At 48.0% G+C, this 72,089-nt stretch overlaps 1 protein-coding gene across 7 annotated transcripts; it reads left to right on the top strand.

Annotated features, from left to right (window-relative positions):
* Positions 1 to 1,503: 1,503 nt before the first annotated feature.
* tor4aa (torsin family 4, member Aa) lies at positions 1,504 to 57,987 on the top strand. Of its 7 annotated transcripts, none has more exons than XR_013496327.1 (4): positions 45,676 to 45,830; positions 47,957 to 48,098; positions 52,218 to 54,848; positions 55,062 to 57,987. XR_013496327.1 is itself a non-coding variant. In XM_078204688.1 (3 exons), exon 3 carries the CDS (start codon positions 52,254 to 52,256, stop codon positions 53,523 to 53,525), a length of 1,272 nt encoding a protein of 423 aa, XP_078060814.1. In that variant the 5' UTR covers positions 1,504 to 1,603; positions 47,957 to 48,098; positions 52,218 to 52,253; the 3' UTR covers positions 53,526 to 54,910. The 7 variants fall into 7 exon arrangements, 5 of the variants coding, with proteins under 5 accessions (XP_078060814.1, XP_078060811.1, XP_078060810.1 ...); XR_013496328.1 differs by having other exon boundaries at positions 52,218 to 54,719; XM_078204688.1 differs by lacking the exons at positions 45,676 to 45,830; positions 55,062 to 57,987 and adding an exon at positions 1,504 to 1,603 and having other exon boundaries at positions 52,218 to 54,910.
* The last annotated feature ends 14,102 nt before the right edge of the window (positions 57,988 to 72,089 follow it).

Genomic DNA, 72,089 nt, shown 5'->3' on the forward strand with positions numbered 1-72,089 from the left:
GTTGGTTCACTCAAGGAAGTTTGAAGATGGAACAAGGTAGGGGAGAGAAGTGGCACAGTGGTTAGCACTGCTGCCTCACAGCACAGGGACCCAGATTCAATTCCAGCCTTGGGTGACTGTGTCTGTGTGGAGTTTGTACATTCTTCCCGTGTCTGCTTGGGTTTCCTCTGTGAGCTCCGGTTTCCTCCCACATCCCAAAGATGTGCGGATTAGGTTGATTTGCTATGCTAAATTTGCACCTTAGTGTCAGGGGAATGAGCAGGGTAAATAAGTGGGTTTATGGGCCCTCTGTGGGATTGTTGTCAGTATAGGCCCAATGGACAAAATGGCCTCTTGCACTGTAGGGATTCTATGATTCTCTGAGAGAAGAGGTCCTTTAGGTCTCTTTCAAGGAACTGCAGTGTGGCCCTTTTCCAAACCTGGTTGATTCCAGCAGTTTCATGCCTGTACTTGTTGCTCTCTCTCTCTCTGACTGTGTGATAGAATTCTGTCTGGCTGTAGCAGTTTGCTATATTTTTAACAGTGTGCGGATTGCCCATTGTATCCTGTGATCCTGATGAGGCTTATAAGGTTTGATTTTAATTTCAGTTTGAATCCTCCTCACACCAGTTGTGGGTGGTTCTTCTCACCTTAAAGTTTCACATTGTTCAGTAAGTGTCGGTGTGTGTGGTTGTGTTGGGGTGTGTCAGTGTGTGTGTATCAAAGTCACTGGTGTTTATTTACGAGCATTCATTGAATTGATTGAATTCCAAATGCCTTTCAACCCTGAGAATGTAAATGTTAGTCATGAGATAAGAGAAAAAATGGTTGAAACTCACAAGAGCAGTAATGTGGCCTCAGAGTCCATTTTAATTTACATCCATTTTTAAACGTCAGCTTTAAAACAGTTTTCAGGATTTACAATATTGTCACCTCATTGTTATCGGCTTTCAATGGAACCACATTGTCCCAGACAATCCTTTGTTTCCTCATATAATGAACCATTATTTTGTGTTGATTCTGAAACACTTTGAAAGTGCATTTTTATTCTCCCTTTCTGTTTTGCCTCCCTTTAGCTATTCACTGTATCGTTCCCAATCTGCAGGATCTGTGCTTTTCTGTTGCATTTTTTGTCACTTTTCTCTTTATTATCTCTTGCCTACTTTGGTTGAATGAGGCTTTTGTTTGGCTGCCAAGTTCTCACCCTCGGATAGAACCCGGTTCTCTATCAGATTCAGTGCTTTTTGGAGCAGCTGGCACTGATCTCAGATTCAATTCTTTTGGAACATTTATTTTTCATTTTTTTATTTTTAAAAGCTTTTACTCCATTCTTAAAATTACAAAGCTAATGCTCAGAGTGGACCGGGAAAACTCAAATCATCTTGCTTGTTCCAAAAACCAAATTCCAATTGAATCCAATTCGCAGTCGCTACAAGAAAGACAAACAGGATCCAAGCTGACAAGAAAAGGCATTGCACCCCATAATGGGCTGGATCTGACACTTGGTCAAAAGGCCGTATTATGTTAAATTCTTCTCTGAGCAACTCACGCTGACCTTCTGTCTTCCTACTCCAGACGGGATTTGCACAGTTTACTTGGACAGTCTGTATCCCATTGCAGCAAGGTCAGTATTACTTAAATCTAGAATTATAACAGCTGTTTCCCATTGAAACACTATGTTGAATTTCATTCTATTTTGATTGTTATTAGAAAAATGTGCTGCACCATTAGACTGAACTAAATCTTGCTCATTGCTCAATGCTCTGCCCCCTTGTTGGTTCCACGACGCATTCTCGTGTAATCTCTGCATTTATGAATTATAGTAAGAAGTTTAACAACACCAGGTTAAAGTCCAACAGGTTTATTTGGTAGCAAAAGCCACTAGCTTTCGGAGCCTTAAGCCCCTTCCTCAGGTGAGTGGGAATTCTGTTCACAAACAGGGCATATAAAGACACAAACTCAATTTACAGAATAATGCTGTATCATGTTGGACTTTAACAAAGAACAAAGAACAGTACAGCACAGGAAACAGGCCCTTCGGCCCTCCAAGCCTGTGCCACTCCTTGGTCCAACTAGGCCATTCGTTTGTATTCCTCCATTCCCAGACTGCTCATGTGACTATCCAGGTAAGTCTTAAACGATGCCAGCATGTCTGCCTCCACCACCCTACTTGGCAGCGCATTCCAGGCCCCCACCACTCTCTGTGTAAAAAACGTCCCTCTGATATCTGAGTTATACCTCGCCCCTCTCACCTTGAGCCCGTGACCCCTCGTGATCGTCACCTCCGACCTGGGAAAAAGCTTCCCACTGTTCACCCTATCTATACCCTTCATAATTTTGTACACCTCTATTAGGTCTCCCCTCATTCTCCGTCTTTCCAGGGAGAACAAGCCCAGTTTACCCAATCTCTCCTCCTAGCTAAGACCCTCCATACCAGGCAACATCCTGGTAAACCTTCTCTGCACTCTCTCTAAAGCCTCCACGTCCTTCTGGTAGTGCGGCGACCAGAACTGGACGCAGTACTCCAAATGTGGCCTAACCAGCGTTCTATACAGCTGCATCATCAGACTCCAGCTTTTATACTCTATACCCCGTCCTATAAAGGCAAGCATACCATATGCAAGCCTGGTGTTGTTAAACTTCTTACTGTGCTTACCCCAGTCCAACGCCGGCATCTCCACTTTATGAATTATATTAGAACTCCAACTACAGTCTTAAATCATTTTCTGTTTCTTAATTCCACTGTAAAATGTCTCCAGTGTCTCTGCTTACTTCTCCTCATATCCTTCCTGATGATTGAATTATAGAGGCTACTCACCAACACCACCGCCCCTCCACCCCCCCTTCAACCTCCAGCCTGACCTTTCTCCCTAACACTCCCGTGTATAACCTGGTCTATTTAGTTCCCAGTCATGTCTCATATCACATTCTCCAAGTTGAATTTGTGCCTGAAATTCATCCCGCTTGTTCCCTCAGTCAGCCCTCTAGTTTTTCCTTTTACTTTACTTTTCTTTCCCAATTCCTTCATTGGTAGTTTCTGTAATTTTTGGCATTTCTCTCCCTCCTTGTTCTTAGTTTAAAGTTGTATTTATGGCCCAATCATCCCTCCCTCTTGGCCTTTCATCCCAGACTGCTGGTTACCTCAGTTGGCTGGACAGTTGGTTTGTGATGCAGAGCAAAGCCAACTGCACGAGTTCAATTCCCGAACTGGCTGAGTCAGTTATTCATGAAGGGGCCCATCTTCTCAACCTTGCCCATTGCCTGAGGTGTGGTGACCTTCAGGCTAAATCACCACCAGTCAGCCCTATGGTCAGCGGTACTAAGGTGACTTTTCAGTTCAGGCGTAGCCTATCCCAGCTGAACAGTCCCTTATAATTGCACTGTCAATAACTGTACCTCCTGGAATGCAACCTCTCCTTCAACACCACTGCTTCAGACACATTCGTCCCTCTGCCAATTTGTACATTATCATTACCCGGGACATCTTGCGAAGGGATTAATGGGTCTGAGGAACTCATTTAAAAAGTAGGACCTCTTCTTAATCTTTCCTGTGTTATTGTTTCTGACCTGGAGCATAAGTGGATCCTTTCCCTTTCATTCCGGATTGTATGTTTAGTATCTTCATAGAATCTCTACAGTGCAGAAGGAGGCCATTTGGCCCATCGAGACTGCACCAACTCTCTGAAGAGCAACGTTTCCAGGCCCACACACAAGAATACAAAAATACAAGTTACAAAGTTAGAGGAGGTTAATTTTTGGTCAAATTAAGATTCAGTGATAAGAGGCAAAGATATAAAGGGGTCAATGATTGAGTTATTTGCTGTTGTCCCTGACTGAAGCAGTCACTAAAATGTAATCCTTGTTTTTTTCAACCCCTGGAAATGCCGCCTTGGAAAAATCTTCTTTCGAATTTCTCTGTCTGTTGCCCACAATCCAATTGAAGCAGAAACAGAAAATGCTGGAAAATCTCAGCAGCTCTGACAGCATCTGTGGGGGAGGATAGAGCCAACTTTTAGAGTCTGGAATAGACTTTTGTCAGAGCTCTTGACGAGCTCTTGCTCTGACGAAGGGTCATCCAGAGTTGAAACGTTGGTTCTATTCTCTCTCCACAGATGCTATCAGACCTACTGAAATTTTCCAGCATCTTCTGTTTTCTCCAAGATTGCCTTCTTGAGCATCCCCTTGGTGGCCTTGTCTTCAGCTGCTTGTGCCATTTGTTGCAGGACCTGGCACTTTGGGGCACAGGGGGTCACTCACTCCCAGTGGCTGTGAAAATGACGGCCGCCTTAAATTTTTATGCCACTGGGTCTTCCACACCGCCAAAGGAGACCTTTGTGGCATCTCGCAATCATCTGTCCACAATTGTGTGAAGGAGGTCATGGATGCCCTGTATGCCCGGGCTGGCCAGTATATTAAATTTGAGCTGAACCAGGCCCAGCAGCAAGTCTGAGCTACTGGATTTGCAGCCATTGCGGGGATGCCAAATGTGCAGGGGGCTATAGAATGCACCCACGTCACCCTCAACACCCCGGTGAAGAATCCAGGAAGATTCATGAACAGAAAGGGCTTGCATTTAATAAATGGGCAATTGCTGTGTGACCATCAGCTGAACATCATGCACATCTGCACCAGTCACCCCAGCAGCGTGCATGACAGCTTTATTCTGAGGAGCTCAGACATACTGGAGTCTTTGAGGAGGAGCCATGGGCGCAGGGAAGGACATGGGGTAATCGCTTCGGACTTGGCTGATGATGCCTGTGCAGAGGCCTGAGATTGAGGTAGAGACCTGACATAATGAGGTCCACATTGCCACCTGTTCAATAGTGGAGCAGTGCATATGGCTCCTCAAAATGCGGTTCAGGTGCCTGGACCACTCTGGCGGGGCCCTCCAATATTAACCTGATATCGCCCCGCATTGTGGTTGTGTGCTGTGCCTTGCACAGCAGCAAGGAGGAGGACATGAAGCCTGACCAGCTGGGCATCACTGGGGAGGAGGCCACCCAGCTGGAGGAGGAGGAGCAACACCACCCAGGCACTGGATGGTTAGCAGCAAGGATCAGACATGCGAGGGCGGCGAGAGAGGCCTTGATTACCATGCGCTTTGGTCACTAGGGGCAGTCCTACAATCTCCTGCAACATTGTAACACCAGAGCAGTGGGCCTGGGTACGCTGTGTGAGCGAGTTTCTGTGGCAGGCAGGAGGGTGATGAAGACTCGCTATGAGCCATTGTGATGATGCCTTGGTGCAAACTAGTCTGACTCCTACCTGAGCTCCGCATGCATGCTGGCACCTGGGCACATGTCTGGGTGGTGAGGGAGCACTAAACACCCATGCAGGACTCCTGAATGGGTGTGGTGGGGAGAAGGGGAATCTCTCGTAGGTTCTGGGGATACCATGGCAGGTGCTGCAAGTTGCCGCCAATGCATGCCACCTGCTGTAGCCAGTGAATTATTTGAGTGCCTTGATTTTTTGAGCAGCAGTGCGTTGAGGGGCCTTCCCCACTGACATCAACGTGCAGGGTCCCTCCAGCGACCTTCGGGATAAGCACATTCCTGTTCGAGGCAAGTTAGTCACAGGTGTGAGGTGAAATAACATATATTGATGCCAATAAAAGTGCCATCAAAATAAGTGAGAAGATAAAAACATGTGAACGTGAGACTTTAAACTGCCTAAATATTCAATCTAACTAGTGTTGCCCTTCACCCGTGCCATTTTAGTGCCGCCACAACTTCTTAACTTTACGTGTCCGAGCACTATGTCGCGGTGTCTCCCCAGGATGTGCATTGGAGGTGGAGGGGGCCTGCTGCCTACAGCTGCCTACCACGATGCTCTTGGTGATCGTCCTCTGGAGGGCCTGGACCTTCAGGGCCCTGGCCAGCTTCTAGGTGTCTGGGACATTTCTATGACACCTCCATCGTGCTGCCCCTCAGATGCCCCAATGTCAGGAAGGGGAGAGTCAAAAGGTGCAGCCACAGCTGCTGTCTCCTGGGTGGAAGGCCCCGGAATGGGCTGCAGCCCTTCCTCTTTCTCCGGGGCTCCTGTGAGCCTCTGGGTCACTTCATGGGATGGAGGTGCTTCTGCAGTGAGCTCCAGAAGCTCCAGTGTCACCTGGCCCTGCCAGTCCTGGAGGACCACCTATGTTCTGAGCATGGTGGCCCTCTGTGATGGCCCTCTGAGTCGGGGGCTGCCTGTCAATGGCAGCAGCAAGTGCCCTCTGTGACTGGGCCACATTCTCAAGGGCTGCTGCCAGAGCCCACTGTGTCTCAGCGCTGTCCCGCTGGGTCTCCTGCAAGCTCTTGAGTCTCTGAGCTATGGGCCACAGAACCTCAAGAAGCCTGCTGTGACTCAGCTGCGGCCCTCTGGGACTCCACTGTGGCCTGCTGTGACTCGGCCATCACTTGGAACCTGCCACTCATGGTGAGGATTCCTTGCCCCAGGCTTTCACCATGGACGCCACCCTTGCAGTGTTGGCCTGGGAACCACGCAAGACAGGCAATAGCTGGTCCGCCTGAAAGCTTTTGGACTCCTCCTGGCAGCCTCACAGTTGGTCCAGTGTGGCCGTCAGCCCCTCTTGCATTCCCTGGCTCTGTTGCTGCATCTCCAGCAGCTGAGGGTGAAGTGATTGCAGAGGCCCAGCATTGCTGAATCCTTGCCTGCAGCTGGCCCCGTGTGCCAGAGGCCTCAGATGTTCCCTCCTCCACCCGATGTACATCAGCAGATGAGTCGTGCTCACTAGAAGTGACCCAGATGCCTTGCCGCTAACTTCACCCACCGATGTGAGAATCTTTGGGATGGTGAGTTGCGAGGTGGAAGCTGATGCCAAACTGGTGCCAGCCTCGGAGGTCCCTTCATCGGCTCCCTTGGAGGAGTCTTCCGAGGGGCAGGATGGGTGGGAGCAGCAGTGGGAGATGAGATGATGCCAGATGGCCTAGGTGCGTTGGGCCCCTTCCCACAACACAGGACACAAGGGTAATGTGCAATGGAGGGAAAGGAATCTGCAACTTACTTGAGATTTCTCCAACGAGTGGAGGAATGGCAGGTGCTCACTTCTATGCTCAAGCCCGACCATGCTGCCAGCAATGGTCCGCATGGCTTCCTCTTCCGCACGCTCCAGTGACCGCTCCTCATCCTCTCCTGACGATTGTGGGCATTCTTCTCCTGTGGGGACAGGAGGAGCCATGTCAAATCTGATGGCATGAATCCTGCAGGGTTTCAGGGGGTGGCCCTCAGAGGGAAAGGGTTGTGATACTCTGGGGGGAGGGGGGGGGAGAAGGGAGGTGTTTGGAGGTCAGGGGCTGGAAGCATGCAAGGTGCTGGGGGTGTGGTTTTGCGGGGAGGTGGTGGCGAAATGCTAGATGAGGTTAAACACTCACCCTTGCTGCCCGGATTAGGTCATTCAGTTTTTTTTGCAGCATTGCTTCAGAGTTCTCCTGGCCAGTGCCCTGGCGCTAACACATGCTGCCACCGCCTCCCAGGTTGCGTTTCCATCCCTTCTCCTTGTGGTAAACCACTGTCGTGCCTTTGGCACGGTTGAGCTGTATATATTGTTGCTACTACTGTTCGTATATGAGACACTCCCTGACCCCTTTAATTCGGCTGCACCTTTAACTGGAGGCTCCGCCCTCAGGGTATAAAGGCAGATCTCCCACTAACCTGACGAAGGAGCAGCGCTCCGAAAGCTAGTGGCGTTTGCTACCAAATAAACCTGTTGGACTTTAACCTGGTGTTGTTAGACTCCTTACTGTGTTTACCCCAGTCCAACACCGGCATCTCCACATCATGTCCAGCAACCTGGCCAAATCTGCATCTGAAAAATGGGGAGTTGTCTTCCTGGAGGCCATTTCTTCCTTCACTGCCTGCCCATCTGTCTATCTTTGGGGTTTTTATGGAGCTTTCCCTTGTTAGGACAGATCAGCTGGAGGCAGTTTGGCCGTTAGAACATTCCAGTGAGTTTAATGCAGTTTGGCTTGTCACCATGGAGGGGAAGCCAAGTCAGCACTTGCAGGTGTGTTGATAGAGGATTGGGGGGGGGGGGGGAATTTGTGCCTCTGTGAAGATTGGGGGAGAGAGAGGCTCATGTCAGTCAGCCATCGGGGCCCGGGGGGGGGGGGGGGGTGATGAGGGGGCCATGTGAAAGGGGGTCCAGGAGAGGGGAAGGTGTGGGGGTAAAGGGGGTCAGTAATGTTGGGGGGCTGATCCCTGATGTTTGTTGGGGGGAGGTGGAGGCTGGCCCGGGGGGGTTTCTGTCAGGAGAGCTGACTTGTTTCCACTTTTTCTGCGCATGCAGTTAGTGGCTCTGATTGGAGCTGCAGGCTGTCTGGCACTCACTGCCTCTAGCAGCTAGAAACAGTCTAGCCCACTTTTTCAAAGTCTGAGTGTATAAAATTGAAAACTCACCAGAAAAACAGATCAGCAACTCTCCAGTTTTCATGCTAGCTGACGAAGGAGCAGCGCTCCGAAAGCTAATGGTATTTTGCTATCAAATAAACCTGTTGGACTTTAACCTGGTGTTGTTAAAACTCTTACTGATTACAGAGATAGGCAGCAATGTGATCATGGCTGGAAGCATAAAATGACAAAAAGATAGATTAAGTGATGGGAAAAATTGAATTAAATGACATGATCTCATTATATTTTAAACAGGCTTAGGAGTTACATGGTCTATGCAGATATCATGGGGATGTGGTGGTATAATGATATTGTCACTGACCTAGTAATCCAGAAACCCAGGCTAAGGGACCCGGGTTCAAATCCCACCATGACAGATGATAAAGTCTGAATTCTATTTTAAAACATATCTGGAATTGAAAGTCTAATAATGACCATTAAAACATTGTTGCAAAAATTATCAACAACTGCCATCCTTACCTTAATTCCTCCTTACCCAGTCTGACCTACATGTGACTCCAGACCAACAACAATGTGATTGACTCTTAGATGCCCTCAGTTCAAGAGCAATTAGAGATGGGCAATAAATGTTGGCCCAGCCACTGACGCCCACATCCAATGAATGAAAAAATACCAATGCTCCTACTCTTTCCCAGGCTGTTTCCGGGCTCCCACACATGGCCACTAATTAATCTGATTAACTGTAATTAAGTTTCTGAATGAATAGATGACCTGAGATGTAGATTTATTAATTCGGCTATTAGCTTTGATGTTAAATAATTGGTGGTTAATTATGATTAATTAGCTATTTATCAATTATTTGTGTCTTTAAATTCAGTTGGAATTTATTCAACTGAATTTTCCTTTGAGTCACACCTTATTGTATTGACTAATCCTTATAAAATCCTTCCTCATTTAAAGTCAAGACTAATTACTGAACATACAGAGAGATCATAGAATCATAGAAACCCTACAGTGCAGAAGGAGGCCATTCGGCCCATCGAGTCTGCACCGACCACAATCCCACCCAGGCCCTACCCCCACTTATTTACCCGCTAATACCTCTAACCTACGCATCTCAGGACTCTAAGGGGCAATTTTTAACCTGGCCAATCAACCTAACCCGCACATTGGACTGTGGGAGGAAACCGGAGCACCCGGAGGAAACCCACGCAGACACGAGGAGAATGTGCAAACTCCACACAGACAGTGACCCGAGCCGGGAATCGAACCTGGGACCCTGGAGCTGTGAAGCAGCAGTGCTAACCACTGTGCTACCGTGCCGCCCTTTATTTGGAGACTTCCAAGATATTGATCTTTATTTCTGTGTGTGATGTCACTCCTCTTTCATTGCGACATCAATGTAATTGTTACTTATTTACTATTGCTCCACATTTGGCAGCTCGTTCACTCTGTGCCAAATGCCCACACTCCCACTGCATACTCATTGCCACTCCACTTTTTAACGCTAATTTTCAAATCCCGTACCAGTGCCAGTATTGCCCCACAGCCTGGCTCAATGCCCTTATCTCTGCCAGTTGTCATATCAATGACCCCAGCTGGATTTGTGTCAGTGTCTGTAGTCAATCCATCTCAGTGCTGCTGCCCTGTCAGAATTCAAGACTCCAGTCCCATTTCCTGCCCTATCCCCAGCAGCAGCTGGATATATGCTGAGAAAATCCAAGATCCAGCTTTTACAACATGGAAAGATGCCAATTTTCAAATCTCCTCTGACCACAGGAGAGGATCCAGAGGATTGGAGGACTGCTAATGTGGTACTATTACTTAAGAAAGGAAGTAAGATAGTCACATGAGCAGCCTGGGAATGGAGGAATACAAACGATTGGTCTAGCTGGACCAAGGAGCGGCACAGGCTTGGAGGGCCGAAGGACCTGTTTCCTGTGCTGTACTGTTCTTTGTTCTTTGTAAGGAAAAACATCAGCGGTAGGGAAATTATTGAAAAAAATCTGAAAGACAGAATTAACTTCCACTTGGAGAGGCAAGGATTAATCAAGGATAGTCAGCATGGCTTTGTCAGGGGGAGATCATGTCTAACAAATTTGATTGAATTTTTCAAGGAGATGACTAGGTGTGTAGATGAGGGCAGTGCAGTTGATGTTGTCTACATGGACTTCAGTCAGGCTTTTGACAAAGTCCCGTATGGAGATTGATCAAGAAGGTAAAGGTTCGTGGGATTCAGGGCAATTTAACAAATTGGATCCACAATTGGCTTAGTGGCAGGAGGCAGAGGGTGATAGACGAATGTTGTTTTTGTGACTGGAAGTCTGTGATCCAGTATCACAGGGATTGGTGCTGGGTCCCTTACTGTTTGTACATGAATGATCTAGACGTGAACATGGGGCTATGATCAGTAAGTTCACAGATAACACAAAAATTGGTGATGTGTAAATAGTGAGGAGAAAAGCTTTAGATAGCAGGACGATAGAGACGGGCTGGTCAGATGGCCAGAACAGCGGGAAATGGAATTTAACCCTGAGAAGTGTGAGGTGATGCATTTTGGGGGGAACAAGGGAAAACACAATGAATGACAGGACACTAGGAAGTACAGAGGACCAGAGGGACCTTGGGGTGCATGTCCATAAATACCTGAAGGCAGCAGGAGAGTTCAATAAGGTGGTTAAGAAGATAAATAGGATACTTGCCTTTATTAGCTGAGGCATAGAATATAAGCACAGTAAGAAGTCTCACAACACCAAGTTAAAGTCCAATAGGTTTATTTGGTAGCACAAGCTTTTGGAGTGTCACTCCTTCTTCAGGTGCGTGAAGAGTTGTGTTCTCAAACAGGGCGTAAATAAACACAAACTCAATTTACAAGATAAGTTGGAATGCGAGTCTTTACAGGTAATCAAGTCTTAAAGGTACAGACAATGTGAGTGGAGAGAGGGTTAAGCACAGGTTAAAGAGATGTGTATTGTCTCCAGCCAGGACAGTTAGTGAGATTTTGCAAGCCCAGGCAAGTCGTGGGGGTTACAGATAGTGTGACATGAACCCAAGATCCCGGTTAAGGCCATCCTCATGTGTGTGGAACTTGGCTATCAGTCTCTGCTCAGCGATTCTGCGTTGTCGTGTGTCATAAAGGCCGCCTTGGAGAACGCTTACCCGAAGATCAGAGGCTGAATGCCCGTGACTGCTGAAGTGTTCCCTGACAGGAAGAGAACACTCCTGCCTGGTGATTATCGAGCAGTATTCATTCATCCATTGTCGTAGCGTCTGCATAGTCTCCCCAATATACCATGCCTCGGGTCATCCTTTCCTGCAGCGTATCAGGTCGACAATGTTGGCCGAGTCGCAAGAGTATGTACCGTGTACCTGGTGTTCTCACGTGAGATGATGGCATCCGTGTCAATGATCCGGCACGTCTTGCAGAGGTTGCTGTGGCAGGGTTGTGTGGTGTCGTGGTCACTGTTCTCCTGAAGACTGGGTAGTTTGCTGGTACAATGGTCTGTTTGAGGTTGTGCGGTTGTTTGAAGGCAAGAAGTAGGGGTGTGGGGATGGCCTTGGCGAGATGTTCGTTTTCATCGATGACATGTTGAAGGCTCCGGAGGAGATGTCGTAGCTTCTCCGCTCCGGGTAAGTACTGGACGACGATGGGTACTCTGTCCACCGTGTCCTGTGTTTGTCTTCTGAGGAGGTCGGTGTGGTTTTTTGCTGTGGCATGTTGGAACTGTCGATCAATGAGTCGAGCATCATATCCCATTCTGACGAGGGCGCCTTTCAGCATCTGTACGTGTCTGTTGTGTTCCTCCTCATCTGAGTAGATCCTGTGTATACGGAGGGCTTGTCCGTAGGGGATGGCTTCTTTAACGTGTTTAGGGTGGAAGCTGGAGAAGTGGAGCATCGTGAGGTTATCTGTGGGCTTGCGGTACAGTGAAGTGCTGAGGTGACCGTCCTTGATGGAGATGCGTGTGTCCAAGAATGCAACTGATTCCGGAGAGTAGTCCATGGTGAGTCTGATGGTGGGATGGAACTTGTTGATGTCATCACACAGTTGTTTCAATGATTGTTCACCATGAGTCCAAAGGAAGAGAATGTCATCGGCGGCCTTCATGACACACGACAATGCAGAGTCGCTGAGCAGAGACTGATAGCCAAGTTCCGCACACATGAGGACGGCCTCAACCGGGATCTTGGGTTCATGTCACACTATCTGAAACCCCCACGACTTACCTGGGCTTGCAAAATCTCACTAACTGTCCTGACTGGAGACAATACACATCTCTTTAACTTGTGCTTAACCCTCTCTCCACTCACATTGTCTGTACCTTTAAGATTTGATTACCTGTAAAGACTCGCATTCCAAACGTTATCTTGTAAATTGAGTTTGTGTCTTTATATACCCTGTTTGTGAACACAACTCCTCACTCACCTGAAGAAGGTGTGACACTCCAAAAGCTTGTGCTATCAAATAAACCTGTTGGACTTTAACCTGGTGTTGTGAGACTTCTTACTGTGCTTACCCCAGTCCAACGCCGGCATCTCCACATCATAGAATATAAGAGCAGGGAGGTTATGATGGAGCTGTATAAAACGCTTGTTGCCTCAGCTAGAATGCTGTGTGCAGCTCTGGTCGCCACACTAGGGAGGAAGTGATTGCATTAGAAAGGGTGCAGAGCAGATTCACCAGGATGTTGCCTGGGCTGGAGCGTTTCACCTATGAAGAGAGGCTGGATAGACTGGGGTTGTTCTCTGAGCAGAGAAGGCTGAGGGAGAGCTCACTGAGGTGTACAAATTATGAGGGACACAGACAAGGTTAATAGGAAGAAACTTTTCCCCTTAGTAGAGGGGGGTCAATAACCAGGGGGTATAGATTTAAGGTCAGGAACAGGAGGTTTAGAGGGGATTTGAGGAATAACCTTTTCACCCAGAGGGTGGTGGGAATCTGGAACTCTCTGCCTGAAAGGTTGGTAGAGGCGAGAGCCCTCACAACATTTAAATGAGCACTTGAAATGTCATAGCATACAAGGCGTCGACCAAGTGCTGGAAAATGGGATTGGAATAGATAGGTGTTTGGCGTAAACATGATGGGCCAAAGGGCCTCTTCCTATGACTGCATTTATCAGATTGACCAGCTGTCAGCTTACAGACAGATACCTGCAAGTAAGTTGGAATGTAGTCAACAGGTTATCCAGTTTATGTACAAAACAGAAGATAACTGGGAATGATATACAGTACAGGTTGGAATCTAACCAAGGGGTTTGGCCTGGTTTAAACATGGGATAACTGATACCTGGGTTTGAGTTACAAGCTAAAATCTAACCAAAGATATTGAGTAGTTTATATGTAGAATGTCAAAAACATTGGAGTGGTTTACAGGCTGGAATTGAATTGAGGAAGGTGATTGGTTTATGTCTAAACTAAAAGACACAGGAGTGAGATGCAGCCTTTAATCTAACTGAGGGGATCTATTCACTGACAAGATGTCAGATACCCAGCAGCCAATCAAAGGCTGAAATCTAATCGACAAGTTCCACTGATTCCTAATGAGACTGGGAGTGAGTTAAAGGCTGGAATCTGATCGAGGAGATTGTGGATATTTATCGGGAGTGAAATACAGGCTGGAACCTGTCCGGGGGGCGGCAGAGGGGTGGAACTCAGGTGGTTTACATTGATGTGGAGATGCCGGCGTTGGACTGGGGTAAACACAGTAAGAAATTTAACAACACCAGGTTAAAGTCCAACAGGTTTATTTGGTAGCAAAAGCCACACTAGCTTTCGGAGCTGCAAGCCCCTTCTTCAGGTGAGTGGGAATTCACAGAATTCCCACTCACCTGAAGAAGGGGCTTGCAGCTCCGAAAGCTAGTGTGGCTTTTGCTACCAAATAAACCTGTTGGACTTTAACCTGGTTTACATTGAGACAGACAGACTGCCGGGTGACTGGAACCTAATCGAGAGATTCAGAAATTTCATATTGAAAGGGTTGAGTGTTAGTTTGGTTTATTTCTGAAAGATTTGATAAAGCCGTATAGAAATCCCAGTCATAACACCAGAAGGACTGAATCTAGAATGTTTTCAAACAATTCCCAGCCTCAGGCTCACCTCAACTTCATAAACCACCTCCCCATTTCAATCCCTGCATGTCTGATTCATAGTCCCCTGCACCCAATCAACACCAGAACCTCCAACTAGTTTGCCCATCTTACTTGTAGCCCAGAATGGACAGGGGAGTCTTGTGGTGCAGTGGGTAGTGTGCTTGTCTCTAAGCCAGGAGCTCCAGGTTCGAATTCCACCTCAGGATTTGATGGACAAGGAAGGTGCATTCATAATGTGGCCAAACGGATTGAGTATCAACCTGCAAAGTCCTTCCAAACACACCAATGGCTGGCAGTAACACTCCTGGTCAGCCACACTTGTGGAGTGGTGCCCCTCAAGATATAAGCTTCTGCTGACCTGTTCCAGGTTAAAAACTTGCTATGGGAACAAATGAAAGTCTGTCTTGTTCATCACTCTGTGTGGGACAGGAGTCATCCCTCCATCCTCCTTGTCATCCCTTCATCCCCTCTATCATCCCTCCATCCTCTCAGTCTCCTCCCCCGCTGCACCGAGGAAACAAAGACTTTCTCACTCAGCAGTCTGGTCACCATTGGTCCCATGGCAGACTAACTGATCTTTCGTCTGATGCTCTCTGTGGGGTCACCTGCTGTTTGGAAAGAACTTTTTTGCTGTAGATACTGAAGTAATGGCAGCACAGGCAGTGTGCCAGGCCTATGGGGAAGTGGGGACATTAAGACTGCCTCAGTTTATCACATCTGCTGCAAAGCCTCTTCCTTGGGACATATCAGCTCAGAAATTGTTGAGGCAAAGAGTTAGAGACACGAAAAAGGGATTGCCCATGAGGAATTCCTGGACAGCTTAGTCCAAATCATTAGAGAAGAACATAAGGTGCAGGAGGTGGAAGTGTGACTGGCAGTCAGCCGAGACCAAGAGGAGCCCATGCAAGAGGTCCCACCTCGATGTGATGTACCTCGACTTTCCAAATCTCTTTAGCAAAGAGGTTACAAAGTGGATTCTTGACAAAGGTCAAGGCATATGGAATCAGGAAACAAGTAGCAGGAGAGCTAGCAAGCTGGCTGCAAAATACAATACAGAGAGAAAAGGGTTAACATAACTTACCTACATTGCTGGGATGTGGGAAATAGTCTTCTGCAGAGAGTGGTGGAGAGATCACTGCTCTTTACCATGTAGACCAATGGCGAGGATTCAGGTGTCTGAAGCACAATTTCAACATTTGCTGAGGAAATCACACCAGGCAAGTGCCTCACCTGGCAGGTACTACACCGTAAGAAGTCTCACAACACCAGGTTAAAGTCCAACAGGTTTATTTGGTAGCAAAATCCACTACCTTTTGGAGCGCTGCTCTTTCGTCAGGTAAGTGGAGTTCTGTTCACAAACAGGGCATATAAAGACACAAACTAAATTTACAAAATAATGTTTGGAATGAGAATCTTTATAGGTAATCAAGTCTCAAAGGTGCAGACAATGTGAGTGGAGAGGGCGTTAAGCTCAGGTTGAAGAGATGTGTATTGTCTCCAGACAGGACAGTTAGTGAGATTTTGCAAGCCCAGGCAAGTCGTGGGGGTTACAGATAGTGTGACATGAACCCAAGATCAATTGTGTCTTTATATGCCCTGTTTGTGAACAGAACTCCCACTTACCTGAGGAAGGAGCAGCGCTCCAAAAGCTAGTGGATTTTGCTACCAAATAAACCTGTTGGTATTTAGCCTGGTGTTGTGAGACTTCTTACTGTGTTTACCCCAGTCCAACGCCAGCGTCTCCACATCAGGTACGACACCGGGCAGGCGTTGCACCGAGCAGGCGCCTTCCCGGGCAGGTACCATGCTGGGCAGGCGCCGCACCAGGCAAGTACAGTTAATACTAATGGATACTGCCATTGAATATAGGAAAACATTCAACTTGCAGAATGGGCATATCAACAGTGTCTAAGTGGGGTAGGGAAATCAATGGCTCAAGGAGTACAAATACACAGAGCACTGAAGGGATGGGCACAGGCTAATAAGACCATAAAATAGCAAACAAAACCCTGGGTTTTATTTCCAGAGAGATAGAATAGAAAAATGCTAAACTTGTAAACAATCTGTCAGAACACGCTTTAACAGCCCTCCTCTTAGTTCCCCCTCCCTCCTCTCGGTCTCCTTGCTTGTTACAGCAATGACACACACAACAATAAAAAGCCATCCATTTCTCCTTGACATTCAATGGCATTACCATCTCTGAAGCCCTCACAATCAACATCCTGGGGTTACCATTGACCAGAAGCTGAACTGGACCCAGCCATATAAATACTGTGGCAACAGCAGCAAGTCAGTGAGTAGCTCACCTCCTGACTTCCCAAAGCCTGTCCACAGGTCAGGAGTGTAATGGAATGCTCTCCATTTGCCCTGATGGGTGCAGCTCCAACAACACTCAAGAAGCTCAACACCATCCATGTCAATACATCTGGCTTGATTGGCACCTCATCCACCATTTTAAACATTCACTCCTTCCACTAATGATGCAGAGTGCCAACAATGTGTACCATATTGTTATATATTAAAGTAGTTGCATGATTGCTTTAAGAGCTGATCACATGATTTGATGGTGCTATCATTAGGATGCTACACATGTTTTACTAGCTATTTATCCTCTTTAAAGGCCAGAGCTCCTGAAATAGATCTGTTGTTACTTTGACTATGCGTGCAAACCACAGCCTTTTCTTTTTGTATAAAACCCACAACACCTAACATAGTAAGGACATTAGGAGAAGAAAATTTGCAACAAGTCAGGATTTTGTTTCATCAAGAAAAGATCCTAACTAGAAGAAGCAACATTATGGGTCCTCATCTTTGAATATTAGAAGGCTGGGGAGAAGCAACAACAGAGATTGAACTGCCAGTCACAAAGACAAGTAAGAAAAAAGGATATTTTTTCTGATTAGAGAAGGGTGAGGTTCCAAGCAGTATCCAGCACGTTTCAAAAGAAGGTTGCTTTACTATACAGCTAGGATTGTTTGAAAAAGAAACACTCAATTCAACGGTCTCCAGGATGAAAAGGGGAGTACTGGGAAAACAGTAAATAAAAAATATACTGAACAGTCCCAAATCACTAGTACCTGCAAGAGAAATGGTGAGTCAATTAGGCGCCATGGGTCCCTTTGATTAAGAAAATGGATCATGGAGTCCCTATGATGAACAATATCAGTACTTTGTACAAGCGAATAAAATTGCCAATAAGTTGCTTGCACCAGCTTTTCTCAGTCCATTAGGAAGCAAAACCTTCAATTTGTTCCAGAACTTGGTTCATGCAGCAAAGCTGACAATGATTTGACAAAAATCCTTGAAGAGCTTTACTCTCCAAAGCCACTGATCGTCATGTTTCACCAAGGGAAGCAAGTGGATGGCAGAAGCATTGCTTAGTTTGTGGCAACCTTAAAACGCTGGCACAGCATTGTGAATTTGTTGATTCATTAGAAGGTACTCATCAAGATTGTCTAGCTTGTAGACTTCAAAATGAGGCTGTCCAAAGAAGGTTGCTTACTAAACATGCTTTGACTTTAAAGACGGCAGTAGAAATCGCAGTGTCACTGGAACTGGCTGCTAAAGAGGCTTCACAATTTGCAGGGTTGACAAGTTGGGGACTGCCCCCAAGAAGTTAAAACAGCAACAACATGTCACAGATGTACCAAAATGGGCCATTCAGTGAATGCAAGGATAGTCAACGCAAGAATTGTGACAAAATGGGATACATTGCAAATGCTTGTTGGACAAGACCAGCTTCCCTTGAGAAGAATATTCAGAAGAAGAACCTGGATGCCTTCAAGAACAAGTTGCATTCTACAAAAAAAAATGCAACATGGAAGAAAAGAATCATGACTGTGAAGAACAGAATGTCTGCAAATATGATGAGCTCCAACTGAATATCTTATCCATACAGGGACATAGATTCTGGGTGATTCTGAAATTAGTAATAACAGACAGTACAGTCAGCGGGAATGTGGTAGTGATGGAGTCAGTACAGTAAGCGGGAATGTGGCAGTGATAGTGTCAGTACAGTCAGCGGGAATGTGATTGTGATGGGGTCAGTACAGTCAGGAGGAATGTGGCAGTGATAGTGTCAGTACAGTCAGCGGGAATGTGGCAGTGATAGTGTCAGTACAGTCAGCGGGAATGTGATTGTGATGGGGGCAGTACAGTCAGCGGGAATGTGGTAGTGATAGTGTCAGTACGGTCAGCGGGAATGTGGTAGTGATAGTGTCAGTACAGTCAGCGGGAATGTGATTGTGATGGGGACAGCACAGTCAGTGGGAATGTGGTAGTGATGGGGACAGTAAAGTCAGTGGGAATGCGGTAGTGATGGGGACAGCACAGTCAGCGGGAATGTGGTAGTGATAGTGTCAGTACAGTCAGCGGGAATGTGGTAGTGATGGGTCAGTACAGTCAGCGGGAATGTGGTAGTGATGTGGACAGTACAGTCAGCGGGAATGTGGTAATGATGGGGACAGTACAGTCAGCGGGAATGTGGTAGTGATGGGGACAGTACAGTCAGTGGGAATGTGATTGTGATGGGGACAGCACAGTCAGTGGGAATGTGGTAATGATGGGGACAGTACAGTCAGCGGGAATGTGGTAATGATGGGGACAGTACAGTCAGCGGGAATGTGGTAGTGATGGGGACAGTACAGTCAGTGGGAACGTGGTAGTGATGGGGACAGTACAGTCAGTGGGAATGTGGTAGTGATGGGGACAGCACAGTCAGTGGGAATGTGGTAGTGATGGGGACAGCACAGTCAGTGGGAATGTGGTAGTAATGGGGACAGTAAAGTCAGTGGGAATGTGGTAATGATGGGGACAATACAGTCAGTGGGAATGTGGTAGTGATGGGGACAGTACAGTCAGTGGGAATGTGGTAGTGATGGGGACAGTACAGTCAGTGGGAATGTGGTAGTGATGGGGACAGTAAAGTCAGTGGGAATGTGGTAGTGATGGGGACAGTACAGTCAGTGGGAATGTGGTAATGATGGGGACAGTACAGTCAGTGGGAATGTGGTAGTGATGGGGATAGTACAGTCAGTGGGAACGTGGTAGTGATGGGGACAGCACAGTCAGTGGGAATGTGGTAGTGATGGGGACAGTACAGTCAGTGGGAATGTGGTAGTAATGGGGACAGTAAAGTCAGTGGGAATGTGGTAATGATGGGGACAATACAGTCAGTGGGAATGTGGTAGTGATGGGGACAGTACAGTCAGTGGGAATGTGGTAGTGATGGGGACAGTACAGTCAGTGGGAATGTGGTAGTGATGGGGACAGTATAGTCAGTGGGAATGTGGTAGTGATGGGGACAGTACAGTCAGTGGGAATGTGGTAATGATGGGGACAGTACAGTCAGTGGGAATGTGGTAGTGATGGGGACAGTACAGTCAGTGGGAATGTGGTAATGATGGGTCAGTACAGTCAGCGGGAATGTGGTAGTGATGGGTCAGTACAGTCAGCGGGAATGTGGTAGTGATGGGTCAGTACAGTCAGCGGGAATGTGGTAGTGATGAGGACAGTACAGTCAGTGGGAATGTGGTAGTGATGGGGACAGTACAGTCAGTGGGAATGTGGTAATGATGGGGACAGTACAGTCAGTGGGAATGTGGTAGTGATGGGGACAGTACAGTCAGTGGGAATGTGGTAATGATGGGGACAGTACAGTCAGTGGGAATGTGGTAATGATGGGGACAGTACAGTCAGTGGGAATGTGGTAATGATGGGTCAGTACAGTCAGCGGGAATGTGGTAGTGATGGGTCAGTACAGTCAGCGGGAATGTGGTAGTGATGGGTCAGTACAGTCAGCGGGAATGTGGTAGTGATGAGGACAGTACAGTCAGTGGGAATGTGGTAGTGATGGGGACAGTACAGTCAGTGGGAATGTGGTAATGATGGGGACAGTACAGTCAGTGGGAATGTGGTAGTGATGGGGACAGTAAAGTCAGTGGGTAAATAATGTTGTCTGCAGCCAAGAGTGGGAACTCTCTACTGTTGTCTTCCCAGTGCCAGGCTTTTTAAAAATTCACATCATGGGATGTGGGTTTTGCTGCTGAGCCAGTGTTTATTGCCCATTCCTAATTGCCCTTAATCTGAGTGACTTGCCATGCCATTCCTGAGGGATGGTTGGGAGTTTAATACAACATTGCTGTGGCTCTGGAGTCATAGAAGACCATAAGACATAGGAGCAGAATTAGGCCACTCGGCCCATCGAGTCTGTTCCGCTATTCAATCATGGTTGATATTTTTCTCATTCTCACTATTCTGTCTTTTCCCCATAACCCCTGATCCCCTTATTAATCAAGAACCTATCTATCTCTGTCTTAAAGACACTCAATGACCTGGCCTCCACAGCCTTCTGCGGCAAAGAGTTCCACAGATTCACCACTCTCTGGCTGAAGAAATTCCTCCTCATCTCTGTTTTAACGGATCGTCCCTTTAGCCTGAGGTTGTGCCCTCTGGTTCTAGTTTTTCCATAAAGCCGCCATAGAGGGATTTACGGCCATGACTAACAGGCCTGCTGATTCTCACTCCAGATTTTTATTGAATTGAAGTTTCACCAGCTGCTGTGGCAGAATTCAATCCTCGCGACTGGCGAAGAATTGGGAGCGCGAGTTGCCTTGGGTCACCTGAAAAAGACCGACGGAGGTCAAATTTGGAATGGGATTGTGGTGAGAGAACTGAGGGTGCAAATTCTAACGCAGGAGCTGAAGGATAACTTCTGGATTAAGCCAATGTGCAAATTGGCATCGGGGCAAACAGATTATAGGTTTAAGTAAAGAGTCGTGGGATATCGGAATTTCAATTAATTGGATCAAAGGCACCAGAACCGAGGAGAGAAGTAGTTGTTCTGTTAGAATTAACCCTTCTTAAACTGACCTGAGACCTGAATATCCGGGGCAGGATAATGGGTATTAAGCTAAAATGGGGAAACAGGATTCAGATAAGGAGATGTTTAAAACAGATGAGGTATCCGAGTAAAATTAAGTAGATTGTATCACCAAGGGGCAGAATTCAGCAGTGAGAAGATAAGGCATTTGCAACAAAGGCTACATCGGGGAAAAACAGTCAAAATTGGAAGGAACTATATCTGAATTGACAAAGTCATCATAAGAACAATGATGTTACAGCAACATGAAGGTGAATGGATTTGATCAGGTATCTGATTATAGGTGAAGTGGAAATGTTGCTAAAAACAGCACAAATAACCTGAGGGCTGAGAGTGCTTCTGTAATAGATGGAGGGCGACTCAATGCAGCTTGAATCAACAATAGGCTTTACTGCCAACTAAAGAATAAAGTCTGTACAGCAAGATCAGTCTAGAGTACAATGTGACTGTTCTACTCAACTCCCTGGCTCCAGCTCCCAGTCCCTCCTCAACCCGTGCTCTGCCCCCTCCTCTGATTGGCTCAACTTCCTGCTGGAGTGATCCATAGGGTCCCCGCTAGTCACATGGCCCTTGGGAAACGCCTACCCCGCCCCAAAAGGCCAGGCTACTACAATTTCAAAACCAGCAAAGGACTATTAAAGAGGAAAAATCTAAAGTAGGTCAGTAAATTAGCAGGAAATGTGCAAATAGATTTTAACAGCTTCTACAAGTATTAAGAAGAGAACGTGAAAAGTAAATGTGAGCCTATCAAGAGTCAGGCAGGAGAAATTATAATGAGGAATGGAGGAGGTGTTAAAAAATTACTTAATGCTTATCTTCTTAGTAGAGGATACAAAGAACATTCTATAAATTGTGGGTAACAAAAGGCTGCCTTTTCCCGGGGCCGATGGTAGTTATGATGTGGAGATGCCGGCGTTGGACTGGGGTAAACACAGTAAGAAGTTTAACAACACCAGGTTAAAGTCCAACAGGTTTATTTGGTAGCCATATAAATATAAATGCTAGTTCCATTGGGGCGGCACGGTAGCACAGTGGTTAGCACTGCTGCTTCACAGCTCCAGGGTCCCGGGTTCGATTCCCGGCTCGGGTCACTGTCTGTGTGGAGTTTGCACATTCTCCTCGTGTTTGCGTGGGTTTCCTCCGGGTGCTCCGGTTTCCTCCCATAGTCCAAAGATGTGTGGGTTAGGTTGATTGGCCAGGTTAAAAATTGCCCCTTAGTGTCCTGAGATGCGTAGATTAGTGGGTAAAATATGTGGGGGTAGGGCCTGGGTGGGATTGTGGTCGGTGCAGACTCGATGGGCCGAATGGCCTCCTTCTGCACTGTAGGGATTCAATTCTATTCTAAGTCTAACAACACCAGGTTAAAGTCCAACAGATTTATTTGGTAGCAAAAGCCACAAGCTTTCGGAACAGGCTGTTCCTTCGTCAGGTGTCTGTGACAATAGGTTGTGAAATGAACTCCCATCCACCTGACGAAGGAACAGCCTGTTCCGAAGGCTAGTGGCTTTTGCTACCAAATAAACCTGTTGGACTTTAACCTGGTGTTGTTAGACTTCTTACTGTGTTTTCCCGGGGCAAACACAGTAAGAAGTTTAACAACACCAGCTTCTTACTGTGTTTACCCCAGTCCAACGCCGGCATCTCCACATCATGACTACCATTTTCCCGGGGCCCCAGGGTTGTGCTCCTGAGCCTGGATTTTCTGGTATGGGATTGGCCCTTATCTTCCAGAATGCAGCCGCCTGATTGGCTGTGTCTACCTTCAATGAGTTCCATTGCATTGTCCACAAATGAGCTGACTTCCCGTGGTTATATTCAGACATTTCTGTTCATCACAAGTGCAAGTAAACTGTCCTTTATTAACCCGGCAATGTTGAGGGACACACTGCGTCTGTACGCAGGAATCATTCTTAGGGACCAAAGCATAGGCACATCCCCATCCCTGCCCCGTAAAACAAAGCGGATAGCTTGCAGTATCTGAACAAGCTTTTCCTCCCACCTGTTGGAACCCCCTGCACGCAGGATCTGTGGGGTTTACAAGTCCCACACATCTCCCCTGTATATCTCTTTTATATTTGCCAATTTGTCCCTTACAGGGTGTATCTGATGTATCTACAATATATAAGTCATGAGGGGTCCACCCAGGGGTGGCTACAAATAGGGCTTCTACCAATTGTGCTAACGGGTAACATACAGTTCGATTCCCGTGTAAATGTATGTGAGCTTTGTAAAACAAGTTATCCTCCAATCCAGTTAAATTTACAGTCGCGACAACGCAAAGTAGTACAGATACATATGAGATTACATACATATTCACAACGATCAAATATCAAACCTAACACTATAATTCATATAATCTTAACAAGTTATATTATCTATTAACCCGCACGCGCCAGTTGTTCTTGCTTGCAGTCTTTGCCTGTGTTGAGGAAAGCAGTTCTGTTAGTTCATTAATTCAGTTACTCATTTGTTCCCTTGTGTAATTTTATCTGTGTCCAATGCTTCCAGACACCTTTCCCTCTTATGTCTATACAGGCACAGGTGTCTCCACTATTTATAACTTCATAGGGCCCATTCCATTTTGGTGCAATCCCTGGTTTGTCAGGTAGTGTTTTCACTAGGATGCAACTTCCCGCTGTTGGGATGTCAGGGAGCATTTCAAGCTCTCTCTCTGCGTCTCTTATTTCCAGATTGTCTTTTACCAATTTGCGCATCCCTTTGAGTTGGGTGCTTAGTTCTAAAACATATCTCCTGATTTTATCTTTTAATGGACCTACATCGGTCGCACCTGTTATGATGCTTTCGGATAATTGCATCGCCCGTCCTGTCATTAGCTCATAAGGGGTTAATCCGGTGGTCCGGTTTGTGGTAGCCCTTAATCTCATTAGTATAGTGGGCAATACCTCTGTCCACATTTTTCCCGATGTTTGTATGGCTTTAGCTAGTGCATTCTTAAGTGTTCTATTCATACGTTCCACCATTCCAGAACTCTGTAGGTGGTAAGGGATGTGAAATTTTTGTTTTATCCCCATTATTTGGCATACTGTTTTTACCACCTTTCCAGTGAAGTGCGTCCCTTGGTCCGAATCGATTTGTAGGGGTACTCCCCATCTAGGGATTACCTCTTCTGCCAATATCCTAGCCACCGTGGTAGCAGTACAATTTGTAGTAGGGAACGCTTCTACCCACCTGGTGAACTGGTCTATAATAACCAGACAATAAGTTTTGCCATGGGATTGTGGTAGTGGCCCTGTGAAATCTATTTGCAGATGTTCCCAGGGTCCCTTTAGTCTCGGCTGGTGTCCCATTTTAATTTTCATGGGTCTACCAGGGTTGTGTTGCGCGCACGTCACGCATCGGTGACAGTGTCGGGCTATGTCTCTTCCCATTCCTTTCCACCACCATTCCTTTCCTATATTAGTTATCATGGCCTCTCTACCTGTATGTGAGAGTCCATGGTGTAGTTCCAAAAGGGTGTTTTTCATGCACTCTGGTGCTATTACCTTATCTTCCCGTCTCCGAATGTTATCAGTCCCTTTGACTGCTCCCTGTGCTTCCCATTTCTCCTTTTCCTCTTTTGAGATATCCTCATGTAAGTCCCGAATATCTATTTCGTCACCTGTCTGTTCTGTTGCTGCTATTGGCAGCTTGCCAATTGTCTCCTGTCCTAAGGTTAACTGTGCTGCCCTGTCTGCGGCTTGGTTCCCTTTGAAATTTAACCAGTCCGGGTTATCTCTTCCTGGCTCTTTCTGGTGCGCTTTAATTTTGATTACTGCGGCTTCTCTAGGTTTCTCGCTAGCTCTCAACAATGCCTCAATTCTTTGCTGGTGCTTAATAGGGGTCCCTCCCGTGGTTATCAACCCTCTTCTTCCCCATGCTGTCATGTAGTCATGTATGACTCCGAATGCATAGCGACTGTCTGTATAGATGTTCACCGTTTTACCTCCAGATAACTCTAGTGCCTGTGTGAGTGCCACTTGTTCTACCACTTGCACGGATAGACCTCCATCAATCCTTCCTGACCTTACTGTCTCTAATTTGTCATTCACTACTGCCCACCCTGTCCGGGGTGATCCTTCCACATATTTGCGTGACCCATCCACAAAAAGGGTCTCCTCAGCTGTTATTAAGGGTATATCCTTTATCTTACCCTCTCCTTTGTCCATATCTATATCCTCACAATTGTGTGGCTCTCCTTTGTCTAAAATCCCTTCTGCTGGGTTATTCCCTGTATTCCTTATTATTATCATGGACTTGCTTGGAGGTAGGAGGACAGCTTCCCACTTAGCCCTTCTCATGTTTGAGACTGATCTTAGTTTTCCCGTGTTCAACATTTCCACCAAGGTGTGTTTGTTGTGAAGGATTATATTCCCTGTCATGATTACTGGCTCGCTAACCTTTACGGTCCAGGCGGCGCAATCCAAGGCGGCGATGCAGCTTGGCAGTCCGGTGACTACCGGCCCTTCTGCGGTGGAATAATACCCTATGGGTCTCTTTCTGTCGCCATGGTCCTGTGTTACCATGGCGGAATAGAACCCTCCCTCATTGCTACAATGGATATGAAAGTCCTTATTAGAATCGGGTAATCCTAGTCCAGAGGCTGATATCAGTTCTGTTTTTAGTTTATTGGAAGCCTCTTCCTGCTCGGGTCCCCATTCTACGGGATCTAAAGCTGGTTTTCCCCCTTTGACTAGTCTTTGTATGGGTTCTGCTAATTTTGCGAACTCTGGGATGAAACTCCGGCTATAGTTGAATAGTCCTAGCACCTTTCTGACCCCTCTTACGGTGATGGGTCGCGGCATTTGTTGTACTGCCTCCTTTTGGTCCGTTGGCATTTCTTTAAGTCCTTGGGATATAAGGTGTCCTAGGTATAGGACCTGTGTTTTCCCAATTTGTGCCTTTTTGGGGCTCACCTTTAACCCTGTGGTTTTTAATTCATTCAGTACTAAATATAAGGCTTCTTGATGTCCTGACTTGGACTCCGAAGCTACCAGGATATCGTCTACATATTGTAGGACCGTACTACCCTCTGGCAGTTCTACTCTGTTCAGGGTGTCACTCATTGCTCGATGGAATATAGTGGGGCTGTTGTGGAATCCCTGTGGTAAACGAGTCCAAGTGTACTGTCTGTCTCCCACTGTAAAGGCAAATTTGTCTTGGGATTCGGGATCCAATGGTAAGGACCAGAATACGTTGGCTATGTCCAATACTGTGAATATTTTGTGCTCCTGTGACAGTCCATTCAGGATTGTCGAAGGGCTTGCTACAATGGGGTGCAACTTGGACGTGACTTTATTGAGTCCGGTGTAATCTATCGTGAGCCTATAGCTTCCGTCAGGCTTGCTCACTGGCCATGTTGGGGAGTTAGTGGTGCTTGTGGTTTCTCTCAGAATCCCCCTTTCCACTAATCCTTTGACTATCTCCACTACAGCTTTCTCTGCCTCTGGTTTGATTGGGTATTGTCGGTGTGGCTTATGCTCCGGTCCTGGTACCTTTATTGGGTCCGTTATAGTCAAACTGGTATCTAACTTTGTTTTAGCCCATACTCCGGGGATGGAAGCACAGATGGCTCCGAACCCTCCTGTCTCTAATTCCCAATTTCTGGTGGTGACTGTGGCCACCTTAATGGTTTCGAGGTGACTTGTAAGTTTCCCTATTCTAGTTTTCCGACCGTCCTGTCTTGGCCAGATTAATTCTCCCTTTCCACAGTCTATCAGAATCTCATATTCTTTCATCAGATCATTTCCCATTATTGTACCCTCGTTATTTTTGCACACATAAAACCTCATTGGTATATACAGATTATTTATCTCTACTAACGTGGCCTTGCTCAGGTAGGCGGGTGTTTTGTTCCCTCCTATCCCGGTCATGTAAATCATTTTATTTGTAGTGGGTAAGGGTAGGTTGGTGACAGATATGGATGCTCCTGTGTCCACCAGCATCTCACATTGCCTGCCCCCTACTAGTCCTGACACGTAAATCCTTCCCTCCTTCTTACCCTTGTGAATGGGGGCTGCAGACCATCAATCTTGCTGACCCCAGAGGTCCTTTGGTTCCTCCGGTTCTGCTATGGTCATGGATCAGGTCGGGGATCTCCCATGCTTATTCCAACACACTACTTCTGTGTGTCCATATTTATTACAGTGGCTGCAATGTTTCCCACTGTTCCCAAATCTGTTCCCTTTCCATGGGGCCCCGCAATCCCTCGCAAAGTGCCCTTGACGGCCACAATTGTGGCAAGTCAGTTTAGACTTTGTTCCATTCCCGTTACTGTAAGCTGCTACTCTTTCTAGCCTTGTTCTTGCCTGGGATTTCTCTTCTCCCGGTACACCGCTAGCCCACTCTACCAACTCATCGTAATCTTGGGACATGATCACTCCCATTTTTAGGATGACCTGGTGAGCGCTAGAGAATCCATCTTTAAAAGCCTGGATGAACGCTCGATCTCCTCGACCTGGGTTTCCTTGTCCTGAGCACTCTTGATATACCTGGAACAATCGTTCCCCGTATTCAGAGGCTCCTTCCCCTTTTAACTGTATGGTTGTGGTAATTCTGCTCCAGTTAGTGGGAGCATTCCCTAATACCCTCTGAATCTCTGCTTTAAACTGGGTGAAGGGTGCCTGTTGGGCATCTATCTCTGATGTTAGGGCGACTGCATGTGTCCACTGTCTCCCATTATAATCCTGTGCTGGAGGAGCGGCGGGTCCACCTGCTACCTGCCTCCACTTATCCGCTGGACAGGCTGCCCTGACCAGCTGGTGTACGTCTCTCAGGTGTAATTGGTGTCCTAACCAGATTGTGTCTAATTCTTCCCAGAATTTAGTGTTTGTGCTTCTAGGTTGTAATTTACCCAGGGAAGCCATTATTTGCTGTCTCTCACCTGGGGTGAAGGGTTGATAAGTTGCCTTTGGCTGCGCATCTGTTTCCCCTTGGGTTACTGGCGCTAAGTTGTGTTCTAGCGCTTCCCACTTCTCTGGAGGAGCGGTTGGTCCCTGTTGTGTGGACTCATAAGGAGGTAGAGGAACAGTTTCCTCTCTCCATTGCTTTTCTTCTAATACCTGGTTTTGTTTCTCCAGTTCCCTCACTCGGGATTCTAATTCTTTAATCTTTTCTTTATCTTCACTCCACTTCTTAGTAGAGGGACTACTTGCTCAATTAGACCAGCTAACTGATGTATTAACAATACTCCTATATTCTTTGTCTTGTTTCTCTTTTCTTTCTATCCACTTTCGCTGCTGCTCTAAGGTCTGAGAAGTATCCCAGCCATCCTTTTGCATCCTCTTTATTAATGCTTTCCTGTCTGTCATGTACACTTCAATGAGAGAACCTGCAGATCCCCTCTTTACTTCATTATCTGCCATTTTGCAGACTTCACTACCCCCGGTCACTATTGCCACCTTGGCAACGTGTTTTAGGCACCGTACGGCCACGATTACTTCCTAGTAAAGTGTGCTCTCTACCATAGGGACTTCACTACCCCCGGCCACTATTACTACTCTAGCACCGTGTTTCACTACCGTCTCGGTTTCAATTTATACTCACGGTTTCCACTATTGCCACCTCGGCAATGTGCTTCTCCACCGGAGTCCGGTTTAGGTCAGAGTTGATCAAGCTCCTTTTCCGCCCCACTTTACCAACATTGACAGTCCAGTACCCAACTTTACAAACTTTCATGCAATCAGATGGCAACTCTGCGTTTGTTCGCCACTGCAGAGTTTGATGTTGACCGATCTCTGCCACTTGTGCTTCACAATCCTAAGTGCCCTTGGTGTCTCTTTGCCCACTTCAGTTTCCTGACCTTCGGGTGGATGATTTCCCCTCTGAACAACCGGTATAAGGCAGGGTTTTGAGACAGGCACTACCTTGTCCTCTTGTCGGTCAGCACAAGCAACAGTTACTTATCACTATCAGCAGTTAGTACTTATCACTATACCGTTTACAACAATACTTATTACTACAAATACCCCTTAAGTTTAACCCCTTTCAAACGGTATTCTTGACCTTGTCCGACTCCCACAGATTCAGTGATCTCTACCCCGGCTTTCCGATCGTGGCCAACCGATCGGAGCTTACCAGATTACCAGTAATAGGATCCTAGCCGACTACGCCAATTGTTGTGGGAAAATTGCCACTTTGGAGTCAGACTGGAGGTTCAACAATACAGTTTTATTTAACAAAGCTTCGTGGAGAAAAGACACTGGCACTCTGCAGTACTTTAGGCAGCTCCCTTCTCTCAAAGATACAATAGGAGTGGCTCATTTTATACTTTTCAGACAATGGATAGTCCGGACATTAGCCATTTAACACATGGTTACAGTTGAGCAGGATCGATAGTTAACACATCGTTACAGCCAGACATATACAGACATTGGTTTTTAACATCGCATTGTTTCATAGATTGGATACATTTCCTCTTTCAGTGATTTATCAATGACTTAGTTTCGGTCTATACATACAGTAATTGGTTTTCCTGCATTTATGTATTCCCGTTCCCGTTTGTGGCTAACCTCTTTATCAGACCCTATTGACCCGGGTCTGTCCTTATCTTAAAAGTGCCTCAAGCCCTGGCTTCCTGCAGTATTTGTTCCCTGCATGTAAATAACTGTCTGTCCTGCATGTTTTAATTTCAAGTAGCTGTCTGCGCTAAAAGTCAGTGCCTGTTTCATGTCTCTCTCCCAGGTAATGTTTTATGTGCCAGGCAACCATTTTATGTGTCATGTACCCATCTTTATGTTTTTCCCCACTTCACTGCAATCCTGTCCTGAGGTATGCAGACTCTGGCTCTAATTGCCTCCTTAACTGCCTTGATTGAACAGGGAACCATTCTAACATTGGTAAACTACTTGTCCTGGGTCAAAATGGCTTCTAAGCGAAGCCTGAATTGGACTCACTGGCTGCCCACCTCTATGCAATGGACAGCTGACCCTGTTTCCAGCCTGTCCCTGGTAAAGTCCCCCGGGGAGCTGTCAGGCAGCTGTCGCATGTGGTTTCACAGTATTTTCCTGGCATCCACATCCCTGCCCCAGCCTCAAGCCTCCTCTCCATGGAGTTGGGAAAATCCACCCCCTAGGATCTAATGAGATTTGATTTGATTTGATTTGATTTATTATTGTCACATGTATTAACATACGGTGAAAAGTATTGTTTCTTGCGTGCTATACAGACAAAACATACCATTCATAGAAAAGGAAACGAGACATTGCAGAATCTAGTGTTAAAGTCATAGCTAGGGTGTAGAGAAAGATCAACTTAATGCAAAGTAAGTCCATTCAAAAGTCTGACAGCAGCAGAGAAGAAGCTGTTCTTGAGTCGGTTGGTACGTGACCTCAGACTTTTTATCTTTTTCCCGAAGGAAGAAGGTGGAAGAGAGAATGTTCGGGGTGCATGGGGTCCTTAATTATGATGGCTGCTTTTCCAAGGCAGCGGGAAGAGTAGACAGAGTCAATGGATGGGAGGCTGGTGTGGAATTTCAAGTAATTAATATTAACAAAGAAAATATTGAGGGGAACTGAATGGGATTGAGAGGTGACAAATCCCCTTCAGCCAATGGCCTACCTCTGAGAATTTTAGAAGAGGAAGTTGCAGAGACAGGGGATGGCTTTGATCTTCCCGAATTTCCTAGAATCTTAGAATCTTAGAATCCCTACAGTGCAGAAGGAAGCCATTCGGCCCATCGAGTCTGCACCGACCACAATCCCACCCAGATCCTATTTCCGTAACCCCACACATTTACCCTGCTAATCCCGGGACACTAAGGGTCAATTTAGCAAGGCCAATCAACCTAACCTGCACATCTTTGAACTGTGGGAGGAAACCGGAGCAGCTGGAGGAAACCCACGCAGACACGAGGAGAATGTGCAAATTCCACAAAGACGGTGAGCCGAGGCCGGAATTGAACACGGGTCCCTGGCGCTGTGAGGCAGCAGTGCTAACCACTGTGCCACCGTGCCACCCGATCAGATTGCAAAGTAGCGAATGTAACTCCTAATTGAAATTGGGATTAATTGAATTGGGATCTAATTAAAACTTACAGAATACCGAGAGGCCTAGATAGAATGGATGTGGAGAGGATGTTTCCACTAGTGGGAGAGACTAGAACTTGAGGGCACAACCTCAGAGTGAAGGGACGCTCCTTTAAAATTGAGATGTGGAGGAATTTCTTCAGCCAGAGGGTGGTGAATCTGTGGAACTTATTGCCACAGAGGGCTGTGGAGGCCAGATCATTGAGTATTTTTAAGACAGAGATAGATAGGTTCTTGATCAATAAGGGGATCAAGGGTTATGAGGAGAAGGCAGGAGAATGGGGATGAGAATCATATCAATCATGATTGAATGGCGGAGCAGACTCGATGGGCCAAATGGCCTAATTCTACTATATAAACCGTCAATTGTCATTAAAATCTTTTTGGCAGAGGCAAGTCTAAAGGACACAGTTTCAAAATACGGGTTTGCTATTTCGGACAGAGATGAGGAAAGATTGTATTTATCTCAGTGGTTGACGTGTCTGTGGAATTCTCTTTCCCCAGAGTGTGGTGGAGGCAGGGTCATTGAATATTTTCAAGGCAGAGCTAGATAGATTCTTGACCATCAAGCGAGTCAAAGTTTATCAGGGGTCGGCAGGAAAGTGGAGTTGATCTTAGCGAATGCCGGTGTAGGCTTGAGGGTGTAAAGATCCTTTTACTCCACACAGGCGGGTCTTGGATGCCACTGATAGCTGCGGGTGTCTCTCTTCTGCAGATGTTCAACCCACAACCCGGAAGTGCCACACTGGGACAGCTTCACGAGAGAGAGAGAGCGGGACCATTGTTTAATCCTGACCAGCAGACCACTTTGAGTGAGCAGTTTTGAAGTGCTCAGCCCCTTTACGGTTCTGTACCCTGGAATCATGCTCTGGCTTTTTAGTGACTCGGTGTTGTTAGTAAGCTGGTGTTGTGAGACTTCTTACTGTTTTTAGTGACTCACCAAGGTGGACAATGAGAGAAAGAGACTAGTCAAAGTTAATTTTAAAATAATTTATTCAAGAATAACTCCAACCAAACTTGGTCAATAAAACACAGACACTACAATATGGAAAGAAAATTCTAACGGCACAACGTAAATTCTTAGCATTATACGATTTACACAAAAACAAGAAGAATCCAAGACCCCTCCTCAGCCTTTACCTAATTGGGGGATTTCTGAAGGCTGAGAGATTATACTCACCACTCCTCGGATTGTTTTGAAAATAAAAGTCCTTGCTGCTGCTGAGAAAATAATCGATGTCTTGCCTTGCTGCTGGATCTTCCTTGTTCTTTCCTCGAAGTAGTTGTCTGCCTGGGCACCTGAATTCACTCCTTTCTGACGTCACACAACTCTCCTGCACTGTTCTTCACAGAGCTCCTTGCTGAGTTAACTGCTAAAAGGTCAACCACCTCTCCCCTTGTTTCCTCCCAGCCAGAGTTCCATATTTTTTAAAAGGCAGTTCCCTTAATCAAATTGGCTGACTCCTCCCATCAGTCAGTTTCAAAACAAAATTCTTTCTTAATTACCTGCTGCACCTGCAAACCAACACCTTGAGATTCCTACACAAGGACACCCAGATCTCTCTGCACAGCAGCATGCTGCAATTTTTTACCAATTAGATAACAGTCCATTTTGTTGTTATTCCTACCAAAATGGATGACCTCACATTTACCAACATTGTACTCCATCTGCCAGACCCTCGTCCACTCACTTAAACTATCTATATCCTTTTGCAGACTTTCAGCGTCCTCTGCACACTTTGCTCTGCTGCTCATCTTAGTGTGTATAGAGAATAATGCCTCCCATTAGTGGAGGCATTATTCTATATAGCTGGGGTAAAACTCGTTACCATTTCCATTGTCTCTCCTGTAATTGGTCAGGGCTATCGACAACCCTCTGCATAATCTTGTCAGATAGCTTTGAGTCACAGAGGTTTACAGCATGGAAACAGGCCCTTAGGCCCAATTTGTCCATGACGTCCTTTTTCTTTCAACCAATTAGAATGTCCTTATTGCCCGCATTTGGCCAATATCCCTCTCAACCCATCTTACCCAAGTGACTGTCTGAACGCTTTTTAAAAGACAAAATTGTACCCACCTCTACTACTACCTCTGGCAGCTTGTTCCAGACACTCACCATCCTCTGTGTGAAAAAATTGCCCTTCTCGATCATTTTATATCAGTCCCCTCTCACCTTAAACATATGCCCTCTAGTGTTTGACTCCCCAACTTTGGGAAAAGATGTTGACTATCTAACTGATCTGTGCCCCCCCATTATTTTATAGACAAAGAACAAAGAACAATACAGCACAGGAACAGGCCCTTCGGCCCTTCATACCCGTGCCGCTCCCTGGTCCAAACTAGACCATTCTTTTGTATCCCTCCATTCCCACTCCGTTCATATGGCTGTCCAGATAAGTCTTAAACGTTCCCAGTGTGTCCGCCTCCACCACCTTGCCTGGCAGCGCATTCCAGGCCCCCACCACCCTCTGTGTAAAATATGTCCTTCTGATATCTGTGTTAAACCTCCCCCCCTTCACCTTGAACCTATGACCCCTCGTGAATGTCACCACCGACCTGGGGAAAAGCCTCCCACCGTTCACCCTATCTATGCCTTTCATAATTTTATACACCTCTATTAAGTCTCCCCTCATCCTCCGTCTTTCCAGGGAGAACAACCCCAGTTTACCCAATCTCTCCTCATAACTAAGCCCCTCCATACCAGGCAACATCCTGGTAAACCTCCTCTGTACTCTCTCCAAAGCCTCCACGTCCTTCTGGTAGTGTGGCGACCAGAACTGGACGCAGTATTCCAAATGCGGCCGAACCAACGTTCTATACATCTGCAACATCAGACCCCAACTTTTATACTCTATGCCCCGTCCTATAAAGGCAAGCATGCCATATGCCGCCTTCACCACCTTCTCCACCTGTGACGTCACCTTCAAGGATCTGTGGACTTGCACACCCAGGTCCCTCTGCGTATCTGCACCCTTTATGGTTCCGCCATTTATCGTACAGCTCCTCCCTACATTATTTCTACCAAAATGCATCACTTCGCATTTATCAGGATTGAACTCCATCTGCCATTTCTTTGCCCAAATTTCCAGCCTATCTATATCCTTCTGTAGCTTCTGACAATGCTCCTCACTATCTGCAAGTCCTGCCAATTTTGTGTCGTCCGCAAACTTACTGATCACCCCAGTTACACCTTCTTCCAGATCGTTTATATAAATCACAAACAGCAGAGGTCCCAATACAGAGCCCTGCGGAACACCACTAGTCACAGGCCTCCAGCCGGAAAAAGACCCTTCCACTACCACCCTCTGTCTTCTGTGACCAAGCCAGTTCTCCACCCATCTCGCCACCTCCCCCTTTATCCCATGAGATCCAACCTTTTTCACCAGCCTACCATGAGGGACTTTGTCAAACGCTTTACTAAAGTCCATATAGACGACATCCATGGCCCTTCCCTCGTCAACCATTCTGGTCACTTCTTCAAAAAACTCCACCAGGTTAGTGAGGCATGACCTCCCTCTCACAAAACCACGCTGACTATCGTTAATGAGTTTATTCCTTTCTAAATGCGCATACATCCTATCTCTAAGAATCTTCTCCAACAACTTCCCCACCACGGACGTCAAGCTCACCGGTCTATAATTACCCGGGTTATCCTTCCTACCCTTCTTAAATAACGGGACCACATTAGCTATCCTCCAATCCTCTGGGACCTCACCTGCGTCCAGTGATGAGACAAAGATTTGCGTCAGAGGCCCAGCGATTTCATCTCTCGTCTCCCTGAGCAGCCTTGGATAGATTCCATCAGGCCCTGGGGATTTGTCAGTCTTTATATTCTCTAACAAACCTAACACTTCCTCCTTTATAATGGAGATTTTCTCCAACGGTTCAACACTCCCCTCCGAGACACTCCCAGTCAACACATCCCTCTCCTTTGTGAATACCGACGCAAAGTATTCATTTAGGATCTCCCCAACTTCTTTGGGCCTTATAAGTTCTCCCCTGAGTCTCCTTATAAGTTCTCCCCTAAGTCTCCTATGCTGTCAGTATATCCAGCCTCTCCTTATAACACAAAACAATCAAGTCCTAGTATCATTCCCGCTGGAAACAGTTCAGTGGGAACTTTACTCTATATCGAATCTGATGCTGTACCTCTCCTGGGCGTGTTTCATGGGGAGAGTGTAGTAGGCACGTTACTTTCTATGAAACACTGTGCTGTACTTGGTTTGATGGGGACAATATAGAGGGATCTTTACTCTGCATCGAATGCACACTGTTCCTGTCCTGGAAGTGCCCGATGGGGACAGTGCAAAGGGAGCTACTCTCTGCATCCAACCGTGTGCTGTACCTGTCCTGGGAGTGCTTGGTGGGGACAGTTTAGAGGGACCTTTGCTGTACCAGTCCTGGGGGTGTACGATGGGGACAGTGCAGAGTGAGCTCTACTCTGTATCTAACCCCATGTCGTAGCTGTCCTGGGAGTGTTTGAAGGGACAGTGAAAAGTGATCTTTACTCGGAATCTAATCCTATGCTGTATCTGTCCTGGGACTGTTCAGAGTCATAGAGGTTTACAGCATGGAAACAGGCCCTTCAACCCAACCTGTCCATGCCACCCCTCCCCCTTGAACCACTAAGCAAGTCCCAATTGCCCGCTCTCAATGCGCCCCAGCACCTTCAATATCCACTCCCTCAATGCGCCCCAGCACCTTCAATATCCACTCCCTCAATGTGTCCCAGTACATTCAATATCCACTCTCTCAACATATCTGACAACCCTCAATATCCATTCCCTCAATGTGTCCCAGTACATTCAAAGAACAAAGAAAATTACAGCACAGGAACAGGCCCTTCGGCCCTCCAAGCCTGCACCGACCATGCTGCCTGACTTAACTAAAACCCCCTATCCTTCCGGGGACCATATCCCTCTATTCCCATCCTATTCATGTACTTGTCAAGATGCCCCTGAAAAGTCACTACCATATCCGCTTCCACTACCTCCCCTGGCAACGAGTTCCAGGCACCCACTACTCTCTGTGTAAAAAATCTGCCTGGTACATCTCCTTTAAACCTTGCCCCTCGCACCTTAAACCTGTGCCCCCTAGTAATTGACTCTTCAACCCTGGGAAAAAGCTTCTGACTATCCACTCTGTCCATGCCTCTCATAATCTTGTCAACTTCCATCAGGTCCCCCCTCAACCTCCGTCGCTCCAGTGAGAACAAACCAAGTTTCTCCAACCTCTCTTCATAGTTCCCACCCACCTACCTGACGAAGGAACAGCCAGTTCCGAAAGGGAATGGTGTTTGCTGCAAATAAACCTGTTGGACTTCAACCTGGTGTTGTGAGACTTCTTACTACGTTATTTGACCAAGCCAGTTTTATATCCACCTTTCCAGCTCACCTCCGATCCCATGCACCTTCACCTTCTGCACCAGTCTGCCATGAGGGACCTTGTCAAAGGCCTTACTGAAGTCCATGTAGACAACATCTACTGTCCTACCCTCATCAATCATCTTTGTCACTTCCTCAAAAAACTCAATCAAGTTTGTGAGACACGACCTCCCCTTCACAAAACCATGTTGCCTCTCACTAATACGTCCACTTATTTCCAAGTGGGAATAAATCCTGTCTCGAAGAATCCTCTCCAATAATTTCCCTATCACTGAAGTCAGGCTGACCGGCCTGCAATTACCTGTATTATTCTTGCTACCCTTCTTAAACAAAGGAACAACATTGGCTATTCTCCAATCCTCTGGGACCTCCCCTGTAGCCAGTGAGGATACAAAGATTTTTCTCAAGGCCCCAGCAATATCCTCCCTTGCCTTTCTCAGTATTCTGGGATATATCCCATCAGGCCCTGGGGAGTTCTCTACTTCAGTGTTTCTCAAGAACCCCAATACCTCCTCCTTATTGATTGCAACATGATTCAAATTATCTACGCATCCTTTCCCAGACTCATCATCCACCATTCAATATCCACTCCCTCAATGTGTCCCAGTACCTTCAATATCCACTCCCTCAATGTGTCCCGGTACCATCAATATCCACTCTCACAATGTGCCCCAGTTCCCTCAATATCCACTCACTCAATGCGCCCTACTACCCTCAATATCCATTCTCTCAACGTCTCCCAGTGCCCTCAATATCCACTCTCTCAATGTGTCCCAGTACCTTCAATATCCACTGTCACAATGTGCCCAGTACCCTCAAGACCCACTCTCTCAATGTATCCCAGAACCTTCAACATCCACTCACTCAGTGTGCGCCAGGACCCTCAATATCCACTCCCTCAATGTGCTGCAGTACCCTCAATATCCACTCTCTCAATGTGCTCCAGTACCCTCAATATCCACTCTCTCAATGGGCTCCAGTACCTTCAATATCCACTCACTCGACGTGTCCCATTACCCTCAATTCACACTCTCTCAATGTGTCCCAGTACCCTCAATATCCATTCTCTCAATGTGTCCCAGCGGCCTCAATATCCACTCTCTCAATGTTTCCCATACCTCAAACATCCACTCTCTCAATGTGTCCCAGAACCCTCCATATCCACTCTCTCAATGTGTCCCAGTACCCTCAATATCCACTCTCTCAATGTATCCCAGAACCTTCAATATCCACTGTCTCAATGTGCTCCAGTCCCCTCAATATCCACTCTCTCAATGTGCCCCATTACCCTAAATATCCGTTCTCTCAATGTGTCCCAGTACCCTGAATATCCACTCATTCAATGTGTCTCAGTACCCTCCATATTCACTCTCTCAATGTGTCCCAGTACCCTCAATATCCACTCAGTCAATGTGCCCCAGTGCCCTCAATATCCACTCATTCAATGTGCCCCAGTACCCTCAATATCCACTCTCTCAATGTATCCCAGAACCTTCAATATCCACTGTCTCAATGTGCTCCAGTACCCTCAATATCCACTCTCTCAATGTGCCCCATTACCCTCAATATCCGTTCTCTCAATGTGTCCCAGTACCCTGAATATCCACTCATTCAATGTGTCTCAGTACCCTCCATATTCACTCTCTCAATGTGTCCCAGTACCCTCAATATCCACTCAGTCAATGTGCCCCAATGCCCTCAATATCCACTCACTCAATGTGTCCCAGTACCTTCAATGTCCACTCACTCAATGTGTCCCAGTACCTTCAATGTCCACTCACTCAATTTGTCCCAGTACCCTCAATATCCACTCTCTCAATGTGTCCCCGTACCTTCAATGTCCATGCTCTCAATGTGTCCCAGTACCCTCAATATCCACTCTCTCAATTTGTCCCAGTACCCTCAATATCCACTCTCTCAATGTGTCCCAGTACCCTCAATATCCACTCTCTCAATTTGTCCCAGTGCCCTCAATATCCACTCTCTCAATGTGTCCCAGTACCTTCAATGTCCATGCTCTCAATGTGTCCCAGTACCCTCAATATCCACTCTCTCAATTTGTCCCAGTACCCTCAATATCCACTCTCTCAATGTGTCCCAGTGCCCTCAATATCCACTCTCTGATTGTGTCCCTGTACCCTCAATATCCACTCTCTCAATGTATCCCAGTACCCTCAATATCCACTCTCTCAATGTGCCCCAGTACCCTCAATATCCACTCTCTCAATGTGCCCCAGTACCTTCAATGTCCACGCTCTCAATGTATCCCAGTACCCTCAATATCCACTCACTCAATGTGTCCCAGTACCCTCAATATCCACTCACTCAATGTATCGAAAAGACAGAGAGGTGGGTAGAGGGGGCGGGGTTGCCTTGTTAATTAGAAATGAAATTAAATCAATAGCACTAAACGACATAGGGTCAGACGATGTGGAGTCTGTGTGGGTAGAGTTGAGGAACCACAAAGGCAAAAAAACCATAATGGGAGTTATGTACAGGCCTCCTGACAGTGGTCAGGACCAGGGGCACAAAATGCACCACGAAATAGAAAGGGCATGTCAGAAAGGCAAGGTCACAGTGATCATGGGGGATTTCAATATGCAGGTGGACTGGGTAAATAATGTTGCCAGTGGACCCAAAGAAAGGGAATTCATTGAATGTTTACAGGATGGCTTTTTGGAACAGCTTGTGATGGAGCCCACGAGGGAACAGGCTATTCTGGACTTAGTGTTATGTAATGAGCCAGACGTGATAAAAGATCTTAAAGTAGGGAACGCTTAGGAAGCAGTGATCATAATATGGTAGAATTCAGTCTGCAATTTGAAAGAAGGAAGGCAGAATCAGATGTGAAGGTTCTACAGTTAAATAAAGGTAATTACAGGCGCATGAGGGAGGAACTGACAAAAATCGACTGGAAGCAGAGCCTAGTGGGAAAGACAGTAGAACAGCAATGGCAGGAGTTTCTGGGAGTAATTGAGGACACAGTGCAGAGGTTCATCCCAAACAAAAGAAAGGTTATCAGAGGGGGGATTAGGCAGCCATGGCTGACAAAGGAAGTCAGGGAATGCATCAAGGCAAAAGAGAGAGCCTATAATGTGGCAAAGAGTAGTGGGAAGTCAGAAGATTGGGAAGGCTATAAAGACAAACAGAGGATAACAAAGAGAGAAATAAGGAAGGAGAGGATCAAATATGAAGGTAGGCTAGCTAGTAACATTAGGAATGATAGTAAAAGTTTCTTTAAATACATTAAAAACAAACGGGAGGCAAAAGTAGACATTGGGCCGCTCCAAAATGACGCTGGTAATCTAGTGATGGGAGACAAGGAAATAGCTGAGGAACTTAATAAGTACTTTGCGTCAGTCTTCACAGTAGAAGACATGAGTAATATCCCAACAATTCAGGAAAGTCAGGGGGCAGAGTTGAATATGGTTGCCATCACAAAGGAGAAAGTGCTAGAGAAACTAAAAGGTCTGAAAATTGATAAATCTCCGGGCCCAGATGGGCTACATCCTAGAGTTCTAAAGGAGATAGCTGAAGAAATAGTGGAGGCGTTAGTTATGATCTTTCAAAAGTCACTAGAGTCAGGGAAAGTCCCAGAGGATTGGAAAATCGCTGTTGTAACCCCACTGTTCAAGAAGGGAACAAGAAAAAAGATGGAAAATTATAGGCCAATTAGCCTAACCTCAGTTGTTGGCAAAATTCTAGAATCCATCGTTAAGGATGAGATTTCTAAATTCTTGGAAGTGCAGGGTCGGATTAGGACAAGTCAGCATGGATTTAGTAAGGGGAGGTCGTGCCTGACAAACCTGTTAGAGTTCTTTGAAGAGATAACAAATAGGTTAGACCAAGGAGAGCCAATGGATGTTATCTATCTTGACTTCCAAAAGGCCTTTGACAAGGTGCCTCACGGGAGACTGCTGAGTAAAATAAGGGCCCATGGTATTCGAGGCAAGGTACTAACATGGATTGACGATTGGCTGTCAGACAGAAGGCAGAGAGTTGGGATAAAAGGTTCTTTCTCAGAATGGCAACCGGTGACAAGTGGTGTCCCGCAGGGTTCAGTGTTGGGGCCACAGCTGTTCTCTTTATATATTAACGATCTAGATGACGGGACTGGGAGCATTCTGGCCAAGTTTGCCGATGATACAAAGATAGGTGGAGGGGCAGGTAGTATTGAGGAGGTGGGGAGGCTGCAGAAAGATTTAGACAGTTTAGGAGAGTGGTCCAAGAAGTGGCTGATGAAATTCAACGTGGGCAAGTGCGAGGTCGTACACTTTGGAAAAAAGAATAGAGGCATGGACTATTTTCTAAACGGTGACAAAATTCATAATGCTAAAGTGCAAAGGGACTTGGGAGTCCTAGTCCAGGATTCTCTAAAGGTAAACTTGCAGGTTGAGTCCGTAATTAAGAAAGCAAATGTAATGTTGTCATTTATCTCAAGAGGCTTGGAACACAAAAGCAGGGATGTACTTCTGAGGCTTTATAAAGCACTGGTTAGGCCCCATTTGGAGTACTGTGAGCAATTTTGGGCCCCACACCTCAGGAAGGACATACTGGCACTGGAGCGGGTCCAGCGGAGATTCACACGGATGATCCCAGGAATGGTAGGCCTGACATACGATGAACGTCTGAGGATCGTGGGATTATATTCATTGGAGTTTAGGAGGTTGAGGGGAGATCTGATAGAAACTTACAAGATAATGAACGGCTTAGATAGGATGGACGTAGGGAAGTTGTTTCCATTAACAGGGGAGACTAGGACGCGGGGGCACAGCCTTAGAATAAAAGGGAGTCACTTTAGAACAGAGATGAGGAGAAATTTCTTCAGCCAGAGAGTGGTGGGTCTGTGGAATTCATTGCCACAGAGGGCTGTGGAGGCCGAGACGTTGAGCGTCTTCAAGACAGAAATTGATAAATTCTTGATTTCTCGAGGAATTAAGGGCTATGGGGAGAGAGAGGGTAAATGGAGTTGAAATCAACCATGATTGAATGGTGGAGTGGACTCGATGGGCCGAATGGCCTTACTTCTGCTCCTATGTCTTATGGTCTTATGGTCCCAGTACCCTCAATATCCACTCACTCAATGTGTCCCAGTACCCTCAATATCCACTCTCTCAACGTGTCCCAGTACCCTCAATATCCACTCACTCAGCGCGTCCCAGTACCCTCAATTTTCACTCACTCAGCGTGTCCCAGTACCCTCAATATCCACTCACTCAATGCGTCCCAGTACCCTCAATTTTCACTCACTCAGCGTGTCCCAGTACCCTCAATTTCCACTCAGTCAATGTGCCCCAGTGCCCTCAATATCCACTCACTCAATGAGTCCCAGTACCCTCAATATCCACTCACTCAGCGCGTCCCAGTACCCTCAATATCCACTCTCTCAATGTGCTCCAGTACCTTCAATATCCACTGACTCAATAATCCCCAGTACCCTCAATATCCACTCTTTCAATGTGTCCCAGTACCCTCAATATCCGTTCTCTCAATGTGTCCCAGTACCCTCAATATCCACTCTCTCAATGTGTCCCAGTGCCCTCAATATCCACTCTCTCAATGTGTCCCAGTGCCCTCCATATCCACTCTTTCAATGTGTCCCAGAACCCTCAATATCCACTCTCTCAACGTGCCCCAGTACCCTCAATATACACTCCCTCAAAGTGCCCCAGTACCCTCAATATCGACTCTCTCACTGTGCCCAGTACCCTCAATATCCACTCACTCCATGTGCCCCAGTACCCTCAATATCCACTAAATGTGCCCCAGTACCCTCAATATCCACTCACACAATGTGTCCCAGTGTCCTCAATATCCACCTTCTCACTGTGCCCCAGTACGTTCAATGTCCACTCCCCCAATGCGTCCCAGTACACTCAATATCCACTCACTCAATGTGTCCCACTACCCTCAATATCCACTCACTCAACGTGTCCCAGTACCCTCAATATCCACTCTCTCAATGTGCCCCAGTACCCTCAATACCCACTCTCTCAATGTGTCCCAGTCCCCTCAATATCCACTCTCTCAATGTCCTCCAGTACCCTCAATATACACCCTCTCAGTGTGTGCCAGTACCAACAATATCCACTCCCTCAATGTGTCCCAGTACCCTCAATATCCACTCTCTCAATGTGCCCCAGTACCAACAATATCCACTCCCTCAATGTGCTCCACTACCTTCAATATCCACCCTCTCAGTGTGTGCCAGTACCAACAATATCCACTCCCTCAATGTGTCCCAGTACCCTCAATATCCACTCTCTCAATGTGCCCCAATACCTTCAATATCCACTCTCTCAATGTGCTCCAGTTCCTTCAGTATCCACTTACTCAGTGTTCCCCAGTATCCTCAATATCCACTCACTCAATGTGCCCCAGTACCAAGAATATCTACTCCCTCAATCTGCCCCAGTACCCTCAGTATCCACTCACTCAACGTGTCCCAGTACCCGCAATATCCACTCTTTCAATGTGCTCCAGTCCCTTCAATATCCACTCACTCAGTTTTCCCCAGTACCCTCAATATCCACTCACTCAACGTGTCCCAGTACCCTCAATATCCACTCACTCAACGTTTCCCAGTACCCTCAATATCCACTCTCTCAATGTGTCCCAGTACCTTCAATACCCACTCACTCAATGTGCACCAGTACCCTCAATATCCACTCACTCCATATGCCCCAGTCCGCTCAATATCCACTCTCTCAATGTGTCCCAGTGCCCTCAACATCCACTCTCTCAATGTGTCCCAGTACCCTCAATATCCACTCTCTCAATGTGCCCCAGTATCCTCAATATCCACTCTCTCAATGTGTCCCAGTGCCCTCAACATCCACTCTCTCAATGTGTCCCAGTGCCCTCAACATTCACTCTCTCAATGTGCCCCAGTATCCTCAATATCCACTCCCTCAATGTGCCCCAGTACCCTCAATATCCACTCACTCCATGTGCCCCAATAACCTCAATATCCACTCACTCCATGTGCCCCAGTAACCTCAATATCCACTCTCTCAATATGTCCCAGTACCCTCAATATCCACTCTCTCAATGTGTCCCAGTACTCTCAATATCCACTCTCTCAATGTGTCCCAGTACCCTCAATATCCACTCTCTCAATGTGTCCCAGTACCTTCAATATCCACTCCCTCAATGTGCTCCAGTACCCTCAATATCCACTCTCTCAATGTGTCCCAGTACCCTCAATATCCACTCTCTCAATGTGTCCCAGTACCCTCAATATCCACTCTCTCAATGTGTCCCAGTATCCTCAATATCCACTCTCTCAATGTGTCCCAGTACCCTCAATATCCACTCTCTCAATGTGTCCCAGTACCCTCAATATCCACTCTCTCAATGTGTCCCAGTACCATCAATATCCACTCTCTCAATGTGTCCCAGTACCCTCAATATCCACTCTCTCAATGTGTCCCAGTACCCTCAATATCCACTCTCTCAATGTGTCCCAGTACCTTCAATATCCACTCTCTCAATGTGTCCCAATACCTTCAATATCCACTCTCTCAATGTGTCCCAGTACCTTTAATATCCACTCTCTCAATGTGTCCCAGAACCTTCAATATCCACTCCCTCAATGTGTCCCAGTAACTTAATATCCACTCTCTCAATGTGTCCCACTACCTTCAATATCCACTCCCCCAGTGTGTCCCAGTAACTTAATATCCACTCTCTCAATGTGTCCCACTACCTTCAATCTCCACTCTCTCAATGTGTCCAAGTACAATCCAAAATACATTACAATTTTGAATTACAAACCAGAATACAACACAGTCTCTCAATTACAAATTGTAAATCGACAATTGATTGTAACACAAGTTCAACAATGAACATGTCATCTTTAGTACAACACAAACTAGCATAGCACAATAACAACAGCAAATATGCCGCCCTTTATGCAGTAGAAAACAACTCCCATCCCAAATGAGAATTGTTTCCAAATGTAAAGCAAAACACATTATAATTTCACAGTGATAAATATACAAGAACAACAAACTAACATAAACACAACAAAGAACAATACAGCACAGGAACAGGCCCTTCGGCCCTCCAAGCCCGTGCCACTCCCTGGTCCAAACTAGACCATTCTTTTTGCCTGGCAGCGCATTCCAGGCCCCCACCACCCTCTGTGTAAAATATGTCCTTCTGATATCTGTGTTAAACCTCCCCCCCTTCACCTTGAACTTATGATCCCTCGTGAACGTCACCACCGACCTGGGGAACAGCTTCCCACCGTTCACCCTATCTATGCCTTTCATAATTTTATACACCTCTATTAAGTCTCCCCTCATCCTCCGTCTTTCCAGGGAGAACAACCCCAGTTTACCCAATCTCTCCTCATAACTAACATAACTAACATGTTCGGCGCAACTTGTGGGCCGAAGGGCCTGTTTGTGCTGTAGCTTTTCTATGTTCTATGTTGTATCAGGTTTAATATAATGTCCGTGTATCCTATGGAGTTCATCCAAATGATGGATTTGCTACATCTTACAAGGGGCCGAATGGCCTACTTTTGCTCCTGATTTGTATTTTTGGATAATCCATCTGGTTCACCAATATCCTTCTGGGAAGGAAATTGCCATCATTGTACAGCCTGGCCTGCATGTCACTCCAGCAATGTGGTTGACTCTTAATCCCCTCAAGGGCAATTAGGGATGGTCAACACTTCAACTTAACAAAGCTGGAGTGGTTGAATGTCCTCCTGCTGTGCGATGTGGCTGCATGATTCTACAATGTGGGTTTTTATTTGAGTGCGCAGGAGTGTAATGTTAATGCAGGAGTATCTGGGCAGTGCCTATTACACAATGAATGTCTGGGAACTACCAGATAATGAGAGGCTGGGCGCTACTCATTGTCCAATCACTGAGCTCAGTGTGCTACAGTATCTACATTGTAGGGGGAGAGGACTTGAGAAAGGAAGTGGTTTTATTTCTGAACCTGTGGTTAGATGTTGGTGACTCTGCACTTCTGTTTGTGTTGGCAGTGTTCAGCTTGCAGATTGTGTGCTGCTGGACGCACTTTCCTTTTGTTCTAGAAGCTTCCGTCAATGTGCTAGCTGAGGGCTGTGATCCCATCCCCTGACGGTGAGGCTGATACTCCGTACTGACAGGTAGGCAGCGCCGTGGAGTGTGCTGGGGGTCTGCCGCTCAGAGACCAATGAACAGCTGTCAGCAAGGGCCAGAGGCAAGTGTCTGGGCTCTGGTCAGGCCATTGGAGACAGAGCATTCTCCAGAGGCACCGCCAGGAAACATCTGGAATTAATTATTCCAAAATGCAACTCAGCCAATTCGATGCAAATCCCATCTGGCTCGGAGTGTGTCAGTAACAGATGTGCGTTCCCTCCCTGTCAGCCACTTGTTCTCTTTAAGGTTGCAGACTGGAAATGTAGCAGTGAGCTCTGAAAGGGTTAATGGTTTTGCGTGAGCACAGTTGTTTCCCAGTAATTACTGCAACCCAGCGAGCTCCGCCTCTGATAGCACCCCATGCTTTCATCTCGCTGGGAGTTGTACAATTCTAACACATCAAAGTCTTTATGATTTCCTGCATTCATTGTTTCATCTATGACACAACTTCGAAAGCTGAACAGAGTGGAACTTATTAATGGTACTTGATCTGTCAATGGTGAGCAATGTGTTCTGTCCTTACTGTACTTTCTACCCTCACTCTGCATGCGTGTGTCTGTGTCTCTGTGCATGTGTGTGTGGGTGTGCGCACGTGCGTTTTCTGCCCTCGCTCCATGTCTGTGCGTGTCCTGGTGCACTTTATATCATATTCCTCGTGGCTCATATCTGACAATGCTCCTGTTTTATTTATGTTGCCTCCAGGGACACTATTCATTCTAAATGAATGATTATCAGCAGCGAGGTAGAGATTAACTTACAACCAGGAAACACAGGAAAATGAAAAGTCTTTAGTTTTTTCCTGATCGGTGTGGAGCTGTGTTAATCTGCAGTGGCAGACGGTTTAGAGGGATTTAACCTTGGAAGAGTTCTGATCCTTTATATTTGTCGCCGGAATGTTTAATACTCAGTAAATCTCCCCATGTGGATTATTACAGGAGCCTCAACTGCAACAACTTGCATTTACATAGCGTTTTTAACTGAAATGCAACACGCTTCACAAGAGGGTGAGCAAACAGAATTTGACACGGTATCACAGGAGGACAGTTGGTCAGAGTAGAGAGCTAGAAGTTTCTGTTTGGTCAGGGTATTGAGAGTTACTAACCAAGGTGGGTAGATGTATTTGAGATTGAGGTCAGCCATGATCAAACTGAGCGGTGAAGCAGCCTGAAGGATGTGAGAGTGCCTCAGGATTAGGGAGGGAATCGCAGAGCGGCGGACCTGGATGGATGAAGACACACCTGCCAGTGCTGGAGTGAAGGGAGCAGGAATGCACACGAGGTCAGAATTGGAGGAGTGCAGCAATCTCGGGGAGATGTTGTAGGTTGGAAGCGATTAAAGAGATAGGGATGGGCCCTGGCTGTGGGGGAATTTGGAAGCAAGGAGGAGAATTTTAAACTTGAGGAGTTGCTTGATGGGGAGCCAGTGTAGGTCAGCGAGCACAGATATGGGAACGGTACAGCGGTTAGCACTGCTGCCTCATAGTGCCAGGGACCCGTGTTCGATTCTGGCCTCGGGTGAATATGGGAATTTGCACATTCTCCCCGTGTCTGCGTGAATTTCCTCCCACACTCCAAAGCTGCGTGGGTTAGGTGGATTGGCCATGATAAATGTCTGGGGTTACGGGGATAGGGCATGGAAGAGGGTATGGGTTAGATCCTCTTTCAGAGAGTCAGTGCAGACTCAATGGGCTGGATGGCCTCTTTCTGCACTGTAGGGAGTCTATGGTTCTGTGATTCTATTGGGACAGTGTGTTTACCCCTGTGGCTATCTTTGTGTGTGGTTACCAGCGAGGGGACGGGGGGCAGGGGGGAATTCTATGGAGGGACAGGCTGTCTGAACTGAGGATGCCTCGTGGACAGGGAGCAGTTGGGAGTGAACGTATGTTTGGAATTAATTGCAGCTCTCTCAGGGCAGCTGGTTTCATACCGGATAGTCTAGTTTGAGCTGTTCTGTCCGTTATCTGCCACGGGATATCTTCATGTCTGCTATTAACACAACCTTTAGGTACAGGATCTGGAAGACAATAAATCACAACAATGTTTTGAAACCAAGTCTTTATACAAAGCCCTGAGGCACAGCTGTGATCGACATCTGCACCCACTTTATGTTGCAGACTCAGTCAGGCCAGTGATGGCTCCAGCAATGGGAAGCTGGAAGAACGATCGGGTCAGTCTGTAGAAGCTTCCAGAAGCAGAGCGGTGAATTGAGTGGCGAGCACACAGACATTGCAGAGTTGCCGTTTGGACTGAACGCTGGTAAGAGATCTCTGTTTCTCGCCAAGGATAGCATTTTCCCGTCAAACATTCCAATGTCCTGTGGGCTCCCAATTGCTGCAATGTGTCAGACAAACCATTGTCCTCCATGTATGAACAGACCCAATCTTGCTGCCTCTGTGCCAGTTTCCACCCTAGCCAAGGCCCCTACACTATCACATAATGTGGCGGTCCCACCCTTCACATCTGGACATAGCTGGAGAGCTCGAGCCCAGATGGGGAGCCTTTACTTCTGGTCTCTCCAGCTGCATGGCCCACAGTGACACACTCCCTCCCACTGCAGCACAGACTGCATTGTCTCCACCTGAAACATTTACGGCGTCTGTTAGACTTCCAAACCAATAACCATCTAGAAGGACAGGGACAGCAGACGCATGGAAATACCACCCACCACCTGGAGGTTCCCCTCCAAGTCAATCACCATCCTGACTTGGAAATATATCACCATTCCTTCACAGTCGCTAGATCAAAATCCCAGAACTCTGTCCCTCACAGCGTTGCGGATGTACCTACATCCCAGGGACTGCAGCAGACTCAAGAAGCCAGCTCATCACCTTCTCAAGGGGCAATTATGGATAGGTAATAAATGCTGTCCTAGCCAGCGATGCCCACATCCCTACTTCATCACTCTATCAGCATATCCCTCTGTTTCTCTCTCGCGTTCTCATCTATCATCCTCTTAAATATATTTATTGTAATGGCCTCCCTCATTCCCTGTGGGAGTAGAAACACAGAAACTAGAAGCAGGAGTAGGCCATTCGGCCCTTCAAGCCTGCTGCACCATTCATTTTGATCATGGCTGACCATTGAATTCAATATCCTGATGCCCCCTTCCCCCCCCATATCCTTTGATCCTTTTAGCCCTTATAGAAATATTCCACATTTTAACCACTCACTGGGCAAAGATATTCTGACTGAATTTCCTGGTGAGTTATTAGTCTTATGATCATCCATAGTTTTGGGCAATCCCATAATCCCACATCGATCCTGTCAAACTCTTTTAGCATCCAATCACATCTCTTTGCTTTTTGTGTTCAATGCTTCAGTGCTAGGGATATCAGAGGGACAACATTGATGTTAGTGCGCCTATCCTGCAGGATCTTGCAGAGGCAGCACTGGTAGTACTTCTCCAGGGTTTTGAGGTGCTTGTTCTACATAGTCCAGGTCTCTGATCCATGTAGGAGGTTGGTATCACTACTGCTCTATAGACCATGAGCTTGGTGCTGAGGCCCTGGTCTTCAAACACTCTCTTACTGAAGGCGGTGCCGATGTCTGCCTGTGTTGACGATAGGCTCCCAAGATAAGGAAAGTGGTGTGCATTGTCCAAGGCCTTGTCATGGATTTTGATAACCTGGTAATGGGGGGGAGGGGGGGGGGGGACGGTGGGGGACGACACAGTGCTTCATGGGAGGGGGGCAGGATGGGAGAAGACCTTTGTCTTACAGATGTTTAATGTAAGGCCCATGCTCTCATACACCTCGGTGAAGCTGTTGATGATGGCTTGGGCCTTAGCTTCCAAGTGTGTGCAGATGCAAGTATCGTCTGCGTACTGTATCAATCATAGAATCCCTACAGTGCAGCAGGAGGCCATTCGGCCCATCAAGCCTCAGTGACAACAATCCTACCCAGGCCCTATCCCCATAACTCCACAAATTTACCCTGCTAGTTCCCCAGACACTAAGGGGCAATTAGCATGGCCAATCAATCTAAGCCACACATAATGAATTTAATGTCAGAGGATGGGACAACCATGGATCTGGCCCGCAGGTGACAGAAGTTAAACAGATTCCTGTTTGTTCTGTAGTTTAGCTCCACTCCAGCGAGCAGCTCGCTGATGGTGAGATGGAGCACTGCAACAAGGGAGGTTGAGAAGAGCGCTGGTGCGATGACTCAGTCTTGCTTGACCCCAGTCCATATGTGAATTGTGTCTGTGGTGGGTCCGTCGGTCAGGATCTCAGCTTGCTTGGCATCATGGAGCAGGCGGAGGATGGTGGTCACAAACGTTTGGGGTAAAACGATCAGAGGAGGTCACTTCATAATCCCTCATGGATTATTTGATTGCCTTCACTCGATTGGATGAGTATAAAATCAACAACACTCAAACTCAACCTAGGAGAATAAAACAGCTCACTATAGAACACCTTGTTCAACATTCACTCCCTCCACCACTGACACACAATAGCAGAATGTGCACCATCTACAAGCAGTGGTATTGTCTCTAATAACCCACAGAGCCAGCCAAATGTTCTGGGGACCCGTGTTCGAATCCCAAAATGGCAGATGATGAAACTTGAAATATAAAAATCTGGAATTGAAAGTCTACTGATGATCATGAAACCATTGTCGATTGTCATGAAAATCCATCTGGTTCACTAATGTCCTTTAGGGGAGGAAATCTGCCGTCCTTACCCAGTCTGGCCTACATGTGATTCCAGAGCCACAGCAACGTGGTTGACTCTTAAAATGCCTTCTGGAATGGCTGAGCGAGACACTCAGTTCAAGGGCAATTAGGATTGGACAATAAATGCCGACCCATCAGCAACACCCATGCCCCATGTCAGAATTTTTAAAAAATGCACTGTGGCAAGTCACCAAGGCTCCTCAGGCAGTTCCTTCCAAACCCATGACCACTACCATCTAGAAGGACAAGAGCACCTGGGAACACCGCCACCTGGAGGTTCCCCTCCAAGTCACTCACTATCCTGACTTGGAAATATATCGCTGTTCCTTTACTGTCGCTGGGTCAAAATCCTGGAACTCTTTCCCTGACAGCACTGTGGGTGTACCTACACTGCATGGACTGCAGCAGTTCAAGAAGGCAGCTCACCGCCACCTTCTCAGGGGTAATTAGGGATGGGCAATAAATGCTGGGCTTAGCCACTGACACCCACATCCTGTGAGTGAATTTTATAAAAGCTGAACGGAATATTTTAAGGGTGTGGGACTTCCTTTATTTGGAGAATTAACAGAGGTTGTTTGATATGAAGCAGCAAGCAAAACACGGAGATTTAATCGAGCTGTTCAAAGTGCTGAGGGATTTCGATAGATAGACTGAAATTGTTTCCACTGGGAGAAGGGTTAGTAACCAAGGATTTAAAGTCATTTACAAAAGAGCCAAAGAGATAGGGGAGTTGGTATTTGTTCAGATGGTTGCTGTGATCTGGAATGTGCCATCTGAAAGGGCGATTCGGTCAGGACGACCCAAAGGCAATTGAATCAATCACTGAAAAAGAAAGAGCAGTGAGAGCTGGCAATGGCATAATGGGCCAAATGGCCTCCTCCTGTGCTGTACCATTTTACAGGGTATGGTCCAGAGATCTTGTGAATCATAGAATCATAGAAACCCTACAGCACAGAAAGAGGTCATTCGGCCCATCGAGTCTGCACCAACCACAATCCCACCCAGGCCCTACCCCCATAACCCTACATATTTACCCACTAATCCCTCTAACCTACGCATCCCGGGACACTAAGGGGCAATTTTAGCATGGCCAATCAACCTAACCCGCACATCTTTGGACTGTGGGAGGAAACCGGAGCACCCGGAGGAAACCCACGCAGACACGAGGAGAATGTGCAAACTCCACACAGACAGTTCTACTTAAGTTTCCAGAGGCCTCAGGAAGTAAACTGAAATGATGTGCTCACTCACACTCTGAGCAGCCTGAACTGTACCCCTGCCTCAGCAAATCTAACGCTCTGCATTTCAAACTGCGCTCCCAGGCTCCTCTGCTGTCTGCAGAGACCCTGGCCCAGTGACAACTCCAGCCTCTGAAACAACCCTCTTTAGACTTTGACTTCTTGGATTGCCCCCTCTTGCCGTACTGTTTGTGTGTATTCGGGGATTTTCACAGTAACTTCATTGCAGTGTTAATGTAAGCCTATTTGTGACACTAATAAATAAACTTTAAACTTTTAAACTCGTAGTTCTCTCCACCCTCACTTTATTTAAGATGCTCATTAAACATCCCTGCTTGACCAAGTTTTCAGTCATTACCCTGATACTTGCTTGTGTGGCTCAGTGTTGCCTTTGTGAAGAGCCTCAACGTTTTGATTATATTGAAGGTGCTATATCAATGCAGGTTGTTGTTGTTGTTGTAGATCCAGCCCACCCTGGGTTGGGAGGGTCAGTCGGTGATGGAGGTCACAAGACGCACGATGGAACCAGCACGCAAAGCCCTACCTGTTGCCAAGCAACAGATCTCCACGGTTACGTCTCCGCTGAGAGCTGCCTACCGCATTCGCCACAAGTACCTGCTGATGAAAAGGAGGCACGTGGGAGCTGAGCTCAGTGAATCGGCGGCCCTCGAGGGAGCCAGCAGCCGGGGAACGGGCCGTTATCTAACGACCAAGCGGCAGGAGTCCACGGAGCGAGCCCTGAAACACCGGAGCAAGGGCGCCGAGTACTTCACCTTTGAGAAAGTCCCCGTGAAAACCGTAAAGAGACATCGCTCCAGTAAACGGCGGAGAGTGCTCTACCCCAGCGACACCAAGAAGTACCTGCCTGAGGAGAAGAAAAGCAAGGCCAAGAACTGCCTCTTCCTGCTGAGTATCATTGTTTTCTTTCAGATTTACAACGCCATTGAGAACCTGGACGATAATGTGCTCAAATACGACTTGGCAGGGCTGGAGAAGACCCTCAAGAGGGAGGTGTTTGGGCAAACAGTAGCCATCGACACTCTGCTGGATTTACTGAGAGACTATCTGGCCACCCACATTCACAACAAGCCGCTGGTCCTGTCCCTCAATGGCCCGGTGGGAGTTGGCAAGAGCCTGGTAGGCAGACTGTTGGCCAAACACTTCCGCGCGGTGCTGAGTGAGCACTTGGTTTTCCAGTACTTTGTGCTGCATCACTGCCCGGAACAGGACAACATGACCAGCTGCCTGCAGGAGCTGGAGGGGGGAATCAGCAACATGGTGAGTCGGGCAGAGGAGGAGGAGAAGATCCCACTGCTGATCTTCGATGAGATGGAGTTCATGCAGCCGCCGCTGTTGGATTTCCTACAAAACTACTTCCAGTCCGACCAGCCCAATGAGTTCCTCAACGCCGTGTATGTCTTAATCAGCAACTCTGGACAGCAGGAGATAACAAAGTTTGTTCTTCAGAACGCCTCCAGTGGTATGGTGAGACAGGCGGCCAAATCACAAGAGCTGCTTTTCATTGTGCAGTCTGCGCTGGCCCATTCACACCCAGTGTGGAAGCATGCAGACATTGTACCCTTCACATTGCTGGAGAGAAGCCACATTCAGGACTGCTTCCTGGAGGAGATGATGAGAGAAGGTTTCTACCCAGACTCCAGCCAGCTGGATCAGCTGTCCGCACAGCTGAACTATTACTCTGTGGGGCAACACCAGTACTCTGTCCATGGCTGCAAGTATGTGGGCTCCAAAGTGAACTTATTGCGTTAAGCAGCTCTACTCCGATTGTGGGGCTGAACACCATGCCAACAACAACACCCGCTTCAGCTGGCACGGCACAATCACCACTCCCCCCACACCCCCACATCCACCACACCCCCACACCCACCACACCCCCACACCCACCACACCCCCACACCCACCACACCTCCATACCCGCCACATCCCCATACCCGCCACACCTCCATACCCGCCACACCTCCATACCTGCCACACCCCCGTACCTACCACACCTCCACACCCGCCACACCTCCATACCCACCACACCCCTGTACCCGCCACACCCCTGTACCCACCACACCGCTGTACCCACCACACCCCTGTACCCACCACACCCCTGTACCCACCACACCCCTGTACCCACCACACCCCGTATCCACCACACCCCATACCCACCGCACCCCTGTACCCACCACACCCCTGTACCCGCCACACCCCTGCACCCACCACACCCCGTACCCACCACACTCCCGCACCACCACACTCCTGCACCCATCACACCCCTGTACCCACCGCACCCACCACACACCCGCACCCACCACACCCTGTACCCACCACATCCCCATACCCACCACATCCCCGTACCCGTGACACACCCCTTACCCGCAACACCCCCGTAACCACCATACCCCTTACCCGCCACACCCCCTACCTGCCGCACTGCTGTACCCGCCACACCCCCATACCCGTGACACACTCCCGTACCCGCGACACACCCCCTACTCACCACACCCCCGTACCCACCACACCCCCGTATCTGCCGCACCCCCTACACGCAACACATCCCCATACCCACCACACCCCCTACCTGCCACACCCCCTACCTGTCACACCCCCTACCTGCCACACCCCCTACCTGCCACACCCCCTACCTGCCACACCCCCTACCTGCCACACCCCGCTATCCGCCACACCCCTGTATCCGCCACATCCCCTACCCGTCATACCCCCTACCCGCCGCACTGCCACTTGCCGCACCCCCTACCTGCAACACACCCCCGTACGCACCACATCTGCGTACCCGCCACAACCTCGTACCCACCACACCCCCATACCTGCCACATGCACCTACCCACCACACCCCTGAACCCACCACACCCCTGTATCTGCCACACCCCCGTACCCACCACACCCCTGTACTGCCACACCCCCGTACCTGCCACACCCCCTACCCGCCACGCCCCCGTACCTGCCACACCCCCTACCCACCACACCCCCTACCCACCACACCCCCTACCCGCCACACCCCCTACCTGCCACACCCCCTACCCGCCACACCCCCTACCCGCCACACCCCCTACCCGCCACACCCCCGTACCTGCCACACCCCCGTACCTGCCACACCCCCCTACCCGCCACACCCCCATATCCGCCACACCCCCTACCCGCCACACCCCCTACCCGCCACACCCCCTACCCGCCACACCCCCTACCTGCCACACCCCCTACCCCCACACCCCCTACCTGCCACACCCCCGTACCCGCCACACCCCCTACCTGCCACACCCCCCTTCCCGCCACACCAAGTCAGACTTTCACTTATATTTCTTGACGGTGAAGTCACCATTTTAAGTGGAAAATGGGATTGAATTCAACTTCAAATAGTGAAACAGAGAATTGCCCCAAACCCTCTCACACTGCTTCACATGCACTCACTCTCCCTCATACTCCCTCATGCTGCACACTGCCGCACACTCCCTCACTCTGGGCAGCCCCTCACTCTGGGCAGCCCCTCACTCTGGGCAGCCCCTCACTCTGGCGAGGTCCTCCCCCACAGTGGCCAGTTCTATACTACAGTCTATAGTCTGTGTTGGTTCTGTATTGGAGACTAATGCCCAGTCAGATGTCACACTGGCAGTCGGGCATTGGGATGATGGAGTCAGTCAGAACCTCATGTTAGACATGGCACCCTGTCAGCCACTCTCCTGACGGTTCATCTCTCTCCATTTCACTGAGACAGTGTGATAAGAGATTGTATCACTGAGCTATTGCTGAGTGTAATCTTTCTAACTTGTGCAGTCATTCTGAGGATGTGATAATGAGCTGTTGTTTGTTATTCATTCCCCTGTCAAAAGAGAATGGGAGAAATATGGAAGCTCCTTTGCATAAGATGCAAATTCTGCTAAGGGTGAGAGTGTAACGGTGTGTAATCTGTATTAAAGATCTCACTTCCTCCTACTATCCAGGTTTACACGAGAGCCAGTGACAGTGAACAACCCTCAGCTCCAGTGTAATGAGTAACACCTAAAGGAATTCGTAACACCGAATCCAATTTAATTCAAATCCTCTCTGTGAATCCTGTCCTTATTCCAACTTTACAGACCTTCACCTTTAAGATTCAGTCTCAGTCCCACATCAGTTTGCCCCTTGCTGGATTCCTCCACTTCATCTTCCCAACTGGCAGCATCATTAGGGCCTGGCAGCTCACCTGACACTACCACCCCCCCCCCCCCACCCCATGCCAATCATCCCACCCTTGCACTGGCATTGTGAGTAGGAGGAGCTCTGTGCGGAAGGAGTTTGCAGCACCAGTGCACCCCGCCGCAAGCAGCACCATTTGCTACTTCCACAGAGCACTCAAATATTACAAATTAAATCAGATTATGTTAATGCTGAGCTGCCCAATACCCGAATGGAAACTTGAAACAGCTGCCAAAACGTTTTTTGCCATTTGTATATTATGAGGATAGGATCTGAAATTAGAAAATGATGCCCTGGACTACGTGTGATCATTTTATAGTAAAGTAAACATTTATTTTAAAAAGTAGAGATAAAACAAACTTACAATTAAACAGAAGGATAGCTTCACACAGTAACAATACTTTAAAATAGTTCTAAAAGATCTTTATTTAAACTACCCTCAGAGTTAAGGTTCCCCTTTTCTGTAACTCCTTATAGAATTTAAACTCTATAGAATTCTTATAATTTTTACCACACACTGCTGTGTTTTCTCTTGGGGAGTCCTATGAGGGTGGCAGCAACTGGTTCTCCAGGTCTGGCCTTGTTTACACAGTCTTCTGGGATATTTAAGCAGCTACCTCCCACCCCCCCCCCCCCCCCCCCCCCCACCGCCTCCCAGCTCTTACACACGGGTTCCACATTTCCTTAAATGTGTTACTTCCCTTTGATCTCACTATTATTTCAATCGGTCTCTTCAGAAGTACTTTATTCCCAGAATACTTCATTCTCAGCTTCCTTGACAGGTGCTGAGTTGTAATTTTGAAGTGATGACCTATGGTGGGCAAAGCCCAGCTCTCTGATAGGCCACATCACTGGTCAAGTTCTCCTCCATATCAGACAGATAGTCATTTTCCGTGACTAACACAATGTCAGCATATACAAGCCTCTGGCACTGCGATTCAGGCCAATTTCTGATGTAAACATTGAGAAATAAAGGTCCCAGGACAAAAGCCTCAGGGAACCTGTTATTCAGAGTTGTGTATCTCTCCCTGAGTGCCACTGTGGACACTCAGTCACTAAGCATGAATTATATAAGATTACACAGGATGTGAGGCACCAAAACAGGCCATTCAGCCTAACCAATCCCTGCCACTATTTATTCATCACTCGAGCCTCCTCGATGAGTTGTGAAAATGGATCGTTATCCTGCGAGGTAAGTTGGAGGAAAGACTGAAATGCTTCCTAATGTGCCATATGATGCTGTGAAGTCGATCGAAGGCCATGGCGGTCTGGGATTGGCGTGACCTGAATTAATACATTGATAATGGTGGCACCTGGTCACAGGTGTTCTGACTGTCCCAGAAGCCCCCCTTGTTCTTTAGCAACACTTGGTTCGATGATGGGCCTAGTTTGTGGCATAATGGCCTCCCAGACACTTGCCAACCAGTGCAAAGAGATTGAGCAGTAGCTGGAGGCCTCCCCATTTACCTCCTCTTGAAGGAGGGTGGCATTTAAGCCTCCCTCCAGATTGGATAGGGTTTTCCTATTGGGCAGCAGCTGGGAGGAGAAGGTAGTGGGTTATCCTTCATTTTGGGTATGAGTGCTCAATAGAATCCTGGCTAAATGTCATACGAAGCCCCATCCTTTCCTGATGCAATGATTGATCAGACCCACGTATAAAACAAACCGTAATCCCGCTGCCCTGCAATTAGGAATCTGCCTGCCTGCTTTCTCAGTCTCTTCCTTTTAGAGTCTCTGCCATGTGTCACAGGCCTGGTTCACAGGCCTCCCTAAATAGGCCTCAACTGCTGTAAAATAAAGCTAACTGTCCTACTTGGGCAAGGATACATTTAATTTAATTTTGTGATCTACATGCTATGTACTTTAATTATTGTTTATGTGTGATCAATGAACACTGCAGCAAATATTAACATTGCGGGTACTGAATATTTCTTCCTGCTCCACCTCTTTCCACCTCTTCTCTAATGGGAAAATGAGCAGGAACACAGATTTATTGCTGGTTACTGTACACTAAGAATAAAGGGAAAGGTTACAATCTTCCTGAATTCACTTTCTTCATTCACCTTTTCAAAATTTTTGAATTGGTTTGATTTGATTTATTATTGTCACATGTATTAGTATACAGTGAAAAGTATTGTTACTTGCATGCTATGCAGACAAAGCATACTGTACATAGAGAAGGAAAGGAGAAAGTGCGGAATGTAGTGTTACAGTCATAGCTAGGGTGTAGAGAAAGATTAGCTTAATGTGAAGTAGGTCCATTCAAAAGTATGATGGCAGCAGGAAGAAGCTGTTCTTGAGTCAGTTGGTACATGTCCTCAGACTTTTGTACCGTTTTCCCGACAGAAGGTGGAAGAGAGTATATCCGGGGTGCGTGGAGTCCTTGATTATGCTGGCTGCTTTTCCGAGGCAGCGGGTAGTGTAGACAGAGTCAATGGATGGGAGGCTGGTTTGAGTGATGGATTGGGCTACATTCACTACTCTTTGTAGTTTCTTGCGGTCTTGGGCAGAGCAGGAGCCATACCAAGCTGCGATACAACCAGAAAGAATGCTTTCTATGGTGCATCTGTAAAAGTTGGTGAGAGTCGTAGTGGACATGCTGAATTTCCTTAGCTTCCTTAGAAAGTAGAGGCATTAGTGGGCTTTTTTAATTATAGCGTCAGCGTGGAGGGACCAGGACAGGTTGTTGGTGATCTGGACACCTAGAAACTTGAAGCTCGCAACCATTTCCGCTTTGTCCCCACTGATGTAGAAAGGGGCATGTTCTCCATTATGCTTCCTAAAGTCGATGACTATCTCCGTTGTTTTGTTGACATTGAGGGAGAGATTATTGTTGTCACACCAGTTCACCAGATTCTCTATCTCACTCCTGTACTCTGTCTCGTCATTGTTTGAGATCAGACCCACTATGAAGGTGTCATCAGCAAATATGAAAATGGAGTTGGAGGGGAATTTGGCCACACAGTCATAGGTGTACGAGGAGTATAGTAGGGGGCTGAGGATACAGCCTTGTGGGGCACCAGTGTTGAGGATGATCAAGGAGGAGGTATTGTTGCTTAGCCTTACTGATTGCGGCCTGTGGGTTAGGAAGTCTAGGATCCAGTCACAGAGGGAGGTGCCGAGGCCCAGGCCATGGAGTTTGGAGATGAATTTTGTTGGAATAAGAGCGTTGAAGGCTGAGCTGTAGTCAATGAATACGAGTCTGACACAGGCGCCTTTGTTATCCAGGTGTTCCAGGATTGAGTGCAGGGGAAATGCCAGTATGTATTGTTCGGTGAAAAATGTGCTGAATACATTCTGTGAACTCATCCTCAAAGCCACTTTGCCAATTTGATTCATCAATCTATATGAAGATTAAAACCTCCCACGGTTATTGCTGTACTTTTCTTACAAGCCCCCATTATTTCTTGATTTATACGGTGTGGCTAGTGTTGGAGGCCTAAAGATTATTGCCTCCAGTGACTTCATTCCTTTGCTGTTTCTTACTTCAACCCAAGTGATTCTACAGCCTGATCCTCCGAACCAAGACCATTTCTCACTAATGTACTGATCTCATCGTTTCTTAATGAAGCTACCCCACCCCTTTTTTACCCTCTTTGTCCTTCTAAAATGTAAAATACTCAGGTCCGAGCCTTAGTCACCTTGTAACCATGGGGGCAATTCTCCCAAAAGTGCTGAATTGGTGGGAAAACTGTTCTAGGTCACAACTGTTTTGTCAGTTCAACTTCATACTCAAATCTCCGCACTCTGTGCACTGCAGAGGTCCCAATCATGAATATCATTAAAAACCCAGGGGGGCGGGGTCTATTCGCATCAGAGTCTGACAGTTCCGGAACTCTGCGCATGCGCAGTGTATCCAATCTGTCAATCTTCCTGTTTGCTGGCTAGCCCGGGACCCCCACAGCGCTGCCCTTCCAGCCCGCCCCATGGTCCGATCGAGGCCCCCACAACAATTCCCGGGCTAGCCCTGACCCCCCTCCCCCCTGCCCCGGAGTGCCCTGATGACCAGCCCCCCCCCGCCCCCCCCCCCCGCCCCCCGGGAGGCAGGTACCCCCCCCCCCCCCACCACACCTCCCCCCCCCCCCCCCCCCGGCAGACCACCACCCCCCCCCCCCCCCGGCCCATCCCAATCGCTGCCCGCCCTCCATCCCAGACCGATCGCCATGCAGAGTGGCAGCGGCCCCCCCCCCACCAATTGCCCCCAGGCCCTGCCCACAATAGGCCCCACCCCTATGCCTGGTGGGCAGTGCCAAGGTGCCCTCTGGGCATGGGCACTTTGCCCCTTGGGCTGTGCCAGGGCTCACAGGCTGGCACAGCCAGGGTGCCCATGCCCAGGGGGCACCCCCCCTGCCGCCCAACCCCTTGGGGGGGGCCCGATTGCCCCCCTTCACTCCGGTGGGGTCTCCTGCTAGTTTCCCGAATGTGGGGAGCTGGTCTAAACCCCATCGGAATGAAGTACTTCTGGTGGGGTGGGAGATACAAGCGGGACCAGTAAGTTCCCGATAATCACATTTAAAATACGTTCAAAACATATTTTTAAAAGTTTTAAATGACTTAGCTGCCTTCCCGCCAGTTTCCAGCGTGATCCGGTCTCCAACTGTTCTCCTACTCTGGGAGATGCACATGCGTTCCCGGCGCATGCGCAAGTCCCGGTACAAGGCCGGCGACGCGTATCGCCCACCGCAACCCACCAGAAATGGTGCGGGTCACGATGGGAGAATCGCACCCCATGTCTTTCTGATCCTAACATATCATATTCATTTATATCTATTTATATTAACAATTCATTTATCTTCTTACAAATGTTGTGTGCATTTGGACAAAGGGCCTTTAATTCTGTCTTTTTACTGGTTTTCCCTACTCTGACCTTATTTGCTGGTGCACTCTAATGTTTGTGCAATCTGTGCTTTCCCGTCACAGTCTGGCTATCATTATCCATATCGTTACCCCACACTGTTGCCTTGTTCTTTCTCTTTAACTTTGAAAATCTTCCCTCACAAGAAGGATAATAATGCTGGAGGGATGGGGAGGATAATTGTAGGGAGGGGAGGGTAATTTTGGAGAGGGGGCTGGAGGGTAATGGAGGAGGGGAGGAGAGGGGAGGGTAATGGAGGAGGTGGCATTGTGGGGAGGTGGTGTTAGATTTGGGAGTGGGGAATTGATAAACCTGCTGGCCTCTGGTGTCCATCATCTCCACCCAGTGTCTAATAAACCCGTCTGAAAGGTGATGAGATAAAGTCTGCATTAGGACCAGAAACTTCCAACAGCCTTTCCCTGTGGAGTCTGAGCTGGGAATTTGCTGCTGGACTGTGGTGGGGAGGACGGTGTTGTGGGAAAATCACCACTCGGAGTCAGACTTAAAGATTCAACACGCTGTTTTATCGGACAAAGCTTTGGGAGAAGCGCTGGGCTCTCCGCAGTGCGCGCAGTCACCTTCTCAACTTTACAATGGCAGTTGAGCATCTTTATACTTTTTCAAATAATAGACAAGTATGGCCATTAGCTGTTAGCACATCGTTATACAGAGTAGACAAGGACAGACATCGGCAGTTAACACATCATTATATATAGAGTAGATACATTTATGCATTTATTTCCCCATCAAAGACTGATCTCGTTATCAAAACTCATTGTCTTGGTTCTGCTTTATCTCAAGCTAAGGTGCCTCAAGGTCTGATATGTTTCCTGCAGCAATTCAAACATTAACAGGTTTTAACTTGCTGTGCAATGTCTGTGCCCAAGTCAGCACAGACTTGGGCACAGACAGATGTCACAGATGACATTAAGACATCTTAATGTCTTTTCCCAGAGTCCATTTTGTGCCAGGTAACCATTTTGTGTCCTTTAATTTTGATTTTACTCCAACCACAGGGATGTGAAAGATTTTGACCAAATCTTCCCCAACCCCTCTCCCCATCTTCTCCAGGAAACCTGGAGTGGGATCCAGCTTCGGGAGCTGATTGTGGTCTAGGCCGGCTGGGACTATCAGGAGCAGGGAGTCTGAAACCAGGCACTGAGGCTAATGTTGTCGTGCTGCGAGGAGGCAAAGTCTGTGCCCTTTCTGGGGTAAACACAGTAAGAGTTTTAACAACACCAGGTTAAAGTCAAACAGGTTTATTTGGTAGCAAATACCATTAGCTTTCGGAGCGCTGCTCCTTCGAGAGATGGAGTGGCTATCTGCTCTCAAACAGGGCACAGAGACACAAAATCAAGTTACAGAATACTGATTAGAATGCGAATCCCTACAGCCAACCAGATCTTAAAGATACAGACAATGTGGGTGGAGGGAGCATTAAGCACAGGTTAAAGAGATGTGTATTGTCTCCAGACAGGACAGCCTGCAAGTCCAGGAGGCAAGCTGTGGGGGTTACTGATAATGTGACATAAATCCAACATCCCGGTTTAGGCCGTCCTCATGTGTGCGGAACTTGGCTATCAGTTTCTGCTCAGCGACTCTGCGCTGTCGTGTGTCATGAAGGCCGCCTTGGAGAACGCTTACCTGAAGATCAGAGGCTGAATGCCCGTGACTGCTTTATGGGGCAGCAGGGTCCTGTGTGAGGGTGAGCCGTCTCCAGCTCGTCACACTGGGATTGACCCTGGCACTCAGAGCTGGATTGGACAAAGCAATTCCACATCACTGGGAGCCCAGAACCCTCGCCCCTCACTGGCTCCTCACACACTTACTGTGCGAGGGGAGCAGAGCCTGATCCCAGTCCCGCTGAACGATGCCAAGTTTCAGCTGCTCAAGATCAGAATCTGAGGCCAAACAATCTGCAACTTTGATCAGTCGATGCAATCATTTCAGCTTCGAGTTATTGCTGCTGATAAGCAGCCCAAAACTGTGTGAACCATAAATAGAAACAAGTGTTACTGCTTCAACCCCAATATTTTTTCCACTGCAGATTCTAATCCCATTCTTCTTTTAATATTCAGCAACTCAGCCATCAGGCCACAGAATTCATGTACAGGGGCCAGTATACCCGGGTACACAGGGTTCATGCACAGGGGTCATATACCCGGGTACACAGGGTACAGATACAGGGGCCAGTATACCCGGGTACACAGGGTTCATGCACAGGGGTCATATACCCGGGTACACAGGGTACAGATACAGGGGCCAGTATACCCGGGTACACAGGGTTCATGCACAGGGGTCATATACCCGGGTACACAGGGTACAGATACAGGGGCCAGTATACCCGGGTACACAGGGTTCATGCACAGGGGTCATATACCCGGGTACACAGAGTACAGATACAGGGGGTCAGTGCATCCGGGTACACAGGGTACAGATACAGGGGGTCAGTGTATCCGGGTACACAGGGTTCATTTACAGGAGTCAGTGTACCCGGGTACACGGAGTACAGATGCAGAGGCTTAGTATACCTGGCTACACAGGGTACAGATGCAGGGGGTCAGTATTCCCGGGTACACAGGACCATGTGCACGCATTGTTTCTCAGTTATATTGGGGACACGGTTAAACAGAAAACGAGTAATGGAAGCAGTGACTACGGCACCAGTTAATGAGAGCATTTCCACATCAAACCCTCTACCTCTTTTTCCAGATCCTCGAATCTTGGGAAGGTCACAGCGCTGCTGCAGGCCATTCAGCCTCTTGTCACTGTGCTGCCTCTTTGAAGCAGCAATTCCCCCAAAGCTACTCTCCTGCCTTCTCCCTGTAACGCTGCACATTCTTCACCTTCAAATAATAATCCAATTCCTTCTCAAAGACCTCAAATGAAACTGCCTCCACCACATCTCACACACTCTTGATTCAATTACTGCCCATAAATCTGTCAACTGAAACCTTGTACATTCTGAATGAGTATCCACATCTCTCTGGGATAGAGAATTCCAAAGGTTCACATCCCTCTGAGTGAGCACAATCTTCCTCCTCTCAGACCTTAATGACCAACAGTTTAAGCTGAGTCTGTGAAACCTGATCCCAGATTCCCAGCAATGCCTGGAACTCCTGGTACTTTCCTCTGGATCTGTTGCATTTTAAAGCAGGGATGTGGCACTCGCTGTTGTCTGTTGGATTGTCCACGGTCACTCTCTTGTTGACCTGTACCGTGGCCGGATCACCACTGCGTCAGCGTGTTGACTGATTCACTGATTAACCAACCCTACCTCCGGGCAATGCTTCCTCTACAGGGGAGTGGGTGGGTAAGGGGATGAGGTGGGCAGAGGGGCGGGGGGTAGAGGGAGTGCTCGAGGGTGCTTTGGAGAATTCTGCTTTCCTCTTGCCCTCACCTACATGAAGCCACTGGCACATTTTATGGGTGGCCCCAGTTTCTTTAACCATCACCCACCTCTGGGCATTGATGGGTCACAGTTATTACCAGCTGCCATCATTGCCGCAGCAGATTTTACTGTCTGACCTTGAACATTGGGGGAGGAGGGTGGCGGGAGGAGAAAGCCCAAAGTGGCTGCTTCCTGACTAGAAAGTTCTTCTTCACACACTCATCGACATGTGAAATAAACTTTCCAACAAGCGTGGAGCAGACACAACCCGTCAACCCATTCCCCAAACAGTGGCTGCTACAATATGGGGAGTGTACGCTTTCCCTGCCTGAATGGCCTCCTGTTATTACCCTGTCAGGCCTGCTGCTTTTGCAGGGTGACAATCACTCAGGTCTCAGTTAGGGGTTAACACTGAGCAGTTTATCTTTCTCGCTGTTGCTGCCAAGTTTGGGCTGAGGCTCGAGTTGGGGAGCTGTCTCAGGAAAGTTTGTGTTTATAAACTCGAGGCTCGAGCCAAAGAGACAAAAATGCGGAGGAAAGTAAAATATGCAGGATGATGGAGAGAGTGGAATTAGCCACGCTGCTTCATTAATCTCAGTATCCTCCCCCCACCCTCTCCCCCCCGCCCCGCCCCCACCACCACCACACAGCCTTACTCTCTCACACACATTGTGCAATCCATCTCCACTCAGTACATTCAGAGCACAGCAACTCTGCAACGAGTGGAAACATGAGTTTTGCTGACTGACCCCACCCCATTGCCCCCTGAAAACCATCAGAAAAGGGGCTTTAATCTGTGAAAGATAACTCCATGCGCAACAGCATGATGCTGCAGTGAGATACAATACTCGACTGACAGAACAATAAACTGAGTTCGCTGTCAGTTTGTTTGAACTACAATGGAGTCTGATTGAGTTTAGTACCGCTTTCTGCCAAAAATAAACCCTCGATTTCGAAACAGCCTTCACACCCAAGGCAGCGTTGTGTCAATGTTGTTTCTTCACTGCTGCAACCCGAAGCTTTTAGAAGGCATTTGGTTCATGCACTGGGAACAGACACACTAGCAGGAGGGAGTGGCAGGAATTTGGCAGCTTTTTCAAACAGCTGGCACAGGCACAATAGGCCGAATGGCCACTTTCTGGGCTGTATCAGTCTATGAACATTAAATGTCTCCTGCCCCCCGCATTCCCCACAGCCCCCCCCCCCCCCCCCCCGCCCGCATCCTCCTGCTTTTGAAATATGTCTCTGCACTTTCTATAAAAGCTGCAAAACCTCTGCCGCAAGCACTCCATGTGGGAGTATTCTCCTAACTGCTCTCATTTTCTCAGTGACAATTTTAATTTCTGCCATTGACTTCCCACCCAGAGAATTTAGTCACACGGCCACGCTCACCCCAAGGTTGGAAAATCTCGACATGGCCCGTGTCCTGCCCGTTACAATTCCCGTGGCGGGATGGATGGAAAAATTCCACTCATAGAGTTTTACAGCACAGCAAGAGGCCCTTCAGCCCATCATGTCTGCAACAGTCATCAAGCACCTATCTATTCTAATCCCATTTTCCAGCGCTTGGTCTGTAGCCTTGCATGATATGGTGTTTCAAGTGTTCATCCAAATGCTTCTTCAATGTTGTGAGGGTTCCTACCTCTATCACCCTTTCAGGCAGCGAGTTCCAGATTCCCACCACCCTCTGGGTGAAAACGCTTTTCCTCAAATCCCTTCTAAATCTCCTGCCCCTTATCTTAAATCGATGCCCCCTGGTTATTGACCCCTCTGCTAAGGGGAAACGTTCCTTCTTATCTATGTCCTTCATCATTTTGTACACCTCAATCAGGTCCCCCCTCAGCTTTCTCTGCTCTAAGGAGAACAACCCCAGTCTAACCAGCCTCTCACCATGTCAGAAACACTCCAGCCCAGGCCACACCATCACGAATCTCCTCTGCATCCTTTCTAATGCAATCAAGTCTATCCCACTGTGACGAGCTGGAGACAGGTCACCCTCACACAGGGTCGTGCTGCCCCATAAAGGGCATAGGCTTTGCCCCCTCGCCAGCCCGACAACAGCTGGAAGCCGATATTGACCTCAATGCCTCGTGGCCAGATGTTAGGCCACCTGCTCCTGATAGTCACATCTGGCCCAGCCCACAATCAGCTCCAGTATCGCTCCCGGAGCTGTTCTTCCTATAGCGTGGCGACCAAAACCACACACTGTGCTCTAGCTGTGGCCTAACCAACGTTTTATACAGCTCCATCATAACCTCCCTCCTCTTATAATCATTTCCTATTCATTCTGTAAGAACCCCTTCACCATTTTAAAAACCTTGATTAAATCTCCTCACTGTTTCAGTGAAATAGACATGGGGCAAATTCCAGCTGAGTGGAGTAATGGGGACTAAAACAGAATCATATTAAAACCCACTCACTACACATGTCACCCAATATACACACTGCCTGTCACATACCTCTTAAACCCTCGCTAAAAGTTGTCCTCTCTCTCTCATCCTCTCTCTCTCTCATCCTCTCTCTCTCTCTCTCTCTCCCTTGTCTCTCTCTCTCTCTCTCTTTCTTGTCCTCTCTCTTGTTCTCTCTCTCTTGTTCTCTCTCTGTTTCATGTCCTCTTGCTTGTTTTCTCTCTCTCGTTCTCTCTCTCTCTCTCCCTTGTCTCTCTCTCTCTTGTTCTCTCTCTCCTCCCTTGTCTCTCTCTCCCTTGTCCTCTCTCTCTCTCTCTCGTCCCTTCTCTCTCTCTCTTGTCCTCTCTCTCTGTGGTGAACCATTGTTGGTTACCACCAGGAGTGCTGAGCCATGGTTTGGCCAGCACTATGAGTCTGTAGATATGTTACTGTTGGGGTTAGGGTTGGGCTGTTCTACCTGTTAATATAGTCCTATGGTACACCCCAGTTGGCTCCGCCTTCCGGGAGAGGTATAAAGGTCACTGCTCTGCCTGGTGACCCTTTAGTCTGGGATTGTATATTGTGTATAGTAGCTCCATTATTGTTGGCAATAAAAGCCTTTATTTCCCGGGGTACATCCAGCCTCCCGTGTGATTTATCGCGCATCAATTTTATTGCCAACAAAAATTTTTATTGACAAAAAAAAACAAAAGAAAACCATGGAGCAAATGCTGAAACCCGAGCGGCTTACGTTGGATCCACGTGCGGCAGGAGCATCAAACACTTTCGACCATTGGTTGAAGTGTTTCCAAGATTACCTCGACGCCTCCACAGCGGTTCACAACGACGCCGACAGACTGCGGGTCCTCCACGCGAGGGTAAGCGACGCTGTATACTTAGCGATCCGTGAGGCCCAAGACTACAAAGGGGCCATCGAGCTTCTCAAAAAGCGATCCAACAAACCGCCGAATGAGATCCATGCTCGGCACCTTCTAGCCACTCGACAGCGGCAGCCCAGCGAAACGACGGAACAGTACCTGTGTGAACTTCAGCAGCTAGCCAGAGCCTGCAACTGCAAGCCAGTGTCGGCGGCCCAGTATATGAGCGACCTAGTTCGAGATGTGTTCGTGGCGGGAATCAGCTCGTCGTACATTCGCCTTCGGCTGCTGGAGCAAGGTAACCTCGACCTCACTAAAACCGTAGAATTAGCTGACACTCTAGAAACGGCCTCCAAAAGTCTGGAGATGTACCCCGACAACCGCGTGGGGACATTGTGGCAGGTGCAGCCGCAGACTCCACTTTATTCAGCGGTTTCGAAAAACTGCGCGATTGCGTTTCCAGCCTCGGACCTGACGACAGCAGCAGCTTCTGTGTTACTTCTGTAGGGGGCTGAAACACCCTCGGCAGCGATGTCCAGCTAAAGCGGTATTGTGCTCCGCCTGTGGCAAGAAGGGGCATTATTCCAAAGTCTGCCGGACCAAACCACCCTCCAAACATAGCAGTGCGGCGTGTGATTCCCCGGAGCCGGCCTCCTTGTCTTCTGCGTCTTCGAGGTCTTCCACCACGTGCGATTCCAGACCGTCGCCATTCCTAATGACGGAGTCGCAAGACACGTGCGACCTGCAGGGGCTGCCGTTTTTGGCGCCATCGACCGCGTGCGACCTATGGGGGCAGCCATTTTGGTCGGCACCGACCGCAAATGACCAGCAGGGGCCGTCATCAACCATCTCAGCTGCCTGCAGTTGCACCCACGATCCAACGGTGGCGTCAATCATCCTGGACCAGGCCAAGCCTCACAGACTTGACAAGTCCATGATGGACATACAGGTAAACGGACACCAGATTTATTGTTTGTTTGACAGCGGGAGCACGGAGAGCTTCATTCACCCTGACACCGTGAAGCGGTGCGGTCTCCAGATTCGGACTGTCAAGCAGACAATTTCGATGGCGTCAAGGTCCCGGTCTGTCACCGTGCTAGGGAGCTGCGTGGTCAACCTGACGGTGCAGGGCACGGTTTACGAGAACTTCAGGCTCCTTGTGTCATCGCACCTTTGCGCGCCGATACTCCTAGGACTAGATTTTATGGTCCACCTGAAGAGTGTAACCCTGCAGTACGATGGGCCACTCCCCCGGCTTTCAGTGGGAGCACTGCAGCCTCTAAATTGCCCAACGCGCTCCACATGTAGTCTCTCGACGCTCAGGATTACCCCACCCTCCCTATTCCAGAATCTCATGCCAGGCTGCAAGCCCATCGCAACAAAGAGCAGGCGTTACAGCACTGAGGATCGGATCTTCATTCGATCTGAAGTTCAGCGGCTCCTCAAGGAAGGGATCATCCAACCTAGCGCTAGTCCATGGAGAGCACAAGTCGTGGTGGTTAAGAATGGGAACAAACCCCGGATGGTCATAGACTATAGTCAGACCATTAACAGATACATGCAGCTGGATGCGTATCCCCTCCCGCGCATATCTGACATGGTCAATCAGATTGCGCAGTACCGGGTGTTCTCCACCATTGACTTGAAGTCTGCTTACCACCAGCTCCCCATTCGCCCAGAGGACCGAAAATACACGGCCTTTGAGGCGGATGGTCGTCTGTACCACTTTTTAAGGGTTCCTTTTGGTGTCACGAATGGGGTCTCGGTCTTCCAGCGTGCTATGGACCGAATGGTGGACCAGAACGGGCTGCGGGCTACCTTCCCGTACCTGGATAAGGTCACCATCTGCGGCCATGACCAGCAGGACCACAATGCCAACCTTCTTAGATTCTTACGCACTGCATCTCGCCTGAATCTGACCTACAATAGGGAGGAGTGTGTATTTAGCAAGCGCCGCCTAGCTATCCTCGGATACGTGGTGGAAAACGGGGTCCTTGGCTCTGATCCAGACCGTATGCGTCCCCTCCTCGAACTCCCCCTGCCCACTAGCATCAAAGCACTGAGAAGATGCTTAGGCTTCTTCTCATGCTATGCATAGTGGGTTCCCAATTACGCGGACAAAGCCCGTCCACTCATCAAGTCTACCTCCTTTCCCCTAACAACAGAGGCTCGCTTAGCCTTTGCAGGAATAAAAGCTGACATCGCGAAAGCCACGATGCACGCTATTGATGAGTCCATCCCCTTCCAGGTGGAGAGTGATGCATCTGATTTCGCCCTGGCCGCCACACTTAACCAGGCGGGCAGGCCCGTCGCCTTTTTCTCTCGCACCCTCCAAGGCCCTGAAATTCAGCATTCTGCGGTGGAAAAAGAGGCCCAGGCCATTGTGGAGGCCGTTCGACATTGGCGCCATTACTTGGCGGGAAAACGGTTCACGCTGCTCACGGACCAGCGGTCCGTGGCGTTCATGTTCAACAACACGTTACGGGGTAAGATCAAGAATGATAAAATCTTGAGGTGGAGAATCGAACTCTCCACCTACAATTATGATATCATGTACCGTCCAGGGAAGCTCAACGAGCCCTCGGACGACCTGTCGTGTGGAATATGCGCTAGTGTGCAGGAGAATCGATTACAGGCTCTCCACAATGACCTCTGCCATCCGGGGGTCACTCGGCTCTTCCACTTTATAAAGGCCCAGAATCTACCCTACTCGGTGGAGGATGTCAGGTCCATAACCAGAAGCTGCCAGGTATGCGCGGAATGCAAACCGCACTTCTACCGACCTGACAGGGCACACCTCATTAAGGCCACTCGTCCTTTCGAAAGACTGAGTGTGGACTTCAAGGGCCCCCTTCCCTCGACAGATCGGAACGTGTACTTCCTCAATGTGATTGACGAGTACTCACGATTCCCTTTTGTCATTCCCTGTTCTGATATGACCACTGCCACGGTTATCAAAGCATTACGGAATCTTTTCACCCTGTTCGGTTACCCCTGTTATATCCACAGCGATAGGGGTTCGTCGTTCATGAGCGACGACTTGAGGCAATACCTGCTCTCACATGGGATTGCCTCTAGTAGAACCACGAGCTGTAACCCAAGGGGTAACGGCCAAGTTGAACGAGAGAATACAACAGTCTGGAAGGCTGTCTTACTGGCGTTGAGGTCTAAAGGTCTTCCAGTCTCCCATTGGCAAGAGGTACTCCCTGATGCGCTCCATTCCATCCGCTCACTCCTGTGTACGGCAACCAACGGTACTCCTCATGAGAGAATGTTTTCATTCCCTAGGAAGTCTTCCTCTGGGACCTCATTACCGTCTTGGTTGACGTACTCAGGACCTGTCCTCCTGCGGCGGCATGTTAGGACCCGCAAGTCTGACCCTTTGGTTGAACAGGTCCATCTCCTCCACGCCAACCCTCAATATGCCTATGTGGCATATCCTGACGGGCGAGAGGACACGGTCGCGATTCGAGATCTGGCGCCAGCAGGGGGCTTGGAAACCCCAGTCGCTCCCACACCCCCAGTTAGGGACCCCCCGACCATTATCTCTTCTCCTGACACGGCGCGGGCAGTATCGGGACCACCACTTAACCCTCTTACTCCCGTGTACAGCTTGCCTGAGTCCAGGAGATTGTCGCCACCTCGAGGCGTGCTCGAGTCCAGCGGATTGTCACCACCTCGTGGTCTACCGGCCCGTGAGGAACTGGAGGAGTCGCTGGACACCGCCTTGGAGAGGTCACCGCGATTGCCTGAACCGGCGTCATCGCCGGTGTTGAGGAGGTCACAGCGACGGTGCGGTCCCCCAAACCGTTTGAACTTATAGACAGATGAACAGTTATTCTGTTTTTTTTGTGCCCCGCCGGCCTTTGTTTTAAAAGGAGGGGTGAATGTGGTGAACCATTGTTGGTTACCACCAGGAGTGCTGAGCCATGGTTTGGCCAGTACTATGAGTCTGTATATATGTTACTGTTGGGGTTAGGGTTGGGCTGTTCTACCTGTTAATATAGTCCTATGGTACACCTCAGTTGGCTCCGCCTCCTGGGAGAGGTATAAAGGTCACTGCTCTGCCTGGTGACCCTTTAGTCTGGGATTGTATATTGTATATAGTAGCTCCGTTATTGTTGGCAATAAAAGCCTTTATTTCCCGGGGTACATCCAGCCTCCCGTGTGATTTATCGCGCATCACTCTCTTTCTTCTCCTCTCTCTCACTCTCTCTCTTGTTCACTCTCTCTCCCCCTTGTCTCTTTCTCTCTTGTCCTTTCTCTCTCTCTCTCATCCCTTCTCTCTCTTTCTCTTGTCCTCTCTCTCTCTCTTTCTGTCCTCTCTTTTACTCTCTCTTTTGTTCTCTCTCTCTCCCCCTTGTCTCTCTCTCTCTTGTTCTCTCTCTCTCTCTTTCTCGCCCCTTCTCTCTCTCTCTTCTCCTCTCTTTCTCTTGTCCCTTCTCTCTCTCTCTCTCTTGTCCTCTCTCTTGTCTATCTCTCTCTCTCCCTTGTCTCTCTCTCTCCCTCTCTCTTGTCCCCTTTCACTCTCTTGTCCTCTCTCTTGTTCTCTCTCTCTCTCCCTTGTCTCTCTCTCTCTCTCGCTTTCTTGTCCTCTCTTGTTCTCTCCCTCTCATTCTCTCT

The sequence above is a fragment of the Mustelus asterias genome, unplaced genomic scaffold (assembly GCF_964213995.1).
Source record: "Mustelus asterias unplaced genomic scaffold, sMusAst1.hap1.1 HAP1_SCAFFOLD_427, whole genome shotgun sequence".
Taxonomy (NCBI): domain Eukaryota; kingdom Metazoa; phylum Chordata; class Chondrichthyes; order Carcharhiniformes; family Triakidae; genus Mustelus; species Mustelus asterias.

Coding starts and splice junctions, on each gene's coding strand:
- tor4aa (XM_078204688.1), top strand. CDS start 52,254: ATGGAGGTCACAAGACGCACGATGGAACCAGCACGCAAAGCCCTACCT.